The 70,785-nt window shown below is 54.7% G+C and overlaps 1 long non-coding RNA gene across 1 annotated transcript; it reads left to right on the forward strand.

Annotated features, from left to right (window-relative positions):
• Nucleotides 1-14,722: 14,722 nt before the first annotated feature.
• Nucleotides 14,723-25,898, forward strand: LOC129059232 (uncharacterized). Its single transcript, XR_008524970.2, has 3 exons — nt 14,723-14,860; nt 16,112-16,184; nt 25,134-25,898. It is a non-coding gene; the product is annotated as an uncharacterized LOC129059232 (long non-coding RNA).
• Nucleotides 25,899-70,785: the final 44,887 nt, after the last annotated feature.

Raw genomic sequence — 70,785 nt, forward strand, 5'->3', positions numbered from 1 at the left:
GTGAATGGATTCCTGGTTGAATAAAGGGGCTGATCAATGAATCGTTTGCTGGTTGGATGGAGGTACCGATTGCTAGTTGGATTTGATGTGGCAAGCAACCGGATAACTAGTTGCTAAGTGTGTGTTGGGTAAATGAAGGGCACATGGGTGGTAGGTTGACAGGTGGGTCAGGGTGAGTGGCTGGCTGGATGTCCATGGAGAATGGGTACGCAGGTAGGTGGACGGTTTGATGGCAATGAATGGCTAGTGGGTAGGAGGACTGTTAGGTTGGGCTTATGGGGGATGGTGGGTGGCACTGGAGGAGCTGGGCGTTGGCCAGTGTGTGTGTAGATGGATGGTGAGGGGGCTGCACTGGCAGGTGTTGGTGTGGGGATGGACTCACGGAGGATGAATGGCTGTGTGTAGATGGATAATGAGGGGGCTGCGCTGGCAGCTGGATGAATGGTCATGTGGCTGGCAGGCTGGACTGAGCAGTGTGTGAGCCCATCCTACAGTCCATCTTGTAACCCGCCCTGCACCTGGGGGCTCACAGGATCAGGCCTTGCCAAAGCTGAAGTGTTCTGCCTCCCAGCTCCTTTTCTGTCCTCCAAGGACACTTGTGGCTGAGGGTCTGTAGGACTCTTCGGGACCCTCGTTCTTCTCAGGAAGCCCCAGGTCAGCACAGATCCTCAGCGGGAGTTTTCTGGAGCTGAACCCCATCTGTGAGAGGCCAGAGCTCCTGCTGGGGAGTTTCATGGGAGGGGAGCTGGGAGCAGCCACTCAGACCAGAGGCTGATAGGAAACCCTGGAGCTCGTGCTTCCCCCGTGGGGGTCCTGATGAGAGTGAGGGATCGATTCTGCATGTCCTGATGTGAACCTACTCTCCCGGCATCTGAGCTGCAGCCAGGCCCACCTGCAGGAGATGCTGGCCAGGCAGAAAAAGGACGCTGGTTCCTGTTTAAAAGTCAGGGATTCAGAAACCAGTACTGCCTGGAGAATCCAACAGCAAAAACTGGGGTGATGTGGTTGCACCACTCTAAGCGGGGCTGGAAGTTGCCTCCCAACTCTAACGTTAGCCTTAATTGATGAGATTCTGACCAGCTCTGTCTGGAAGGTTCTGAGACTCGTCTGGCTGTGTCTCCGCATGCAGCTGTCACTGTGCCCCTCCCTCCCTCCCACAGTGCTGTCCCCGCCTCACCTGCGCTGTGGCTGCGCTCTGGCAGGAGCAGCTCCACTCCCACCCCCTCCTGAGCTGCGTAGGCTGGCTGGGGTGGGGGTGTCTGGGGCTGAACACCTGCCTCCTGGGAGGATGTTGGATGCCAATGGGCTTGGGGGGGGGTCCCTTCCCTGTGCCCCTTCCAGCTGGCAGAGCACCAGCCCCTTGTCGGAAGCGCAGCCTTCACCTTGTGACTGCCTGGGAGCTGTATGGAGTGGGCAGGAGTGTGCGGCATGTGTGTGTGTGAAATCGTCCCCATAAACTTCATAAAATTAACCAAGGAAGAAGGGAGGGGTAGAAACGAAAATGAACCCAGCCCAGCGCCCTCACACTCGTCCCTGGGTGGTCGTGCTCTGACGGGTTGCCTCATGCCTGTCTGCTGCCTGTGGCCCCAGAGTCACACAGGCCCGGCCACAAGTCCATTGCCTTCTCGACTGCTCTGCAGATGAGCGCTAGGAACGCGTTTCCCTCTGAGATGCCCCTTGAGGCCCTGCGTGCCGAGGAAGCTCCTGACGCCAGCTGGCCCGTAGGACCCTGGAGGAGCTGAGCTGCTGAAGAATCATCAAGTCCCCACATCTTGATGATTTCAGCCCCTTACCCCGGCCAATCAGCCAACCCAATTCTCTAGCCTCTCACCCTCCATGATCCCCTTAAAAACCCCGGCCCAGAACTCTTCAGGGACAGGGATTTTCAGCTCCCTCCCACCTCCTCACTCGCCACCCTGTGATCAATAAGCCGTTTCTCTGCGGCAAACCCTGCTGTCTCCATGTCAGGGGTGTGTTACAGCGCTGTGGGCATACACATCTGCTGGTCCTGTAACACATGTGCGTGCCTCCTCCATCGGACGGGCTCCTTGGGGTGGGCCTGGAGTGTCTGTTGAGTGCAGGAATGCGGTCTCCACTGCAGCCTCTGAGCTCATCTGACGAGCAGTGTCTACTTGATTAGGCTATTTCAGAGGCGTTTTCTCACTTGGTCCTCCCAGCTACCAGTAAGGAAGGTACTAAAAACCTCAATTACATTTACATTTGGGGAAACAGAGGCTCATGACAGAGCAGAAGGCAGACCCCAAGACAGACCAGCAGGCAGCAGGAGAAGCAGGCTTGGCCCTGGCTCCCTCTGAGTCCAGAGTCCCTTTCTGGGCTCTTCACTTGGTGCCCAGTGTGGTGCTGACCACAGGCATCAACTCATGGAATCCCCAAACCAGCCCATTTACTGCTGGGGAAACTGAGGCTTAGAGCTGCGCCTGAGCCTGAACTGAGGCTGCAAAGGCAGCGCACACAGAGGCAGGGCCCTCTGCTCCAGAGCCTGGCTGTGGTGATGCCTCGAGGCGCTGGCTCATCCCACAGTCCTGCTTCGCTGCTGTGGAGCTGGGGGTGTGGGAAGGGGCCTCGGGCCCGGGAGGGTGGCAGGAAGAGCCCCTGGGCAGCCTGCAGGCGAGACCCTTCTCCCGCTGCCAGCCTGCCCACCAAGTCACCCTCAGAACATCGCTCAGCAACTCTGCCCAGAAACTGGAAAGATAATTGGGTCATGGCAAAGAGTGAATTATTCCTCCGGAGAAAGTTTTAAAATGCATGAGCCCTCAGTGGCAGAGAAAGAGGCAGTTATGAAGCTCAGACGCAGTCTTGGAATTGGAGCCACAGAGCGTCTCCTTCCCTGTGCCTTCCGGGGTTCAGGGAGGAGCTGGACTGGACCCCCACCCCTAAAGGAGCCCCCATTCTGGTGGGAGAGACAGAGACCCAGACATGAGTCCTGGAAATATGGGGAGGTCAAAGCTATGACCTTTCAGGGCCGTGGGAGGAGAGGGAGCGCCTGGGGCCAGCCTGGTGGGGGAAGAGGAGGGTCAGGGAGCACCTACAGAAGAGAGGACGAGACAGTGAGGGGTGCCTTAGGGGAAGGGGACCGTGCAGGCTGAGGCTGGGGTTTAAAATTTCCTAGCGTGGTGAGACTCCTTTGAGGACTGCCGAAATGGAGGGCACCCCAGCTAGTGCAGTGGGCACGGCGGGACCTCGGGCAGCACAGGGAGCCCCCTGACCACAGGTGGCCTGAAAGTCGGGATAGGAGAACTCCTATACATGCTTCAAGGCCCTGCTCAAGTGTTCCAAATCCCTTCCAAAGGCTGAGGATACCGCATCTGAGAAATGGGCTTCTGAGGATGTGTCAGACATGGCCCAGGAGGCAGCAGCCAGGGCGGGGCTCGGGGGCTCCTAGGAGCTGCTCCTAGCTGCTCTGCCCTGCCTGCTGGTCACCGGTCCTGCAGTAGGTGATAGGGTCCTGGAGGGCAGCAGGACCATGTCATAGGAGGTGTGAATGGGGCTTTGCTGCAGGCTGTGGGCGGGGACTGGGGCTCCCGGGGGTTGAGGCACATGGCAGGCAGGGGAAGAAGCTGGGGCGGGGTGCAGAGGGTGGGGAGAGAGCGCTCTCCCAACCCAGGCCTCATCTGGAAATGGGAGGTGATTTTCCAGCACAGGAAGCTCCTGGGCTTAGAGGCTGGACATTGCCTCAGTGAGCTACGGGGAGTGTTCCTCCTGGGGTGGGGTGGGAGGGGGGTCTTATGGCCCCTGGGGACCTTGGGGCCGGGTGGGGTCCAGTGCCCTGGGAGGGTCCCAGTGTGTGAGAAGGAGGGGTCGGGGGGTGGTGTTTAGGCATGCAAAGGGTGGAGATGCCCCTGTAAGTCTGGAGATGGCAGCCCGGGTGTCTCAACTGCAGGGCTGCAGTGGACCAGCAGAGGCTTCACCGCCCTGGGGACCCCAGCAGAGCGCGAGGCAGGGGCTGCTGTAGGCCTTGAGCCCACTTTTCTCTGGGTGGGCCCAGGGCAGCAGATATTTGATGAGCTGGAGATGGGGAGCCTGCCTTGCATGGCCTTGCCCTGCCTGCACGGGCGCTCACCCCGCCCCACCCTCCAGGACACTCCGTGGGGCATCGCTGCTGCCCCATGAGGATCCCCCTTGAGGGGGTGGAGGTGTGTGAGGGCCAAAGGTGGGGCCTGAGGAGCTGTGTCTGGGACCTCAGAAGATGCTGGTCCCCTGCCCTGTCTACACAGACTAGCTGTCCTGGGGGGATGGGGAGACTGGACACAGGCCAGGGGTCTGTGCGGGCTGCTGTGTGGCTGGGGAGAGCCAGCACCCCGAGGGAGAAGGGTGGCTGCTGGGGAGCAGGATGAAGCAGGAAGGGGTCACCCCACTGAATGGGGTGTGGGCGGAGTCCATTCGTCCTGAAGCCACACATGCCTGGTTCATGGCCTGACTTTGACTCATGCTGGTGATGGTCACCATGTGTCCAGGACAGAGCCTGGCAGATTAAAAGCGTGTTTAATTTTTACCACTGGCCGGTGATGCTGGTGTTTTCAGAGGGGAACTGAGGCCTGTGGAAGGGAAATAGCTGACCGGGGGCAGAACACCGCTGGCCAGTGACAAAGGGAGGGACCTACACCGGCTGTGTGCCTCTAACATGCGTCCTCCCACGTGGCACCACCCACAGTGACCCCAGCCCCCTTGCCTTGCTTTAGCGCCTGTCATGAGGCCAAGAACCCGAGACTGGGCTGGTGACCGGGCTGTGACCACAGGCCCCTCCTCTCTGGCTGGGGCCTATGTGTTCAGGTTCAGGCGGGTCCAGACGGGTCAATCAAACACAGCTCGCCCACGCAGGGTCATCTTGAAGCTGAGGATGGAACTTGAGAAAACATTTTTCTTTGTTTGACAATGAGGTCCTCGGAGGGTTCTGAGGGTTTGGAGACATTTTATTCCTGGAGAGGGCCCTCGCTCCTCCCAGGTATTCGATCCCACTCCCTGCGAAGCCTCCAAGAGCTATGCTGGGCTCTCCTTCCTCAGCCGCCTCCTGTCCAGGGCAATAGCCCTACTGAGTCCTTGCTCACCTCCAAATGACTCTTCTCTGGAACTTTCCAGTGGAGAAGGAGGAGGGGGAGGAGAAGCAAGGAGCAGCCTGGCCTCCCTCCTTTGTGCCCACTGCCCTCCTGCTAGGGGCCCTGTCTGGGCACCCGCTTAGGGGTCTCCAGCCTGACTGGTGGCACTGCGGCCTCCCCCTGGCTCTAAGGCTGTTTGGGGTGTCCAGGACTCACAGAGACGGAAAAAGATTCACCTGAGTTCCTGCAGTGCCTGCTCCCGACACCATATGTTCAGGGTTAGACGGTGTCCCCCACAAATTCATGTCCATCCGGAACCTCAGAATGTGACCTTATTTGGAAACAGGCTCTTTGCAGGTGGAATTAGTTCAGGTGAGATACGGGGGTAGGGTGGGCCCCGAACCCGGTGACGGGTGTCCTCACAGGAAGAGGGAAATCCAGACTCAGACACAGAGAGGAGGAGGAGGAGGCTGAGATGACGGAGCAGACAGTGGGGTGATGTGGCCACAAGCCAAGGACGCCTGGAGCCACTGGGAGTGGAAGACGCAGGAAGGGTGCTCCTGCAGAACCTTCAGAGGCAGCACGGCTCTGCCCGTACCTCCATCTAGGACATGGGACTCCAGACTGCGAGGGAGTGGATGCCCGTTGTTGAAGCCCTGTGTGGGCACCCCTATCGTGGCAGCCCCAGGACTCCTCAACTGTGCCCTCTCACCCTGCTGCTGGAGAGGCTCGATTTGCTCCTGGAAGTCATGACTGTGAAATGTGGATGTTTTGCTGTGGCGTCCATTGCTACTCTCATGCTGGGGTCCTGCTCTCTCCGTCCAGGTTCCGTCACCGCAGAGCTGGACATCAACGCCGAGGATCTTCTCAGTGGGCAGACGTGCGTCTCTACAAATAGCGCCAGGTCCTTTTCGTTATCCTCCCTGATCCCTCCCCTCCCCTCCCCTCCCCTCCCCTCCTCCTTCCCCTCCCTCCCTCCCTCCTTCTCTCCCTCCCTCCTTCCATCTCTCCCTCCCTCCTTCCATGTCTGGAGAGGGCCCTGGCCTGGAGCAGGCATGCTCTGCTCTGTTACCGAGTCGTGAGGCAGATCTCAGGCCTCCTCACTCACCGTCCCAATGGCCAGGAGTCCGGAGGGCGTGGTTGGGGGCTCTCAGTTGGGATCTCTCAGTGGGTACCCTCGGGGGCTGCTGCCATTGAAAGCTCTCTGGGGCAGGAGGCCTGCAGTGTTTGCTAGGGGCGGGAGCTCAGCTGGGCTGCCAGAAGGTGTCCCCACATGGGAACCCCTGGATGGGGGGCTCAGATGGTGGCTGTCCCCTGCAGAGAGATGGCCCAGGAGAGCGACGTGGGCTGCCTGCTGCTCTGCACCGGCCTGGACATGGCAAAGCACTGTGCTGTGTCCACTTTCCAGTGTGGGGCCATGAGCACTGCCAAGAGGTTTTGCCCCAGGAGCTTCCAGGAGGCCTTGCCATCGTCGGTGCATGATACCACCTCCCTGGGTCTGAGGCTGCGTCCTGGAGTGCATGGGTCCCTCTGAGGGACTAGGACTGGCAGATACTCAGCGTCCACAACTGTGAACACCTGAGCAGAGGCGGGTTGGGATCCAGGCCCAGCTTGCTGGAAGCTTCTCCACAGGATCTCTCAGGATCCCCATTCTCTCCCGTACCAGTGAGGAAAACCAGCATCCACCCAACACAGAGCCCACAGCTCAGGCTCCTGGCCCAGTGGCCCGGTGATGCCTGGAGACCAGGCTTTGTCTGCTGGTCATTGCTAGAGGCCCCTGGTCACTCTCAGTGGATCTCCTGCATGGACCTTCCTGCATGGACCTTCCTGCAAACTCTTGAGCGGAGGCACAGTGGCCACCATTGCCGACATTTCAGTCAGCAGAACTGTGGGCCTGGAGGGCCCTAGGGGCTGAGGTTGCAGAATTGGGGTCTCAAAGGCCCCCACTGACATCCAGTCCAGCACTTCCTGCTGGAGTCTGAGTACACTTTGAGCTCTGCCTGGAGCTGTCTGCTGGCCCGTTGGAGGGGGTGATGGGGGATGTGGCTCTGGCCACTCGCAATGCAGCTCCAGGGAGGCCATCTCTGGGGTCTCCCCTAGAAAGAGCTGTGAGCAGGGTAGCCCCCCTAGAGGCCCCCACATTCCCAGTGGCTGAGACGCGAGTGGCTGGGGCCTGGATGTTGCCACTCAACCCGTGGTCCCTGCAGCAGGCGGCCCTGGCCCCAGAGCTTGCCGTGGTGCTGGAGGTGCCGTCAGATCCTCAGGCCGGTCGGGTGACTCCTGACCCCCCATCTCTTCTGGGCGTTACTGTCACCTGTCGCATGCCCCAGGTCCACTCAGCATCTGCTTCCTGAGGATCCAAGCTGACCAGGGAGGGGTGTGGCTGAGGTGCTTCCCTCGGGGGCTGCTTTGCCCACCAGGGGATCTCCCCCAGGCACTCACGGGACTCTCCAGGGGACCCCCCGTAGAACCAGGACCACCCCTACCAGGCCTAGGACCCTCCAGGACTCCTCATCTGTGGGACTGGGCCTGGCTGGTCTCTATGACTGAATTGAGGGGTGAAGCTACCTTCTCCTGGCTCCAGGAATCTCATAGACCCGGGATCCTGGGTGTTCACCCCTAAATCCTCCCTAAGGATTTCCCAGGGCCCCTCAGGCCACCCCGCCCTGCCAGGAGCCCACCCTAAAGGTGAGAGAGAGGCCTCCAGGCAGAGGAGACAGCCAGGCAGGGCCATGAGCAGGGCCGGGGAGGAAGCTACGTAGTGGGCCCAGAAAGGCCGGCTCTTTGCCTTGGGACTCAATGTTACTGACCTCATTTTTTAGTATCCGGAGTGATCGTTTCAAAGAACAAGCCATAAAACTGGACTCTGCAGATGTTTCTCCATAAATTAAACAGGCATGTTTACCTTGGGCTGAAGCAAAACAAACTTGAGGCCCAGGGCCTCAAAACCATCATGGAGGTGGGGAGTGCTGAGAAGCAGGGAGCAAGGGAGGCAGGGTGACAGGCGAGGGCAGCAGGAGACCACCAGGCCTCTCCCCTCACCACTCTAGGCCCATCCGTCTGTCAGTGCAGTGACATCAGCCTTTGTAAAACACGGACAAACCAAACGGTTCCTCCTGTCCTCAGTCAACACAGCTGACTGGTCACCAAAACATGTGCGTTTCTCCCCACCAGCAAGCGGTCCTGCAGTGGACAGCAGCCGGGGGTCCTCTATTCAACTCCAACCTGATGCTGTCCGCCCGGGGTGAGCCTCAGAGCCCACAGTGAAGGCTCAATCCCACAAGACGGCCCCCCCTTCAGATGCTGGTCCCACCTGGAGTGACATGAGAGCCCACAGTGAGGGCTGAGTCCCGCAAGACGGCCCCCACTTTAGAGGCTGATGGCAAGTCCCAGCATGGCCTGTGCTTCTGACCAGCTGGCTCTAAGTCAGGGTTCCCACGACCCCCTCCTTGGGTTTAATTTGCTAGAACAGCTCACAGAACTCAGGGAAACACTCTATACATGTTTACTGGTTTATTCTAAAGAACATTGTGAAGGATAGAGGTGAAGAGGTGCGTAGGGTGAAGTGTTGGGGAGGGGCACGGAGCTTCCATGCCCTCCCGGGCACCTCCTCCAGGCATCTCTGTGTGTTCAGCTTTCCAGGAGCTCCCTGAGCCAGTCCTTTGGGTTTTATGGAGGCTCCATTACTCAGCCTGATTGATTGCATCATTGGCCATTGGCAATCAACTCAACCTTCAGCCCCTCCCATCTCCCCTTCCTAGAGGTCAAGGGGCGGGGCTGGAAGTCCTAATCCTCTAATCATGCCTGGTCTTTCTGGGTAACCAGCTCCATCCTGAAGCTGTCTAGGAGACCCCAGCCCCCAGCCAGCTCATGAGCACACAGAAGACACTCTCACCACTCCAGAGAGTCAAGGGCTTTAGGAGTTGTATGCCGGGAAACAGGGACAAAGCCACATATATACTACACAGTCTCACAGTCCTCCCGATGGCCGCCTCTGTCCTGTCAATGTGGTCAGTACCACCCCTTGATCTGCATCTCAATGGGGACAGTCCCCCAACCCCATCCACCTCAACAACCTCCTCCACGAGCAGCTGGGCAATTGCTCTGAAATGCAAGTCTGATAATGGCCACCTCCTTGGAGTTTGTGCTCCAAGTCTCATCTCAAAGGAGGCCCACGCCACCCACCAGGCTCAGTGTTGCCCCTGCTGCACCCCTTCCTCTTGCTCCTGCCCCCTGCTCCATGTTGATATCTCCCCTCATAGCATGACCACTTCCTGATGTGCTGTGTGACTCACTTGCCTGGTTTTCTGTGTGTGGGCTGTCTCCACGGGGCAGAGACTTTTGTCTATGTTCTTCCCTGGTGTGCCCAGCACAGTGCCCTGCATCATGGGGTGGGGATGGAAGGACAGCAGTGACAGCGTGGATCCGTCCAGCACTTGCCAACCCTGGGCGGGCACCGGTTGGTCTTACAGAGGACCAGGGCGGTGGCCACTGTTACCAGTCACGGAAGAACATCAGATGAGAGAGGTGAGAACTTCGCTCCAGGCCACATGGCTGAGACCTGTTCAGGACAGGCTTCAAACCCAGGTGCTGACCCTGGCCTTGGGTCCTATGCAGTCTGCACTCCTGCCTCTGCAGCTGGTGGGGTGGGGGCCAGGGCTCAGCAGGTAAGCTCTCCCCAGTGTGCCTTGTTCTTTCCAGACAGGAAAGGCTTGGGATCTCACGGGTAGGAGAAGTGAAAATCACTGATTATTTGGTGAACACAAGCCCACTGGGCACTCACTATGTGCCAGGCACAGTGCGAGGCAATGGAGCAGTCCCCATGCTCAAGGAACCCTGAGTCTGGTGGGGGAGGCCAGCAGGAGGCAGACAATGGAGGCACAATGGGGAGGGGCCGGGATGGGTGAGGCATCTAAGGCAGGCGTTGGGGCCGGGAGGCTATGGAGAAGCTGGTGTCTGAAGGGAGACCTGAAGGAGAGGCGGAGATGCCAGGCCGCGGCAGGGTGGGCAGGATGGGGACGGCGGGGGGAGGCTCAGTTCCAAGTCTTTGGTTGCAAGCAAAGAGACGCTGGTTCCAATGGACTCAATTTTAAAGAGATTTTCAGAGATTTCCAATTCCAGCCAAAATGGTATAACAGGGAACAATAAAAAACAGCCAAAGCTCCAGAGAGAACATATGAAACACGGCGTTCATGACATCGGCTGCAGTTCAGCCAAGGAGCGCAATTGCTGAAAGACAGGAAACCAGTTCTGCGAGCCAGCACCTCCCCAGATCACTGCCTGCAGAGAATGTCCAGGCTTCAATGCAGGACACCGTGGCCAGGCCAGCAAAGGACATGAAATGGACCCGTAATACATTCCCAATGAATCCAGAAGAAGGTGGAAAAAGAGGAAACAGGAACCCAAAAAAGGGGGAAAAAATGGCAAGATGACAGTTTTAAATGCAATCATTAATAATTAAATATAAATGTTCTAAACACTTCAATTTAAAGGCAGAGTTGGTCAGATAAAGAAAAAGCAAGAACCAAAATATGATAGGTATAAAAAACTTTAAATATGCAGGCAAAATAGGATAAACCTGAAAGAATGGAAAAAGACATACACGCAACCACTCATCAAAAGAAAGCTGGAGTGGAGATGTTACTCCCTAAGTAGATTTCAGAGTAAGAGTGGCCGCAGGGATGAAGGGTTCACTTCATGACACCATGGAGGTCAGTTCATCGAGAGACATAAATAACATCCTCAAATTTTATGCACCTTCTAGCAGACCTTCCAAGTCGAAACAACTACAAAGCAAAACGGAAGTTTACAATTATAATTGGAGATTTCAACACTCATCTTTCAAAAGTTGACACAAGTAGACATAAAACTGGCAAGGATATAGAAGACTTGAACACCGTCCACCATCTTGACCTAAGTGACTTTTATGGAAACCCTACCCTGACATCAGCAGAACACTTCGTTTCAAGCACACACAGAACATTTGCCATGACAGGTCATATTTTGAGTCATAAAACAAGGCTTAATGATTTAAAAGGACTTGAATCATTTGAAGTATCTTCTCTGATCACAGTGGAACTAACTTACAAATCAATAGCAGCTGCGGAAAGACATCTGGAAAATCCCCAGATATTTGGAAAACAGCTAACACGTTTCCACAGAACTCTTGAGTCAAAGACGAAATCAAAGGGAAAATTAGAACGTGTTTCTAACTGAACAATATATCAACATTTATGGGATGCAGCTGAAGCAGTATTTGGTGGGAGCTGTATAGCATTCAAATGCTTGTATTAGGAAAGAAGGCAGGTCTCACATCAATGAACTCAACTCCTATGTCACAAAACCGGAAGAAAGAAGGACAAATTGAACCCAATATAACTAGAAGAAACGGAATAATAAAGATAAGAGTGGAAATCAGTGAAATGGAAAACAGAAAAACAACAGAGAAAATGAATGAAACCCAAAGATGGTTCTTTGGAATATCAATAAAATTCATAAACCTCTAGCTATAGTGCTCAGGAAAAAAAGAAAGAAGATGTAAAGCTTCACTATCAGGAACAAGAGAGGTGATACCACCACAGACTCCACAGGTGCTTCTGTGATAACAAGGGAATACTGTCAATAACCTTAGGCCAGTACATTTGACAGCTTAGATGAAATGGACAAATTCCCTGAAAGACACAGACTACCAAAGCTCACTTTGGAAGAAACAGAGACCCTGAATAGCCATGCTGGTATTAGAGACGTTGCATTCTTAGTTAAACACCTTTCCATAAGGCAACTTCTGGGTCCAGAGGGCTGCAATGGTGCATCATAGGAAACATCGAAGGAAGAAAGAATGCCAAGTCCAGAGACACTCTTCCAGAAAATTAAAGAGGAACAAACACTTCCCAACTGTTCACTTACTCGGTCTCCGGTGGTTCTGCTGGGCCTCAGGCTGTAGGAAGCCCCAAGGGGTGAACAGATCAAAGGAAGGCACATTGTTTGCTCTGAGTCTGCAGCCTGCCTGGGGAGTCAGGATGCTCACACGGGGCCCAGCTGCCTGGGACATCCATGTCCAGTGCCAAATTGTGAGGTTGGGATATAAACACTGGCCCCATCCCGGCCTCTGCAGTAGGCGGGGGGCATATATTATTTTATTGAATTTTCACAACCACCTCAAGGTGCTGTGAAATTTTTCCCTGACTTTAAAGATGAAGAAACAGGTCCAGAGAGAGGCATAGTGACTTGCACCTTGACATGCAGCCAGAAAGCAGTGGAGCCAGGATTCCAGCCAGGTCTGTCTGACCTGCAGTATCGCTCCGGCTAGTGCTGGCTGTGCAGTTAGTCCAGGAGGATCTAGGGCTCCGGGAAGCCCATGGGAAGCCTCGCCTTGGTCTAGGATGGATGGCACAGGCGTGCCAGGGAAGGTGAGTGACTGAGTCAGAGGTAAGAACATCTGGGGTGTTTTCAGGATGTTTTCCATAAGTGATGCTGCTTTGCTAAGTGCAGAGTCAGGTGTAGGCTTTGGTAGCAAACGGAGTTTATCGTGGGAGGCCTGGAATGCAGGCCTCTGGGTGGTGGGTGGCGGGTCATGGGGAGCTCAGTAAGGTTCTAGAGCAGATGCTGATGTGGTTGGACTCAAAGCCTAGGACTGTGGGGGATGAGGAGTGCAGGAGGGGCTGGAAGCAGGAGCTCAGCTCCTTCCGCAGGGTGCTGGTGCTCAGGGAAGAGGCTGGAAGACAGCGGGAGAGGAGTGGCTTAGGGGGCACCTGGGGCCTTGTGACTGATGGCATGGGGTGGGAGGAGGGAGGGGCTGGCAAGATGTGGCTTGGAAGTTGAGTGGGAGGGAGGGGAGGGAGAAGGAGGAGGCCAGGCCCCAGGAGAGCAGGCCGTGGAGGAGCCAGAGGGCCTGGGAGGGAAGAGGGGCTCAGGTGGGATTAGGAAAGCTGAGGTTTGTGGGCACGGGGCTCCAGGTGGAGGACCCCCGGGAGGTTCAGCTCTGGAAGGAGGGCGGACGGGAAGAAGGCACAAGAGAGAGACAAGATGGGAAGAGGGCGGACCAGGGAGGGGCCGGGAGTCTCAAAGCCATGGGGTCAAATCAGTTAGCCTGGGGCAGACGCCACGGCGGCCAACGCTGAGAACGTCATGTGGAGGAAGGGGAGGGAAGAGGCCCTGGAAACAGCAGAGAGGGGCAGAGAGGGGGCGGCCTGGGACCGTGACGGTGACTCAGCTGCTATTCCTGAGTCACCCACACGTGGCTCCCCTGGGGACAAAGCCGTCCGTGGGGACGAGGAGGCTGGCCAAGGGCCCCCCAAGGAGCATGGGCTGCTTAGACCTGCCTGGCTCAGACAGGACTCAGCTGTTCCACTGTGCAATGCTCAGTCCCTTTCTTTCCTGATCTTGTTTCCCTTGGAGCGAACTGCCCATCTCTCATTTGCTTATTTTCTATGTATGTCAGTTTCTCCAGTGAAACAAAACCAGGTGTGTGTGTGTCCATGTGTGTATGTGTTAGGGGGGCCCACCTTCCAAGCAGTAAAAAGTCTGCATGTAACTTTGGACTCCCTCCAGACGTAACCACTAATAGCCTCCAGCAGACCGGAAGCCTCACCTTTAACATGCACAGTTGATGAACATATATTTTGTCTGTTACATGTATTATATTCTGTGTTCTTACAATAAAGTAAGTTGGAGAAGAGAAAATGTTAAGAAAATCATAAAGGCCAGGCACAGTGGCTCACGCCTGTAATCCCAGCACTTTCGGAGGCCGAGGCAGGTGGATGGCTTGAGCTCAGGAGTTCGAGACCACTCTGGGCAACATGGTGAAACGCCATCTCTACTAAAAATACAAAAATTGGCTGGTTGCGGTGGCATGTGCCTGCAGTCCCAGCTACTGAGGAGGCTGAGGTGGAAGGATTGTTTGAGCCTGGGAGGCGGAGGCTGCAGTGAGCCAAGATTGCACCACCGCACTCCAGCCTGGGTGACAGAGTGATACCTCGTCACAAAAAAAAAAAAAAAAAAAAAAAAAAAAAAAGAGCGAGAGAGAGAAAAGAAAATCTATGCCTTTGTGCTCCCGTCCTTTGTGGTGCGCAGGCTTTGCTTTGCAGGCCGGGAAGCGGCCGAGCCTCGTTTATGAAAACAGCACCAGAAGGCTAAACGTGGGCCCCCTGCCCAGGGCGAGGGACTCCAAGGCATCCAGATGGACTTGCTTGGCCTGAGCTTTGGGAAGTGTTCTCGTAAATCTTGCTTGGGCACCTTCCATTTTCCCTTCCATTTTTTCCCACTCTCTGGAACTTTCTACAACTCCTTTTCCTGGCGGCCGGGCCTCCCGGTAGCGCTTCGGTCTTTCCTTTGTCTCTGCGCTTTATCTCGGTACCTTTTTATTGCACTTTCTGGGACATCTTCACCTCCTCTTCCAATCTTTTTCCTTCTTGGGTTTTTAGAACTCTGAAAACGCCCAGCAAGTGGGTGGTGCGTGGAATGAAGCGGTGGCTCCCGCGTGCTCTGCGCGGGTCGGTTTCCGGGGCTCTCGCTTGCTCCGCAAGTTAGTCAGTTTCAGGGACTACCGCGTGCTGCGTGTGTCGGTTTCCGGGACTACTGCGTGCTCTGCGCGGGTGTCCGGGGCTCTCGCGTGCTCTGTGTGGGTCGGTTTCCAGGACTCTCGCGTGCTCTGCGCGGGTTTCCGGGGCTCTCACGTGCTCTGTGCTCTTCTCCAGGCATCGCCTTCTTGTCCCACGGTCAGGATGCCGTGTGCCCGGGAGAGAGGATTACTTTCCAGGCTGCCCCACAGAAGCGCCATTGCCTCCTTCTTCTACCCTCCTCTGAAGGTTTATTTGGTCTCTGTCCTTCGGGTTGGGGGGTTTCTCCATATTAGTTTAGTTCCAGAGCTGGCTGGACCCTCTGCGGATTCCAGACCCTCTGTGGGTTCCAGGCCCGCGTTAAGGGAAGGACATCAGGGTGGGGCAGGGGGTACTGAGTGTGTCTGCATGGGGCCAAGGGCTTTCTCCAGATAAAAGCCACCCCGTGCAGGCAGGCGGGACAGGTGCGGTATTCACTCACCCCTGCCTGCCGGAGGGGGCTGGAGCATTCCAGGCCTGGTTTCTCCAGATGACACAGCCAGGCCTGGCAGCCCCTCCTTCAGGCCAGGTGGTCTCCTGCTGGGACATGTGCAGGGCGGTTCCTCTGCACCCCTCCAGCAGCTGGAAGCCCAACGGCTGTCCTGGCTTTCCACTGCCCTGAGGGTGAGGGCTGAAATTCCCCACAAGCCAGAGGAGGCCCAGGGCACATGGTCCCTGGATGGTCAGCCAGGTGACCTTTCTCTGCCTGAGGCTTCTCCCTGCCTACCCTAACCCCACGCTCCCACAGGAAATGCCCTCTTCCTCCTCCTCCAGGCTCAGCAAAGACGTGGGGGTCCTGGGGCGGCCTGCCCAGCCCTTCCCCCTCCCTGTGACCTGCTCTGTTGCCGGGGCATGGGGCTGATTTGTGTACGGGGTGTGGGTTTCCCCACTGCCCTGGGAGGCCTATCCCCTGGATGCAGCACAGGTTAATCACAACAGCTGTGGACTGAGTGAGGTGCCCGGCTGCCAGGTACTCCGGCCTTATTTGACTCTCACAGACAGGCTGACACCTCGGAGGTGGGTGAACTGCTCTGGTCATGCCATTCCACAGAGGGACAGACAGAGGCTCAGAGAGGTGCAGGCACTTGCTTAAGGTTGCACAGATGGGGAGGAGCAGAGCTGAGCGGCACACAGGCCCACCCCCATGCCACACTCACTGCCTCTTTGCTGGGTGTTTGTCATGGGGAGGTGAGGACTTGGCACACCTTGGGCTGGGGCGGGGACACATCCTGCCCCACCAGAGCGGGAGGCCACTCCTGGACAAAGTTCAACCCCTGGCCCTAAGTGGGACTGGGTGGACCTTGGGCAGGCGGGATGGGGGAGCCCCTCAGGGGAGAGACTCTGACATTTCTGGGAGGACGCTCCAGGTGGCGGGTGCTGGGGAAGCTCGGCCGCCCGAGGAGACCTAGGGGCTTGGAAGGGGTTGAATGGTGGTCCTCAATGATATGAGTACATCTCCAGCCCCAGGTCCTGCGGATGCGACCTTATTTGGAAAAGCCATCTCTGCAGCTGCTATAAAGTGAAGGATCTTGAGGTAAGGCCATTGTGGATGGGCCCGAAATCCAGGGACATATTCCTTATCAGAAACGAGCGGAGACGCACACAGGGGCGGAGGCTGTGTGGAGACAGTGACAGAAGCTAGAAGGGTGCAGCTGGAAGAGGCAGGAAGCAGCCTTCTGCGGAGCCCCCAGAGGCAGCACCGTCAGGCTGACGCCTTGATCTGGGACTTTGGCCTCCAGAACTGGGAGAGAAAACATTCCTGTTGTTTGAGTTCCCAGTTTGTGGGTCTTTGTTAAGGCAGCTCCGGGACTGGGATCGAGGGTCAGCCCAGGCCGGGTGGGATGCCCCAGGATGGGATGGGCCAGGCCAGGCTGGTGGGCATCCTGTGCCCTGTGGAGTCTGACCAGGTGCCTCTCTGCGCTATTCTGGACGCTCCTCCGGGGCTGATTTCCCAGATGCTCTCTCCCACCCTCTGGAGGGTCCTCGCTGAAGCTGCCTCTGTTGCTGCCGTGCTCGTGCTGGGCCCCGGGGGTGCTGGGATGCAGGGGGAAGGATGGTGCAGGCTCCCCAGGTCAGAACACTGCCTTGGTTCAGAGTAAGGTCTTGAAGGGTCAGGGCAGCAGCATTTCCTGAAGCCTCAGAGAGGCCAAAAAAGGTGAGCTTTCTAGGGCAGGAACCTTCCAGAAGTTTCTGAGGTGCCTCCACTGAGCAGGAGATGGGTCAGGCCCTTTGGACTGTGAGCCAGAGCTTTTCTCTCCACAGAGAGTGAGGGACTCCTGGGAACTCCATGCCCGCATTCTCTGAGGGTATGTCCTTCCCCGGGAGTCTTGGGGTCTGTGGCAGTGGCGGGGGTGGGTAAGATGAATGAATGTGTGGCGGGCGCAGCTGGGAGTGAATGGTGGGCGTCAGTGGGAATGAATTAATGAATGTGTGGCGGGTGCGGTGGGATGAATCAATGTGTGGCAGGCGTCGGCGGGAAGGAATGAATGTGTGATGGGCGCTGGTGGGAATGAATGAATGAATATGTGATGGGCGCGGGTGGGAGTGAATGAATGGTGGGCGCCGGTGGGAATGAACGAATGAATGAATGTGTGGCAGGCTTGGGGGGAAGGGATGAATGTGGTGGGCGCTGGTGGGAAGGAATGGATGTGTGATGGGTGCAGGTGGAAATGAATGAATGAATGTGTGGCGAGCGCAGGTAGGAATGAATGAATGTCCACATGGGGCAGCCCTGCCCTGCCCACCTCGCCCTGGCCGAGGATCCCTGCCCTGCGTGGGGCCCTCACTTTCTGGTGTGTAAACCTGGTCAGCCTGGACCTGAGAAGCCCTGGAAGTTTCCTCAGCAGCCCCTTGTCCCTGCCTGGCCTTTGAGCTCCTTGGTTTGCCGTCGGGGAGCCAGTGCCAGCCGCCCACACCCGCCTCTCCCCACACATAGAGAAGCGCGTCCCTGTCCAGCTGGTCCCTGAGGACAGCGTCAGACGTAGCCCTTCACTCGGGCGTGGCTGAGGATGGCGCCGCCGGGAGATGACTCACCCCATCAAATGTGCGGCATTTGTCATTTTTCTCACCAGTTGCTATTTTTAAAACCCTGTCCTTTAGTTTCTGTAGTAATTTTGAGCCTCTTTTTAATAGAACTTCCAACTCGTTGAATCTTACACTCGTTGAAAATGATGGGGTTAAAAATGTTTGTTAAACCCAAAACTAAATGCAGACCGACTTCCAGAGCAGACATCAGGCGCAGGGCCTGGGGTCTCCTGGCGGTCTGCCTGCCTGCCAGGGCAGCCTGTGGTGGGAACAGGGTCACTGCCCTTTGGCCAGGACAGACAACTGTGTGCACTGCCCTGGCCAGCACCCAGTGCCCTCTCCCACCCCTGCTGTCCCCAGAGCCTGGGCCTGACAGAAACAGGGCGCCGACTAAGGTATTTTGCAACCGATGAGCATAGGGCTCCGCAGAGAGCCTGGGACCCGGGTTCCCACTGACAAGGAAAGGGGAATCGGAGTCTTGGAGGGAGGGCAGGCTGCTTGTGCTCTGCCCCGGCACCTGGCTCAGTCTAGGGTGCAGACGCCTCTGCCAGTGTTCAGGCTCTGAACCCCAGGTTCACAGCCGCCCTTCTGGAATGCCAAGGCGCTGCCTATCGGATGCCTGGCCGGCTGGAGCCCCACAGTGCCGGGACACTGGAGTTTGGTGAGCCCCTCAGTGTACCAGGTGGCAGCCCCTTTACTTCACGATTCTCACAGCAGTCCTGTGGCGGTGACATAATTCTCATCACATCACATGATTTATTGGGGTTTCCTCAGGACAGAGGGTGGGGAGCAGGACCGGGTGGGTGAAGGGGCTGGGCAAGGAGGTTACCTCAGCTCGAGTTGCACCATGGTCTGGTCCCCCACAGGTGCTCCGGAGTGGGAGCTGCACCCTGGGGTGGGCCCTCCCTGAGGCCAGGGGACGCCTTCTGTGCCTCCAAGTGGTCAGTCACTGGCGAGGCCTTCACTGGTGGGAGGACGGCTCCCCAGGAGCAGCAGCTCCCTGTGCTCAGACTCAGGTATCTGGGGAATGGAGTGGCTGCAAGTTGTCAGCCCTCACTCCCAGGAGTTGGCGACGGTGCAGCCGCCAGTGCTGGGGACCAGGTGGGGACCCCCGGTGTCTATGCCATAATCTAGACAAAATGCGGATTCAAATTATAAAACACATTTTCCATGATAAAAATGCACATGCTTCGCTACGGGCTGTTTCTGTCCCCCAAGCTCAGATGTTGAAATCCTAGTCCCCAGGCTGATGACGCTATGAGGAGGGGAGGTGAATCCTTGTCCCTAGGCTGATGATACTAGGAGGAGGGGAGGCAATTAGGTCATGAATGGGATTAGTTCCCTTATGAAAGAGGCCCAGGAGAGACCCCTCACCCCCTCCACCACGTGCCGCACAGCAAAAAGACAGCTGTCCATGAGGAGGTGGCTTCACCAGACACCAAATCTGCAGGCACCTTAATCTTGGACTTCCAGCCTCCAGAACTGAGAGAAATAGATTCCTGTTGTTTATAAGCCACCCAGTCTATGGTATTTTGTTACAGAAAGCTGAACGGAGTGAGACATGCCCTGTAGAAAATGAAGAATCTGCAGAAAATTATAAGAAAGAAAGAAAAGCAAAATGGCACAGACCCTCCACTTAGGAATCGTTGACTCCAGCAGACATTAGCACAGCCTTTTACTCTCTCCATATGTTTCACACTCAACTGCGTACTATGGAGGCCTTTCTGCATATGGCGACTCTAAGGCATCATTGGGAATATCATGAGATGACATGACGTAGAGTTTGACAAATGGGGTGACAGACCCTATCTGTCACCAGGAGGCTTATTGGTCTTCTGGTGCAGAAACAAGCCCCTGACTCATGTCATTAAATGTAAGTTACAGCCACAAGCATGTGGAAAATCATCGCTCAAGCACCTTGGCAATAACAGTGGCATGGTGTGGCTTCGCATGAGTCTTTTTCTTTTTAAGGGAAAAAAGAAATGTTTCGTTCAGTAATTGCTCCTGGATGGGGGCCCAGCCTGCAACAGCTTGGCATGTGGAAGGCTCTGGTGCCAGGTACAATGCTGAAGAATCAGAAGCGGAAAGAGAGTCTCTCTGAACTGCAAAGCCAAGTATTAGGTTGAACCCTATAGAATTTTAACCTACAAAATGGACAATTTAATATCGTTTCACTGATTGGTCCAAAGCACATTTTGTAGAACCAAGGAAGGAACCAAGCCCAAGAAAAGCAGGGCGGGGAAGCCCTGGGGGCAGAACTCCCCACCATCCCTCATCCTCCTTGCCCTTACCCTGCACCAGTGACAGCCTGATTCTTGAGTCTGGGGTCCCAGTAACTTCCCTAGTCTTGAATTCTTAGCTTCTATTCATCCCTCAGGGTTTGGGGCTCATGTTCAAGTGAGCTTTTCAAAGTTGTTCCTGAGGATAGCATTGTCTGCCCATTGATTTGAGAAGGCCCTTCTGTGACCTTCAGGAATGGGAAAGGTGGTCTGGCACCAACATGTTCCTTCCAGGCATGGAGGCCAGGGTGCTGCTGCATCACTGGGCTCACAAACTCAGCTGGAGCTGCGTGAGGCCTGGTCCTCTGAAGTGCACTTCTTCAAGTTACTGGGAACTTGGTTTGTCCCCAAACCACCCCCCACCCCGCCCGCCTCCGCAGCTCAGGAAAGTTCAGTGCTTCCTCCTTCTCCTCACCTGCTCCCCATCCTGCCTCTCTTTCCTCTGGGGTGCACCTGCTGCCCGGCTCCCCTCCCCTTCCCGCCACGCCCGGGCTCCCTCCTTCCCCATTTCATTCTCCACGTCACATATTTTGTCTTCTTCAGCATCAGTTCTGTATGTTTCTGTTCCCAGGCAGTTTTGATCCTCGCGTGGTTTTATTTCGTTGCCATCATTCCATTCCCCAGTTCCCGCTGTCTTTCTCATCAGCCTGACTTGCCCATGGTGGGCACGCGACAGTTGCTAAAAATACCTTTCGGGCGGGCGGCTGGAGAAATCATTTCCATGGGGCACCCTCCCTCCCAGCCTTTGCGATCCAGTTGTGTTTGATTCGTCCTGCCGCATTTTTCCAAGGCCCTGGTTGCTGTGTTTCCTCTTCCTCATCCTCAGGTGAGAAAGGGTCCACCCACTCAGGTTTCACCCACACTTCGGAGGAGTGGATGGCCCTCAGCCCAAGCGGCCGGGCTGACAGTCTAACCCCTTCCTCAGACTCCGCAGGGGTGGCCTGGTGTGCACAGCTCCTGGGAGAGACATTTCTGGTTTGTCTCTTTCCAGGAGCCCCGTTTCCCTACCCACTGAATGGATGAAGTGTCAGACAAAACGCCTGCTCTATACCCAGTGTTAACAGGGCCCTGGTCCAGGGCAGGATGCTGCCTTCTGAGTGCTGGGCTCACCTCCAGCTCAACTGTCCCCACTCCCGGTGGGTTTTGAAGACTGATGAGTGGGAAGAGAAGGCAGTATCAGTGCATAGGAGGCAGACCCTGTCTTCTGGTGGGGAAAAGCATTTTTCTATTTTGGGACACGAGAGAGGAGATGAAGCACCTCCTTCCCTGTGTTCATCCTGGCGGGCTGGTTCCGTCTCTCTGCCTCACTGCGTTTGGAATCACTTTGTAGGCGACACACATGCATACCTGTCCTAGCTTCCAGTGCTCTGTGAGCCTTGTTCTCTTATAAGCCCTGAGATGGGGAACCGTGGACCAGGGGCCATTTTAAACCAACAGTCCGACGATTCTTCCAATTTTTCCCACACAGGAGACTCTGCACCTCTCATTTAAAATGTCAGTTTTTGAGGGGCGGATGTGACGCCTCACATTTTCTCTGCACCCCCGTCAAGTCTGAAATCGTGCCGGATGCAGAGGAGACACTCAGCTCAGAGTGGCTGCTCTGGTTTAGGGCTGAGGGCTCAGAAACTCCTGGGTTTAGAGTCAGTAGAGGAATCTGTGCTATGAGAAGTCAACGCATCTCGGTCAGCGTGGATGGCACAGTGCACGCCTGATCGCATGTTCTTATGTTTTAAAATTCTACTGCACTGTCATAAAACAGTTCCTGCGTCGAGGCGGAGCTCACCTCCGTCAAGCTGCAGTTTCCTCGTCTGTAAAATGGGTGTAATATACCCACTGTTATGGGCGTTTTTGGGGGGATCTTGAGGACTGAGTCAGGAGATGCTGGGGAATTGAGTGCCCAGGGCCTGGCCCCTCGGGAGCTGGGGTTTGTTCATTTTTTTCCTTTGTTAGGTGGGAAGGCAGCGTGGACCTGCCTGGTTCCCAGGGGCACCTCCTTTCCAAGGTGTGGATGCTCTGGGATGAGGCTTTCTCCCCCTCTGCCCATTCTGCTTGTGACACTGGCCCTCCGGGTTTGCTTTCAGGTCCCCAAATGTGCAGCTTCTGTCTCCTCTGGGCTTTTTGATGTGATTTTTGCCAGAGTGGCCCCTTACTCCGACCTGGGACTGGCACTCACTCCTTCCTAGGAGCCCGCCCCGCTCTTGGTTCCTCTTCTGTGTCCTCCCAGGACACCCTCCATCCTTGCTGCTCTCTCTCCCCTCTGGGCATCCTAATTGCCACTTTCCAGGCTGCCTCTCCCCTCAGATCATAAGTCTCGAAAGCAGGGACAGCGTCTCTCATTCGCAGCATGGGTGGGTGATGATGGATGCATTCTTAAAAATGTAATTGATAACATGACATAAAACTTAGCATTTTAACCATTTTACATGCACAGTTCAGTGTCACTAAGCACATTCACATTGCTGCGCAGCCCTCAGTACCCTCCAACCATGGAGCCTTTCATCTTCTCAGACTGAAACCCTGTCCCCTTTAAAAGCCAGCCGCCCCCCTTCCCGCAGCCCCTGGCACCCGCCCTTCTCTCTGTCTCTATGAGTTTGACTCTAGGGACCTCGTACGATAGACTCCTGCAGGATTTGTCCTTTTGTGACCGGCTTATTCCACTGAGCACAACGACCTCAAGGTGCTCCCTGTCACGATGTGCCGGCCGTTCCGTCCATTTTAAGGTTAAGTACTATAACAAATATATTTCACATAGAGCAAATGTTTGCACATAGCTCCTCTGAGATGGGGTCCCGTGGTTTCTGTTTGGACCCTTCCAGGGACAGGGAACTCCCACATGGGGTGGCCACTTCCTTATGGGGCAGGTCTGATACCTAGACTGTTACTTATTTGTACAGAGCTGGTCCTGGCTCTGCACTCCGGCATCCCTGCATGCAGACAGGGAGAGGCCTGGCATCTGCTGCTCTATGGCCAGCGTCTCTCACATGGCCTCAGACCCCAGGAGCTTTGGAAGTGGCCTCTTTCTGCCTCCAAGATGGATGGAAGACGTGGCTGGGCCCGGCCTCGCCTTCTGACCTGTCCCCTCTGCCACCCCACCCAACCCAAATGCTCAGAAGGAACTCTACTCGGTAGCCCTCCATGGGGAGCCACCCAGCACGTTGTGGAGGGGCCTGGAGTGCTGGGGCTGCCTTTCCTGGCAGTGCCAGCAGCCGGCAGCTTTATCTCTTTATCTCAAAGCAGAGGTGTGTGGTGTTTTCCTGCTGCCCGCCTTTCCAGGTGGAGAAAGAAATGGGTCCTGGCTCCATGAAGGGGGAAACCATGTCCCTGTACCGTGCCTCAGTTTCCCCATCTGTACACTGTGGAATGGCAGTGCGTGGGCAGGGCAGGCAGAGGGGCTGCCCCACAGTGCCAGCCTGTGTGCACCAGCTCTGTGGTCACGGCTGCCCAGCGCCCGGAGCTTAGTGAGGTTAGAGTTTTTCATCGTTCTCCTTCCCCTACAAACCGACAAACTCAAAAGTTAGTATAGTAGCGTGTCTTTGCTCTTTTAAACCAACGACGTAAGTCACTTCACCAGTTTGCTTTACACCGGTTAATCAATTACTGAACAGTTGCAGTATCTTCCTCTCTTTTGCTATTAGCTGGTGCTCACTAAAGTAAAAGCGAATGTCGTCTCTCCGGCCGTCACCGCTGCCTTCACCACTGTTTGCCCACACGGATGTTGAGCCTCCCGCCAGGTCTCAGGGAGCTCACAGTGGGAAGCAGAGGGCTTGAGCAGGGTGGCTCTGCCTGACGCTCCCCGGCTCCTAGCTGGGCCCACTTCCAGGTAGTGGGCGGGGGCAGGACCCGCAGGGCACTGTGCTTCCCCTGCCCTTCCCCACGGGGTTGGAGGCTCTGGAGGCAGCACCCTCCCTGGGGAATCCCGGGGATTCAGGAGCATCCCGAAGGTGCTCATTTTCATCCGTATTTAAATGCAGAGTTTGTCGTGGCTGCTGGGTTGAGCCCTGGAGCCAGCTCCTGGCCTGAGCAGCTCTCCCGCCTACAGGTCCTGGCCCACCTTGCCCCTTGAGCTTCTGCACTGGCGACCCTTGAGAGGGCGACTTGGGGAAAAGAAAGGCTTGCTTTTGAGTAAATTGGTGGCAGACCCCTCTCAGCGAACTTCAGCCTACTTGCTTTTGAAAAATGACTCTCCGTGTTATTATGTTTTGCAAGACATCAAAGGATGTGGAAAATCCATTATAAATACCAGGGTATGCTTCTCGCCCGAAGGGCCAGGGTTACTGAGGTGGGGGCAGGGGTGGAGCCTTGGGTTTCCATTCAGTTCCTTCTGCTGTCCTTCCCCTCCGTGGCCCCAGGCAGGGACCTCTCCTCCCTGGGGCTTGACCCAGTGGCTGGAGGGAGGGGCCTGTCTGAATTCACCCCCTGCACTGCTGCACCTGGAGCTGCTGCTGTGCCTAGCGTTCTTGGGTGCACCAGTAAAGGCGAGCAGCTGGTGGGTCAGAGGGAGGAGGCAAAGGGAAATGAAGTGCTCCAAGCCCTCTCAAGGCAGAGATTGGCATCTTCCAGCATTGAAGAGGCACTGATGGGCGGGTGAGGCCTGCGGGACGAAACGAACGCGGTACACCAGGGGGTGGGGGCCGTTGGCTGCCGGGAACAAGGCTGCATAGTGTGTGCGTATCTGTGCATATGTGTGCTTGTGCATGCGTGTGTGCTTGTACGCGTGTGCATGTGTGCATGTGTGCATGTGTGCATGTGTGTGCTTGTGCATGTGTGTGTGTGCATGTGTGTGCTTGTGTGCATGTGCGTGTGTGCATGCGTGTGCTTATATGCGTGTGCATTGTGTGCATGTGTGTGCTTGTACGCCTGTGCGTGTGTGCATATGTGTGCTTGTGCTTGAGTGCATGTGCACTCACTGCAGGTCATGGGGGCAGACCTGGGAGGGGGAGTCTGGGCTCCAGGGCCAGCTCTGTGACCTTTAGCTAACAGTTCCTCCCCTTTAAGCCTCAGTTTCCCCTCTGTGCACAGAGGCCCTGGGCCACCCTGAGCACTGCCCTCTCCCGTGGACTCCCCAGGTCTGTAGAACAGTTTGCAGAGTGCTGGCCTGGGTCCCAGGGCCCGTCTGTCTCCTGCTTGTTGGTAAGAATCCCTAAAGAATTCTGTGCAGAATCCCTCGTTTCCTCCAGCAGGTATCTGACAGGCACCACAACCTGAGCACGTGTAGATGGACGCTGGTTTCTTCTGCTCTCTGCCTCATCTCAGGTCCGGCCCTACCACCTGTCCAGGGGCTCGGCCCAGAACCCCAGAATCTGCTTTGATGCGTCCGGGTCTGCAGGCGGACTTTGTTCTCGAAGCCATCTGAGTCTCACCTCGTTGGCCGTCAGCTTGGCACAAGTCACGCTGACTGTTCCCCAGATTGTTCCCATGGCCTGGCCCTGGCCCAGGACTCCCACTCTGCTTGTGGTCCCGAAGACAGCCAGAGAGGCCTTTGAGAGGGGAAGGCAGACACCATCCGCCGCCGCCCCCAGCTGACACTCACAGGGGCCGCCCCTCATGCTCTGGATAAAACTTCGACTGGCTACTGTGCCTCCTCGGGTCTCCCCGACCCAGACCTGGCCAGGGGTTCCAGCCTTCACCAGGGGAAGGAGCATCTGTGAATCTAGGGAGTGTGCCTGGCCCAATGCCTCTGCCCAGGGCCTTTGCACCTGCCGTCCCCTCCCCGATTCCACGCCTCCTGTTGCCCTCTGCAGAGACACCTCTCCCGTGACCTCCAAGCACACCACCCACTAAATCTCCGCCCTTCCTCGGCCTGCCTGCCCTCCCAGCACAGCCACTCTGTCCGCTGAGGCTCCTGAGCTGCTCACTTGCTCACCTGTCTTCTCCTGGAGACCAGGAAGCCCTCCCCTCACTGGCTGTGGGGTCTGCGAACAAAATTGTCTTAATAAATACTTCTCAAAAGAATGGAATATGTGGTTGAATAAATGAGTCCCAGACAGGAGTTCCTTCTAAAACGGTCTAGTCCAGGCTCCTCAGTTGCAGGTGGGGAGACTGAGGCCCTGAGTGGGGAGGAGGTGGAGGGAAGTTGAGTAGCCCTGCCTGCATCTCCCACCAGCGCTACCTCGCATCCTCCTACAGCATGCGAGCAGGGTTATTACTCCCATTTTCTCAGGAGGAAACTGAGGCCCCTGGCATGGCATCTGTCCTTAGCCACCTCTGGCAGCTCCAAAGTGCTCTTTGCTGCCCATAGCAGTGAGCAGTTCGGCCGCAGGCAATTCCAGTCCACTGGGAGGAGTGGACCTGGCCAGACCCAGCCTCCAGGGAGAATGAAGATTCCAGCAGGTCCCGGCAGGTTCTGGCAGGTTCTGGCAGGTTCTGCAGTCCCTCCTTGACTGAGGCTTCTCTGTCCACGTGCCGGTCCTGGCTGCCCACCTGTGCAGAACCTGGCACGGCCAAGACTTCGTCCTCTGCGGTTCTGGAACATCTGCTCCCCATCTGGTCATTTCTGCAGCTCTGGGCAGTTCTGGGGTGCCCTGAGAGCTCTTCCCTGGCTAAGGTACCCGTAAACAGGGGATCCTGAAAGCTCAGTCCCCTCCCCAGGCCAGGTCCTGGAAGGAGAGGCCCCACCCGCATGGCCACAGCATCTGGGAAGGCAGCATGAAAGCAGGTGCACCGCTAGGCTGGGGAGCCCATTGCTCCCCAAGACCTTTGCCCCTGGAGACCCTGACTCCAGCCCATGAGAAGAATGTGACCTTTGCCCCTGGAGACCCTGACTCCAGCCCATGAGAAGAATGTGACCTTTACCCCTGGAGACCCTGACTCCAGCCCACGAGGAGAGTGTGAACTTTGCCCCTGGAGACCCTGACTCCAGCCCACGAGGAGAGTGTGACCTTTCCCCTGGAGACCCTGACTCCAGCCCACGAGGAGAGTGTGACCTTTCCCCTGGAGACCCTGACTCCAGCCCACGAGAAGAGTGTGGGGCGTGGTGCATGGGTGCTGGGTCTGAAGCCTGCCCTGCGGTTTGTATTTGGTGGTGACCGTGAGTGGTCGCTCACTGCTTCTGGCCCTGGGTCTTGAGGTCTGTGGAGCAGGGTAATGCCACACCCCACGGGGTCCTGTGAGGACACAGGCCTGCCCCACCCCTTCCTCTCTGTGACCCCACCACTCACCTGAGTCTCACTCTCACTTTGGCCCCTCCGATGTGCAGCACAGGCAGCATGGTCTTCCTCAAACCCAAGTCTGATGACCCTTTCATTTGAGGATGGTGGGGGCAGGACCACTCCATCTGCCTGGGGACACTCGTCCACCCATAGCTGCCCGGCTTCCTTCTCTTTGATGGGCACCCAGGGCCAGGGCCCGAGTGACCCGTTCTCCTGCAGAGATGCTGGGTGGCACATGATCCCTTCTGCTGGCTCTGGTGTCTTCGTGACCAGCTTCTCTGAGTCGGGAGACACTCAGCCTTTCACAATGTGCCAAGGCAGCCGGTGCCTGGGGCAACTGGACTTGTGGCCCCTCAGAGTCTGGCTGCCCTGCAGTTGCTGGGGCTCTTCTTGTTCTCCCTGCACCCTCACCTGTCTACCCTGTCACTGAGTCTGTCCCCACTACCTCCTGAAGACAGAAGGGTCCAAATGGAGCTCTTCCCCCAGCTGGATAAGGAGCCCCGGTTCTGGGCAGCACCTGAAGGAGGCCATGGGTCTTCAGTCACCTGGAGCTGATCCTCCCTCCCTCCCCCAGGGCTGTCCCCCTTCCTCCCCTGAGGCTGATCCTCCCTTCCCCAGGGCTGTCCCCCTCCCTCGCCAGGGGCTGATTCTCCCTCCCCTGGAGCTGACCGTCCCCTCTCCTGCGGCTGATCCTCCCTCCTTTGGGGTGGCTGCCCCAAGGCTCTCAGCCGGTGTGAGCATCCGTGGGACCAGCTGTCTGTAGCTGTGTGGGCCTCATAATCCACTGTTAATGTCTGTGGCTTGCTAGGGTGTCCCATCCCCAGGCAGTGAGGGGTCAGGTCTCTAAGGGCAAGCCTGGCCACCTCCCTGGGAGGCTCCCTTGATGCTCCTCTGCTGTTGACACAGAGAACAGGTGGTGGCCGGACATGGGCCTTCCCTCCACCTCCTCCGGGACCGTCTGGCCCATGCCGATGCCGACCTGTTGCCCTAAAAGACTGCAGCTCCTCGGGGCTCCATAAGGGGCCAAGATGGCACCGTAAGTGAGGGCTGCTGATGGTGGTTACGGGGGAGGATGGAGGCAGGGATAGTCCAATGCTGGGCTGAGTGTAGAGGGGGTGGAGTGGCAGGGACTTGGGTTAGGTCCTGCCCTGGGGGGATCCCACTCCATAAGTGCCACCGGCACAGGGCAGTTGTGAAGGCTGACTGGGGCCTGATATGCTAACTGGGGCTTTGGGGCTCCCCAGTAGCCAAGGCCAGGACTCAGGCTCTCTCGGGTGGCTCTAGCACAGTCCCGGGAGTTCTGAAATGGATACAGAATGGAGTTGGGCAGATGGCGGAGTCCAAGAGCAGGTAGATCCCACCTGTGATGGTGAGGCGGGCTCCAGGGCCATGAGCTGCCTTGGCTGGCCAGGGACCCTGGCCACCTGTGGGGATTCCTGTTCTGAGGGGACAGCTGGACCCTGGACCCAACTCTGCAATTCTAAGCTTGGGCCAGAGGTCTCCTTGGGAAAGTGCACACTGGACAAGGAAGAAACAGCAGATTCCTGCTTGTGAGTGCAGAACAGCCTTTGGGATGGCACAGCTGTCTGGTGCAGTAACAAAGAGGTGGCCCACTACCTTCTCTCCATGGAGGTAGGGCTGTCTGAAGCACTGCACCACTGTCTCCTCTCAGGGTCCTGTTCCAGCCACTCCAGACTGCAGGCTGAAAGCCCTGCTGAGGGCTGAGAAAGCCACGTCTGAGACTCTGGGACAAGCTGAGAGACTCATCCCAGCCCCGAGGTAATTGGAGGCATCTGGGTCAGACAGCTTCTGCCTCTTGTCCATCACCTCCCAGTTGTATTTCTTATTTATGTTGCTTGATTTCAGGTACACTCAGTTTGTACCATTTACTATGTATGCAGTGAGGGAAAGGAAGGAAGAAACATAATCACAGCAGACAGACTCGCTGGCTTCAGCCTCTGCAGGGCACATTTGGGGAGGGCCTGGCTCTGGCTGTGGATCTTAGTGCTCACCTCACTGACCCCAGCCCATGGGTATGCCCTGGCCTCAGAACCTGGGGGAGGCTCTGTGGCCAATGAAGTTTGTCTTTGCAGGCAAAGCTTCCCTTTCTCTCAGGGCTTGTGCTTTGGTGAGGCAAGAGAGGCATTCAGGGTTCAAATGTAAGAAGGAACCAACACCACACTTGCATGACCCTGAGAGTGGGTGCCTCCTTAAATTTTATGCCCTTGGTGCTTCTCTTTCCCTGCCCTAGTCTCAGCTCTGTTTTCTGTATCCTTTCCCATCCATCTGTCTATTCATTTATCTGTTCATCATCCATCCATCCATCCATCCAATCCACATATCCACCCATTCGTCCATCCATCTATCCATCCATTTATCCAGCCACTCATCCATCCATTCAACTATCCATCCATCCATTCATGCATCCACTTATCCATCCATTCATCCATCCATCACTTATCCACCCACTCACCCATCCATCCATTTATCCATCTACCTTTCCTTCCGTGCATCCATCCATCCGTGCATCCATCCATCCACCCATCCGTCCATCCATCCACCCATCCGTCCATCCATCCACCAATCCATCCATCCATCCATCCATCCACCCATCCATCCACCCATCCACTTATCCTTCCATGCATCTGTCTGTCAATCCAATGAGTAAACACTTCATCAGCACCTACCATAAGCCTACTACAAGGCTTGTACTAGTGTGTAAGTAGGCCTGGGGCTAGGGAACTGCAGGAGAAGTGCCCAGGACACAAAACTGAAGGAGATGGACATTCTCAGAGTTGTGCAAGCGCAGAGCTGTTGGAAGTTTGGGAAGACAGATGTCCCCATATCCTACAAGGTTCTTATCAGTAGAGAGCAGATCCAGGTACCAAATGGCAGCTTAATGGAGGCAGCAGGATCCTGGTATCCCCCAAGCCGGGGGGTGCTTGGTAAAGGTGGGCCAGAGGATGCAGCTGTGGTCTGTCCAATGTAGGCTGGGGATGCTCCTCAATCAATCAATTAATCAATCACTGCTATATGTGTCCCTGCCACATAGCAGGCCCTATCTTAGGAGCTGGGATTTCCATGGGGAGCAAGCCTGACTTAAACCCTTCTTCATCAGTGGGGGAGATGAACAGTTAACAATATGGGTGTGCAATTTGTTAAATGGTGGTATGTGCTATATAAACAGGGGAGAGCGACAGTGACAGCCAGGGGGCAGCTGTGGCTTTCAGTCACCTGACTCAGCTTCCCTGAGAAACTGATGTGTGGGAAAGACTGGGGGAGGGGAGTGTTCTGGGCTGGGGGGAGGACAGGGAGGAGGACGAGCCTCCGAGCTTTGTGGGAAAGGCAGGCAGGGCGCAGGGGACACCAAGGGATGGGCCAGTGGGGTGGGGTCTGTCCATGGAGCGCTAAAGGGTCTGGCTTTGCTCTCAGGGAGGTGCGATCTAGTGTGTGAGGGGGGATTTACAGCAGAGATGTGAGCTGATCTAAATGGGTCTAAATGACCAGGTCTAAATGGGTCAGTGGCGACTGTTCTGGGAAGAGGCCGGAGGCAGCAGGACAGGCCGGGAGCCCAGGCAAAGCATTTGTCCGGGGAGAGACGAGCTTGTGATCCAGAGGGAAAGACATTCACCTTCCCAGATGAATTTTATCATCGGTCAGCCATTCAAGAAACAAACGTGTCTTTTCTGTTTTCACACGTATCCGTGAGATCCCAAGACATCTGCATAGAGAGGAACGGTACCCATCCTCAATCCAGGCCACCCCTTACAGAGGAAACTCAGGCAGAGGCTAAATGAACCATCTACCCATTCGGCCGAGGCAGGGCAGGGGGCAGCTTGGGTGCTTCCGCCTCCCGCAGGTGCTGTGCCCTGTCATGCTTTGCCCACGACAGCGTGAGCTCTGCGAGGGTCTCATATGAAGCCCTGAGGTCTGGGGAGGCTGGAAGCATTCCAAGAGCCTTGGGCAGGGCTGTGCTTGCCCCAAGGGGAGCATATCTTTGGGGGTGTTTCAGTAGCCAGAATTGTAGGGGTCCTTGCTGGTGGCCTTGTTCACACCACCTGCTCCCTGCCACCTGTGTGGACGGCACTCTATGTCTCTAGCCCAGGGGTCTGCAAGCTTTTTCTGCAAAGGGCTGGATAGTAAATACTCTAGGCATTGCAGACCAGCTGGTCTCTGTAATGACTCAGCTCTGTCACAGCAGTGCAAAAACAGTCGTAGATTACAGAAATGAATAGGTGTGGCTTCATTTCAATAAAACTTTATAAAAACAGGTGGTGGGCCGGATGCAGGATCACCAGAGAACCCTATCACAGAAGAGCAAATCAAGGCTCTGCCAAAGTGTCCCAAGGTAGAACACGTGAGCACCTGAGGGCCGTTAGGAGTGGGGAGTCCAGGCTCCCCCAGCTCCTTCCAGGACACTCTCAGGCCCATGCTTGCACTGCCCTCCGGGTGACAGTTTTGCTGCTGCAGGATTGTGAAAGCCTGCTCTCTGCAGAAGCATGCATCCCGAGGAGGCTCAGCTGAGCAAGGAGGTGGCCTGTGCACAGCTGTGGGGTCATCCCCGGCTGCCTCTGAGATGCAGAGCTCAGTCCCAGCTGGGTCAGCGCAACCCAGAACTTTAGCACCAAGGCTGGCCTGGGAGTTCCAGCTTCCCACAATTGTGTGGCTGTCTCGAGGGTGACCACAGAGTGTGGGGAGAAACATCCTGGGGCCCACCAGCTCACCATCTCTGTCTCTTTCCTTTCCTTTTTATTTTGTAAAATTGGGACTTACTCGTTATAAAAACTCAAGCAATTAAGAAAACTGTGAAAGAGAAATAAAGTCACCCAGATCCCATCTAGAAGTCACTGCATTTACCATTTGAAGTCGGACACTCTGCCTTGCATCCTGTAATTGCATGTCTATCCATTCAGAAAAGTCTTCTTTGGTGACACTTTGGAACGTGTCTCTGGTTGTCGTTTTCTGTTCTTTCTTCGGAAGCACTGGCTGCGTGCACATGGGATGCTGCGTGTGCCCCGTGGTGGCCAGCGGCTCTGAGGATTCGCACAGGTAGCCCTGGACCAAGGCCTCCTGGGCTGCCCCACCAGCCCACCCTTCAGGCAGCTCTCTTGCGTTTTCACGCTCTGCAGCTTCTGGTGTGGCATCAGCTCTGAAATGCTTTCAGTGTCCCTTCCTTCCCCAGCCTCCTTCCTCTGCATTCGCCAGCTGCAGCCTATGTGCCCCGTCTTCTCCATGAACCCTTGCTTGAAGAGTGACCATGCTGTCCAGTTTCTTCCAGATGAGGAAGGCTATGTGGCTGACATCCTCCCATCTCAGAAATCCCTCTCGTCCCTGGCTCAAGCGATTCTCCTGCCTCAGCCTCCCAAGTAGCTGGGACAACAGGCATGCGCCACCATGCCCAGCTAATTTTTGTATTTTTAGTAGAGACGGGGTTTCGCAATATTGGCCAGGCTAGTCTCGAACTCCTGACCTCAGTTGTTCTGCCTGACTCGGCCTCCCAAAGGGTTGGGATTAAGGCGTGAGCCACCACACCCAGCCCTTAGTGTAGCTTTCTGAACCTCCTTCCTGACAGCTCTGCTTCCTGCTCAGGTGGGGCTGTGGGGGGCATAGGCACGTGTGAACTGTCAGCACCCCAGCCAGCACTGGGCAACTGTGCTGCAGGGTTTGGGATTTGGATGGGTGGAAAATGCTGGTGCTTTTCTTTCCTGGGGTGGCTGTTTTCAGGGAGGCATTTGGGGACAGGGTCAATTCCGAACACCGTTTTCTAAAATATTCAATACCCTACGAGTGACTCTTATTGGTCTTTGCTTGGGTCCTCACTGACCTGGGGCTGCTCCCTCCACCCTTGGAATCTTGGTGAGAAGGAGTCTCTGTTTGTTCCAGTGCGGGGGTCGCTATGTGGCTGGCGTTCTCCTGTGTCTCTTGGAAATTCCTCGTATGACACAATCTCTTCTGGCTGCCAGGAAGGCTGGTACTCCCCATACCCCAGCTCCTGCCCAAATCCCCAGGCTCTGCCGCTCCCGTACATGGGGATACAAACTTGTGTCTGGGCAGAGAATGTGAGCAAAGTGCTGCTGTGCCTTGGGCCTGCACATGGCGTGTGTTCAGTAAGTGGTGCTAATCACTGCTGCACTCGTTCAAAGAAAAACTTCAGGCAAATTAAAGCTGATTGAGGAGGGAACGATTCTCAGCTGGGCAGCCCCTGGGGGCGGAATACGTTCTCAGAGACTCCAGGGTGGCCCGGCGGTTGGATAGCATTTGCCCACGGAGATGGAGGTGACGTCCAGAAACAGCCGGCTTGGTTGCTGCAGGAGTGGGTCACGGTCTGTACACCTGCAGTTAGCTACGGTTCACTACAGACCTAGAAACCTTTCGGCCGAACTTAAAATACAGAAGGAGGCAGCTTTCTGCTAAGCTGAATGTAACACATATATGATATTTGTTACCACAGAGCACCCATGCTCCTGACCCTGCGCCAGCGTTTTATGTGAGAAAGAAAAGAAACTTTTAATCTGAGGAATGTGAGCTCCCTTAAATTATCAGGCCCAGAGAGGCATTAAAATGTGACAGCAGCCATGTCCCACTCCCCCTCGAGCTAGAGAACGACCTCTTGAATCTGCCAGCTGTATGGGTGCTAGGCTGACACCCGGTAGCCATAAAGTGCCTCCTGCTGGACCCTGTAACTCATACTCTAGAATCAATGGTGATGGCCAATCACCGATCCATGCTGTCTCTTAAACCAATGAGAACTCCTGTCAGAGGACTTTGTATCCGCCCACTCCTTGCCTGCTTTGCCTTTAAAACCTGCTTGTAACAAAGGCCGAGGTAGCACCCCCAATGACCCAAATAAACTCTCTCTGTTCATTGTGCCTCAGTTTCTTTCTTGTGATTGACAATGGTCATTATCATAGAAGTCCTCACTTGATGTAGGGGCTGCCGAAACCTCATCCCTGCCGAGACCGTGAGCCCTGGGGTACAGGCATCCTGCCCGTCGCAGCCCACACGTCCCTATTCTTTAAAATCGCCCATCCGTGCTTTCCATCACTTCCTCATTCACACCGCGATATTTATGGGGCACATGTGTGCTGTGTCCCGCTCCAGGGTCTGGGGTTGTGACACCAATAAGTAAGATGAAACCTCAGTCCTGTGGACTCAGCATCGTTGGTGGGACCCCCAGGGCTTCCCTCATCCCTTCTGTGGGTCTGGCGCGTGGCAGGTGCATGTGTGCTGGTGGCCCACGCACTTTGAGCTGTGGCAGGACACACTGCAGGGAGGGCCTGGCTCCTGGCCCAGGCCTGAGCCCCAGAGCCCCCTAGAAGGATGATCTCAAACTTCAGATGCTCAGGGCTGGCCAGGTCACACCTTTGTGTCTATGGATCTGTTTCCTCTTCATTGATTGCAAAAAAGGGGAAAAAATGTGAAGCCGAGGAATCCACTCCCCACCCTGCCCAGGGGAAAGAAGACACAAAACAAAAGGCAGGAAGGCCTGCAGGTCGGAAAAGAAATGGCACCGAGTGTGGCCAACCAGCTTCCAGACAGTCTAAGGCCTCAGTGCTTCATAAAAATAAATTGGCTGTGCCTACTTGAAACAGGAGGTTTATGACACCCCGAAGCCAGAGCACTCTTTTTTCATGCAAATAAGGATGTCAAATCTGCCTGTGCCCGGGGGTGTGGGCTCCCTCCCACCCCTGGTCCCCCTCTTCCCTCTCCCGCTCCTCCTCTCTGCATAGGTGCCTAATGATAATATCTGGTGTTTACTGAGCACCTAAGTGGAGGCCCTGTGCTAAGGTGCTAAGGACTTTGCATGTTCTCAATCAATCCCCTCAGCAACCCCATGAGGATGGATACAACTATTCTCGCGCCATTTTACAGAGGAGCAAAGCGAGGGCCCAAGGGGCAGAAGCACAGCCAGGAAGCAACGCGACAACTCCAAGCCCAGGCGCTGGCTGGGGTCTGAGTGAGGAGGGGTCCGGCTCCCTCTCCCACCTCTCATGGGGGCTCCCTGGCGTGGGGGAAAGGCAAGGGCTTCATCCTCTGCCTGCAGGTCCACATTCAGGTGACCGTTGTCACCTACCCACCGACTCCCTTTCTTTGGTTTTTCAAACATGAATACACACCATGCTGATGACAAACACAGCCCCTGACACTTTGGTGAGAATAAGCTCGCTTTTCTTCCTAAGAGGAGATGACTAGAGGAAAACGTTGGCGTCTCTGTCGCTGACCCTCCATCTCGCTGATGGAGGATGTGAGGCTGGAAGAGGGAGAGGAAGTTGCTCCTAAACCAGGGATCTCTGACATGGCTTTGGGGATTTGTTCTGGCTTCTTCAAGTGTTTTTCCAAAATACTTAAAAATAACATTCTCTTAACTCAATTTAACTACCAAGTATGTGCGCCCTGGCCCTCTCGGGGAGTGCGTCATGAATTCCCCAGTGGTGAGGAGGTGTCAGAGCTCAGAACACACAGCGGCCGGGCCCCACAGGAGGCTGCCAACCCTGCACCAGAAAACAACCCCACGACGTCTCTAGGGTGCTGCACCCTTGCAATGCCTCACGCCTGGAGCACCCCCACGCCCACACACATACACAGCACCCCCTCTTCAGTCTCACACCAAGGCCTGGAGCGCCGAGCTCTGAGCCACGCCTTCCTCCGCCGAGGAGCCGGCTGCGCATCCTGGAACCCTGGCTCAGGCTTCTCCTGGCACAGCCCGTCTCCACCCGGCTGGGCCTGGCAGAGGGGCCCAGGGAGCCCTGTCTCTGGTCTCCACTCCCCTGTGTGCTTCCTCTCTGACCCTCCTGGCACCTCCCCTCCCCTGTGCCTGGCAGCTTCTCCCAGGGTTGCAGTGCTTGGGGCCTTCACTGTGGGCGCCAGCCTTGCTTTAGTCACTCTCGGCCGTCTTTCCTCTCCCTGGGCTCTGATTTCCTTGGGAGTTTCTTTAGTGTTTTATTTTACCTTGCAGTTGTGTTTGCTTTGAGAAGGCTGCTCACCCCTGTTTCAAAACAAGGAGGATACAAACCCCACAATACAACCGGCTGGCACCCCGGCCAGCTCTCAGCAGCCCCAGGAAGCCCCGGGCTCCCTGCCAGGCCGGGGCTCTCTCCTGGCGTCTGCCCAGCCTCACACGGCATGAGGCACCCTGGTCTCCAGCGCCCGGTCCCCTTCCCTTCCCCTAAAGGCTGTTCTGTTCCATCCCGCCCTGCTCCAGGCTCCGGTGGAGTTGCACACTTTCACACACATGACATGGGGGCCGCTAGGCACACGGTGTCTGCAGACCTGACATCTCCCCACACGCCCGCCCTCCAGCCTCGGGGACGTGGTCTCTCCTGCTGGGCCCTTCTGGTCTCTTCTGCCAACGGCCCCCAAGTCTCCCCTAGACCTTCTGTCCCTGTCCCCAGCCTTCCCTCCTCTCCCTTGCCTCTCTGCCCCGGCCCTCAAGCTCCCTGTGTCCCTAGCCAGAAAGGGCTCTGGAGGACATGCTGCTGCCGGAAAAGTGGGTCCCGATCCAGACCCCAAGCATGGATTCTTGGATCTCACCCAGGAAAGAATTCAAGCGAGTCACAGAGCTCAGCAAAAGAGGCAAGTTGATTGGAAACGACTTCATTACAGAGTAGGGCGTCCTCCGAAAGCGGGAGGATGAAGGCACCGTCCTCTGCTGGTGCTGCTATTTCGTAAGAAACCGTCAGGAGCTCTAATTGGGCCTGGAACGTGCAGACGCTCTCACTAAACAGAGAACTGTCAGTTAACATGCATCCTCCAGCCTCAGCCGCTTCACTGTCCTTACCTCTGAGTACAGTGGCCTGCACTCTCAGAACATCTGGACGTCCCGCAGGCTTGCCAGGAGATGTCCTGTATGGCCATAAATATTCTGCAATTATCACTGGTGGTCAGCTTAGGATGTGGCTATTTTCAGAACACAAGCATTACCTTATAGGTGCCTTGTGAGTGCCTAGTTACACACTTCAAGATGCGGTCATTCTGGTCACGTTTTATTAAACCAGGGACCTGGTGAGCAGGGGTCCCACACCTCTCCCTGCTCCCTCTGAACGCCCCCGACCACAGACTTGCTGCAGGGGCCACCTCTCTCCTGGACTCCAGCCCCTGCTATCTGCCTCTGCACTGACAGGTGCATGCCCACCCACCTGACTGGATAGCATGGACCTCCCCGCTGGGACGCGCAGCCACTCCCTTGGAGTCCGCAGCCAGCTCTCTGGGCTCACCTCCTCCCTTTGATCCCCCACAGGCCCTCCCAAAAACTCCCAGATCCCCAGTGGCTCCCCTGACCAATGAGGGCAGGGGGTGCTTCTCTGGGGAGGGCTATCCGGCGCTTTCTCACCGAGACGGCTCTGCCTGGCCTCTCCTGGCAGTGCATCGCCTGGTGCCACTGGCAGCTGGGCACACACCTGTCCCCGGGCGTTTCAGGTCTGGGTGTTCCCCATGGATATGTAGCACTGTCCCCCTGCGTAGTCTCACCCTTCACATTTTTCCTTCATTTTCAGCCCTTGGTCCAACTCTGATTTCTTTGGGGCTCCTCATGTCCAGTGGTTGCGGGTGACATTCCTCTGGGCTGTAACCCACACCAGGCAGCTTATCCCAGATGAGAGACAGGCAAGCTTTGGGCAGAGCCTGGAGGGCATCTGTGGAACTGCCCATCGTCTCTGACCGGCCAGGGGCTGGGGCTGGGGACCTGGGGATGCCCCGGAGCCTCCGGACCTCTTGCGGCTCACAGAAGGAACTTGAATGTGACGTGCCTGCGTGGAGGGGTGGGGTGGGGTCCAAAATCACCGCCCTGAGGACAGGCGTCTTGGTCATGGTTCAGCGGCCCTGTGGGCTTGCTTGTATCAGGGGCTGGTGTCTGCCCAGTTATTCATGTAATCCCCTACGGTCTTCCCAGGGGGTGGGGTCAGGATCCCCCGTTAAACAGGCACGAGGTGCAGACAGCTGTGCTGTGAGCATCTGAACACACAAGCGGACAACCGCCAAGCTATCCTGAAAGGCAGAGCTCAGACCACACTTGCAGCTGCTGGCCCAGGGAACCAAGCCCGGCCTCGGCACCCAGCCGGGAAGCCAGCTGCACGGCAGACTTGCAGGCAGGCGACTGCTCTCCCTCGACAACCAGGAGGCTAAACAGCAGCTCTAACAGTCGGCCCCTCATGGCCAGGACTTGTATGTGTTGTGTGTGTTGTGTAGTGTGCTGTGTGGTGTGTGTGTGCTGTATAGTGTGTGTGTTGTGTGTGTGTGCTGTGTGTGTGTATGTGTGGGGTGTGTGTGTGGTGTGTGTGTTTGTGTGTGTGTGTGGTGACCCTGACCCTGACCCTAACCTTGTCACTACGGCAGGAGGTGAGAAGGCCCTGAGGCAGCTGGGGGCCCTGGGGTGAAAGGAAGGGCTGGTAGATTCAGGGAGTGCTCAGGGCTCCCCAGGGAAACGCTGTCTCAGGGAGGCAGAGGTGGAAGAAAACACCCTTGGGTGTGTCAGAAGCAGCCACACAGTTAGAACTCTGACGGGGACACCTGGGTGGTGGCCGTTCTCCTGCCCAGCCTTCCACAGTGGGTGGCAGGGGGGTCTGCAGGCTGGAGGCAGGTTGGGGGTGCCCTCCCTGCCAGCCAAGCCAAAGTGACAAGAATTCAGAGGAGCTGGGGAGCGGAGGGCAGGCTGTGGATGGGATCGAAGACCAGAGCTGAGCTGGCCTCAGAAGGCCCCAGAGCCCATCTGGTTGTCTCCTTGGACAGATGGGATGTGTGAGGCCCACAGTGAGGAGGGCCTGCCCCAGGATCTCACGGGGTGAACAGCAAAGGGAGGCCATGCAGCTGGGATCCGATACCCAGTCTAGGGTTCCTAATAGCTTCCCATGACCTGTGCTGGGCGGGGGCAGGTGCCCAGGGCACCCCTGCATGTGTGCATCATTCTCAGAGCTAGTGCCTTCCAAAATGAAAATATTCCCCAGGGCCCGGCCACTTATGTAACATAGCCTGCCCACCACCAGCCTTGTCCTCAGGCGTAGAACCCAGACCTTCAGGAAGATTCTATACGCATCAAAAGACTCCAAAAGGATTTTGCAAACCTTGCAACAACAAATAAAAAGGTTGGGATTCTTGAAGCTCACAAGAGTGATCTGGAGCTGTCGGGAGTCTCACGCAGTGTCTGATGGAGAGGGGCTGTGGGGGAAACGCGCCTGTCAGTGCTGCTGCAGAACAGCAGCAGGCGCCCGCCCTGGCCTGAGGAGGGGAGCGCGTGTTCCTCTCAGGCTTGAGGGTGGGCTGAGGTCTGCTCACGGCAAGGACTGACTGGTCCTGCTTCACGCTGTGGTCTTGAGGGATGTGGCCCCCACGCAGGTCCCCTCCTCCGGTGGTCGTCCTGGGGCCCAGGCTGCAGAGGTGGCCCTCCTAGGGTGTGTTCCCCTCCTGGTTACCCCTCAGGCACACACCAAGGCCATGCTTCATCACCTCTGCCATCAAACAACTCACAAGTGAACCAGAGTCAAGGCTGGTGGGAGCAACGGCAAAGTCACATGGCACAGATGGTAGACACCTAGAGGGGAGAGCGCGGCCAGGACCCCTGCCGGCCACGCGGCTTGGCTCACCGCTGGAGAAGAGGTCGCGGGCAGGAGGGATGGCGCATGGAGGGAGGATGAGGGAAGGCCCTTGAGCATCCGGCAGAGCCCTTCCTGCACTCACAGCTGCAACTGCACAGTTGTGCCTGGAAAGTCCCTTCTGGGAACAGCAGAGGAGTCTGTTGTGATTTTGCTGTCCTACAATTTACTCCGAAAAATCGCTCTCCCAAGTCAATGCTTGCTACCTGTTTGTCTATTTCAAGAAGTCGCACTTCATTGCATCGCAAAGGTGAGTCTGTTCAGTGGAAGAGAAAATAAGCTTGTTTCCGTTTCCGCAGCTGCCGTTTGACTCTGGGAATACAGTCCCGCCCAAATGCACGTCTTGCAACCTGCTCGGGAGGTGGGGTCCTTGGCCTCCAGGGGACTCTCCCGAAATGGCAGCAGCCCCTGCACTGCGTCGCAGGTGAGGAGGCCCCTTTCACAGCAAAAGAGGCGGGTGGGGTCGCCCAGCTTTGGAAGCAGCGCGACTCAGTGGGAGAACCCCGGCCTTCTTCCAGGCTGCAGGGGCAGAGCCGGTCCCACCTGCTCCAGCGCCCTATGGCTGCTGTCTTCTTCCTTTCGAAACACGCTGGAGGTCATCCTGGGAGACATGAGGCACCGAAGTCAGTGATCCTAACGTCGAAGTTGTGTGGAGATGGAACCACCCCGGAAAATCCTTTACGATGCTGTTGTGATGCCACCACTTGGGCCCGAGAACCACTGTCTCCTTTTCATTCACCTTTGGGCTGGGGCTGCCCCTCTCGTCACACAGGAGACATAAAGGTTGTGTGTGAGAGAGTGCAGTGTGTGTGTGAGAGTGCAGTGTGTGTCTGAGTGCAGTGTGTGTGTGAGTGCAGTGTGTGTGTGAGTGTAGTGTGTGAGAGTGTAGTGTGTGTATGAGTGCAGTGTGTGTGTGAGTGCAGTGTGTGTGTGAGTGCAGTGTGTGTGTGAGTGTAGTGTGTGAGAGAGTGTAGTGTGTGTGTGAGTGTAGTGTGTGTGTGAGTGCAGTGTGTGTGTGAGAGTGCAGTGTGTCTGAGTGCAGTGTGTGTGTGAGTGTAGTGTGTGAGAGTGTAGTGTGTGTATGAGTGCAGTGTGTGTGTGAGTGCAGTGTGTGTGTGAGTGTAGTGTGTGAGAGAGTGTAGTGTGTGTGTGAGTGTAGTGTGTGTGTGAGTGCAGTGTGTGTGTGAGAGTGCAGTGTGTCTGAGTGCAGTGTGTGTGTGAGTGTAGTGTGTGAGAGTGTAGTGTGTGTATGAGTGCAGTGTGTGTGTGAGTGCAGTGTGTGTGTGAGTGTAGTGTGTGAGAGAGTGTAGTGTGTGTGTGAGTGTAGTGTGTGTGTGAGTGCAGTGTGTGTGTGAGAGTGCAGTGTGTCTGAGTGCAGTGTGTGTGTGAGTGCAGTGTGTGTGTGAGTGTAGTGTGTGAGAGAGTGTAGTGTGTGAGAGAGTGCAGTGTGTGTGTGAGTGCAGTGTGTGTGTGAGTGTAGTGTGTGAGAGTGTAGTGTGTGTATGAGTGCAGTGTGTGTGTGAGAGTGCAGTGTGTCTGAGTGCAGTGTGTGTGTGAGTGCAGTGTGTGTGTGAGTGTAGTGTGTGAGAGAGTGTAGTGTGTGAGAGAGTGCAGTGTGTGTGTGAGTGCAGTGTGTGTGTGAGTGCAGTGTGTGTGTGAGTGTAGTGTGTGAGAGTGTAGTGTGTGTGTGAGTGTAGTGTGTGAGTGTAGTGTGTGTATGAGTGCAGTGTGTGTGTGAGTGTAGTGTGTGTGTGAGTGCAGTGTGTGTGAGTGTAGTGTGTGAGAGAGTGTAGTGTGTGTGTGAGTGTAGTGTGTGAGAGAGTGTAGTGTGTGTGTGAGTGTAGTGTGTGAGAGTGTAGTGTGTGTGTGAGTGCAGTGTGTGTGAGAGTGTAGTGTGTGTGAGTGTAGTGTGTGTGTGAGTGCAGTGTGAGAGTCTAGTGTGTGTGTGTGAGTGTAGTGTGTGTGTGTGAGAGTGCACTCGTGTGTGTGAGTGCCTTTGTTTCACCTCATCTTCTTCCTTGCCATCCTCTGGAGAGGCGGCAGAGGGTGCATGGCCAACAGTGTGTGCCAAGCCATGGGCGACCTCGGAAAAGGTGAGGTTGCAATGGAGACTGTAGAACAGCAACTCAACCAGGAGGGGAGAGGACACGCCGGGGGGAAGCCAGGGACAGCCCTTCCAGGCAGAGCCTGCATCCCTGGTGACAAGGGGAGCTTTTCAAACAGAACCACAGCAGCAACAACAGACAGCCTGCTCAGGCCGGCCACTGGGGAGAAGATGGGCAACGGTGATGAGGTGGAGTGAGGAGGAAGTGCCTGCCACCTGAATAATGGCCACCTGCAAGCCTGTCCTTAGTGGCACCTACTTGCATGGCCCCAGCTGATAACCTGTAGCTGGGCTGTGAGCAAAATTGCTCAATCCAGGCATGCAGAGAGCAGAGCCTCAGGGAGCTCAGAGCCAAAGCTGGGTCCCTGGCCAGCTTTACAGGCTGTGCCCCCAGCAGACACACAGAACCCCTCTCAGGAGGGCCCCGGGCTCAGGAGGACTCGGTGCTCAGGAGGACTCGGTGCTCAGGAGGACCCGGTGTTCAGGAGGACCCCGTGCTCAGGAGGACCCTGTGCTCAGGAGGACTCCGTGCTCAGGAGGACTCCATGCTCAGGAGGACCCCGTGCTCAGGAGGACCTCGTGTTCAGGAGGACTCTGTGCTCAGGAGGACCCAGTGCTCAGAAGGACCTGGTGCTCAGGGAGACTCAGTGCCCAGGAGGACCCCATGCTCAGGAGGACTTGGTGCCCAGGAGGACTTGGTGCTCAGAAGGACTCCATGCTTAGGAGGACCCCGTGCTTAGGGAGACTCTGTGCTCAGGACGACTCGTTGCTCAGAAGGACTCAGCACTCAGGAGGACTTGGTGCTCAGGAGGACCCTGTGCTCAGGAGGTCTCAGTGCTCAAGGGGACTCGGTGCTTGGTTTAATTCTCTGTTGTTGCCATCCTGAAATTGTTAATAATTTTAGGTGAGGACCATGCATTTGCATTTTTTTCTGGGTCCTACAGTGGTGTGGTCTGATCTGTGTCTTCTGCATTCACAGCTGAATATAGGCCCAGGGGCTTTCTGAACTGGACTCAGTGACAAGGGCCTGACTCCCAGGCATGTGGTACTATTCTTACCACAGACATCCGTGCTCAGAGCTGTCCCTGGGACATGGTCACTCCTGGGTAAGACACATTAGGTCCTTGAGTAGGAGACGCTCACTGGGGATTTTCTTGTGGTTCTGCTGTGCAAGTTGGAGGCAATTGGGAGGTTGCTGAGGCACAGCCCAGGCCCTGGCTCAGGCAGATGCTGTACAAGAGCAGCCCCTCTCCAGACAGACAGGCCTGGGTACTGCCAGGCCAGGCCTGCCTCATTGACATGCCAGGGCCTCACTGGCTTGCTGCATGCCCTATGCCCAGGGATCCAATTTCAATATCATTACTGAGAAGTCCAAACTTCCTGTGAGCATGAGTTATTACTCAGGAATAACAGCCCAAGTGAAGAAAAATGACAAAATCTGCTGTCTGCCAAATGCGTCTGCTCGAAGGATAGAGGAGGAAAAACAGCTACCAAGGCTGGGCTTCATGTGGACTGGCTTTGAGAGCAGATGAAACCCACTCTGCAAACCACCAGTGGGCTCAGCTACCCAGTACATTTAGAACAAAAAAGAAAAAAATCCATGATTAATTTTAACTGCATTGCTGTTAGGGGCAGGGCTGAGTCTGTGGAGGAACTTATAGGTCCAGACAATCTTAGGCCTCCAGACTCCCAGGCAGACAGTTTGTGTGCTCATCCATCTGTTCCCCACATATACATCTATCCGTCCATCCATTCATGACTATCCATTCACCAGGTACCTATGCATTAATCCATCCATCCCATTCATCCATCCACCCAACCACCCATCCATTCACCTACCCATCCACTCATCCATCCCTCTATCCATCCATCCATCCATCCATACACCCACCCATCCACCCCTCTATCCATTCATCCATCCATTCATCTACCCACCCACCCATCCATTCACTCACCCATCCAGTCATCCACCCATCCATCCACCCATCCATTCACCCACCCATCTACCCCTCTATCCATTCATCCATCCATCCATCCACCCCCCCACCCATCCATTCACCCACCCATCCAGTCATCCACCCATCCATCCACCCATCTAGTCATCCATCCATTCATCCATCCACCCACCCACCCATCCATTTACCTACCCATCCACTCATCCATCCATTGATCTATCCATCCATCCACCCACTCACCCACCTAGCCATTCACCCACCCATCCACTCGTCCATCCATCCATCCATCCATCCATCCATCCATCCATCCATCCATCCTCATCCATCCAGCCACCCACCCACACCCCCATCCATTCACCCACTCATACACTCATCCATCCATCCATCCATCCATGCATCCATCCACTCCTTGATCCACCCATCCATCCATCCATGCATCCTTTTACCCACTCAATCCCTTCCTTCTTTCTTTCCTTCTCTCACCACCCATCTATCCATGGGCCATTTCCTATGTGCACATTTCCAAATGCACAGCCTGAAGCCTGTGCTGGGCATTTGGCACACAGAGATGGGACAGATCCCATGCTGGCTCCCAGGAGCTTGCCTCATTGTGGGAGGGACTGAGAGTGATTTCCGATAGGGCAGGGCAGCCCCTGGAGCTGCAGGAGCACAGAGGAGGTAACCATCTAGCAGTGACGTCTTCTTGGGAGGGTGGGGCCTAAGCTGAGTCCTGCTGGAATTGCAGGTGAGTCTAGGAAATGGAGGAAGTGGAGGTCCAGGGCAGGGTGGTCTTGTCAACAGAGAAAACTGGAAAACCCCAGGAGCAGAGGTGCAGAGGCCTGCCCTGGGTAGATGAGTGCAGGGAGCCCTGAGCAGCCTCTGTTTCTCGAGCAGACAACAACTTGGAAAGAGGCAGAGGCCAAACTGGCAGAGCACAGAGCCGCTGAGTAGAGCCCTATGAGCCACTGGGAAGGGGCATGGGGACTTCCTCCCATCGGGGTTTAAACCTCTGAAGGGTTTAAACACAGAGTGGCCAGAGAGCGGTTTTAGAAGATCACAGCAGGGATCTGGTAATACAGGACAAGTGTTGGCAGATCTTTTCTGTAAAGAACCAGAGAATCAATATTTTTGGTTTTGTGACCCATTTTGTGTGTTTTGTGAGTCTATTGCAACTACTCACCTCTGCTGTTGTAGTAAAAGCAGCCGTGGAGGATTCATGAATGACTGGGTGTGGCTGGGTCCCAATAAAACTTTATTTAGAAAAACAAGCCATGGGCTGGCTTTGGCCAATGACCTTTGTTTGCCTGGCCCTGTGACGAAATAAAGCAAAATGCATTTGACTGGGCACCCATCAGGGAGTCCGTCCTGCAGCAAAAACGCAGCAGAGCCTGCAGCTCCAGCATGTACGGGACTCGTGTGCGAGGCTGTTTACAGAAACGTTTGTGGTGTCCCCGAGGGAGCCTGCTGAGAGCTCCTGGAGTGGGAGAACACAGGAGGTGTTCTGGGGGCTGGCAGGAGGCCTCCTGGAGATGAACCCGCACCCATCCTGGGGTGGCACTCAGGGTCCTGTCTGGCCCTGGCAAGCCTCCTCCCCAAAGTCTTTCTGGCCCACAGGGAAAAGAGGTCATGGCCAGAGGGAATTCCATGGCCCAGGTTGGGCTGGTGGGGGCTCAGGCCCTGCAGAGTTGCTCCTGGGCCCAAGGGTCCAGGGAGGAGGGGACTTGAGGGAGCCCCCAACCCACAATGCCAACATCTGGTAATGCACAGGAGAGGAAGTCACACTGGGAGATGGGCAGGCCTGAGCGCAGGGCCAGGAGTCCATGGCAGCAGTGTCCCCAGGGCTGCATTCCCTGCTCATATCACACCATTCACCATGTGACTTTGCAGCTCCTCTGATCAAGGGCTGGGGCCTAACCCCATACCACTGGACCCTGGCTGACCTCATGTCTTGCCTTGGCTGGTGGAATGGGCTGGAAGTGACAATGACACAGCAGCTCCAAACCTCAGCCTCAAGAAGCCCTGTGTGCTGTTTGTCCTTGTCAGGACCCCTGCTGCCACCATCTGAGCTAGGCTGGCTGGCCTACTGGGGACAGGGCAGCATGAGCAGACCTGAGCCACCTGTCTTTCTCACAGAAGTCCTTGAGATGTGAGGAAGCTCAAGTGGAACCAGTAAAACCACTCTCTCAACCTACCTCTGCTGGCCGATGCATGAGGGGCCCAGTGAAGAACCTCCCAGCTGAGCCCAGCCTGAATTGCTGAACCTCAGAATCTTGAGCTAAATGAATGGTCTATGTTTTAAGCCTTTGTTACACAGCAATAGCTGACTGAGAGAGAACGGGAATTTTAAAGGCACTGCCTGAATTCTCAGGACACCAATAATAACAGGAAGGAAGGAAGGGAGGGAAGGAAGGAGGGAATGAGAAAGGGACGGAGAGGACGGAGCTGGGAGGAGCTGAAGGTGACAGGAGGAGGATCCCTGGTGTGAGAGAAAGGAGAAGAGAGGGGAATGGAGAAGTTGGGGAGGAGAGGAGGAGAAAACCCTTTCTACGAATGATGGTTTTTCTTGACCTTAATTACCTAAAGTCTAATGATTTCTGTTGATCTCATGTGCTCAGTTTAAACACACACATACACACACAAACACACATACCACACACAAACACACCACACACACACTCACAAACACACACACCACACACAAACACACACAGCACACACAAACACAGTACACACAAACACATACACCACACACACACCACACACACAAACACCACACACAAACACACTTACCACACACACAAACACACACACCACAGACACACACAAACACACACACATATGACACATACATACTCTAAATTTGCAGTTTTTTGGGTCTGCAGCTAAGCCCGTAATGAGGATCTGAGGGCAACATAGGTCTCTAGCCTGCACTCTGACGCTTGGACCTAAAACCTTCTAAAATAAATGCTGCTAAGATTCAACTCCTCGGATGGGTAGTTAAAGAGTCTGTGGTCCCTGAGTCCCAGGACAAGGCATTGGGGGTCTGCATATCCATCCTAACGCAATCCACACAGGTATCTGGCTTCAAGTAAGAGGCTAAGTCGTGCATGTGTGGAAAACAGGAATGACACTAATGAGAAGAACCCTGACCTCACTGACTGTTGGAAGAATCAAATGAGCCAAAATATGCGTAAATACTTTGAAAAGCATGAAGTTCTAATATCCCTGTAAGGTGGGGGCTATTTAATAATAACAATAATGACTCCAATAACCTGCCCACTAAGAAGTCTTGTTGTTTTGAATCAGGTTTGGCTTTCATCTGTGCCCCCTTTGTCTGCTCTAGGTGGCATGGTCCAGGCTGCCCTGCTCCTGCATCTGAAGATATACCTGGGACAGCCTCCCTAAGCACTCTTCTGGCTTAACTCCCCTGCCCAAACCTCTTCCATGGCTCCCCATCGCCCTTGCGCTGCAGGCCAAAGCCAGTGCCTGACATGCAAGGTCTTGCACGTTCTGTCCCTTGCTCCCCCACCCCCGCCAGTTGTTTCTTGCTGGTCTTGCATGCACACAGTCTACTGCAGCCCCCAAATGGGGCTTGGGGGATTTCAAGCCTTCAGGCCCTTGCTTAGATTGAGCTTTTAGCCTGGAATGCCCATATCGCCAAAGCCCACCATACGAAAACCGACTTCTCCAGACCTCGGCCCTGGGGCATCTTCTCCTTGGGGGTTGTCCGTTGACCTGGTGCCCAGATGGAGGCGACCTCAACCTCTCTCTGTGCCTCACTTTGCCTTGCAGGAAGTCCACCGGAGCCCTCACTCTGGGCCCTCATCCTTTCCTGCCTGACCCCTGGCGGGACTATGAGGTCCTGGTGGCTGGCATGTGTGCACAGGGTGGCTTCTGATGGCAGAAAACGTCTGTGCACTGGCCCTGCGGAGAGACTTCTGTGGATCACCAGCTCCGTCCTCACAGCAACCCCACACAGCAGGCATCACTGCTGGCTCAGGTCCACAAGGACCAAGGCTGGGGAGGCCCAGCGGCACAAGGGGGCCTGGGGTGGAGCACCTCCTGGCCAAGTGGGAGCCCTCGACACGCCCCCTTTGGGAGGTACTCGGTGGTCTTTGAATGGTGCCTGCGGAACAAGTGAAGGGCAGCCAGGGAGAGGGCGCTGCTCCAGGGCTTGGAAGACCCCAGATGCTCTGAGTCAAGAACTCGAATCCTTAAACTTCACCGTCGCTCCGGGAGGCTCACGGTTGATTCTGCAGCTGCCTGCGCGGCTGCCCCCCGACTGCAGCTCCATCCGTTTAAAATGGTGGCCACTTTATTGCCCAGCTTCCTGGCAGCTGCTGCAGCTGTGGGGACCGAAACTGGCTGTTAGTGCTGCTGGCCCAAACTCTGGCTGGGCCACGCCACCAGCAGTCGGGGCACCTTCCACGACACAGTGTCATCGAGACACGGCTTCATCTTAGCGAACCCTGTCTGTCCCCGTGGACTGAATTCAGAAGCCAAACTGCAGAGCCCTGGCCCATGGCAAAACTTTCCATCTTCAAAGCCGAGTTGCTGGCAACCAAGGAGGCGGCCCACGCCGGCGGGGGTGCTGGCTCCAGAAGATTCTCTCTAGTTGGGTGCTGAGCCGGTGTGAGTGTGTGGCTGGCGTCCAGCCATGTGGTGTGTCCATCCCTGCCACAGCTGGCCCGCCTGCTGGAGATGGTGACACCTTGAACGTGACAGTCGGTGAGGGTACTGACATGCGGGCGGGGCCGCGTGTGCCGTGATTAATATTGTCCTTGCAATTACTGTGATTTGAAGACTCTCAGCTGCGGGACACTTACCGTTGATTTTGTTGGAGTGAAAAATGAATTTTAGTTGGTTTCAGTCTTATATGTGATTTAGAGAAATTTCCCATTTCAGACAAATAGTTTAAGAAAATGACTAAGCATCACTTTATATAACAACGATTAAGATAATTTGACACTCTGTTTTGATTCAGGGTACAATATTCTCTGAGAAAAGAGACATTCTCTGCTTTCTTAAGTACTTCCAAAAGACTGAGTTAAATCCCTTCCCCAGTAAAAATAAAAGGCCCGGTTTTCCATCTAAGTATTCAAATTGAACTGAAGCAGGAACCAGAGTTTCCAATTATTCAACAGCCTCTTCAAAGCACAGATTTTATGTAAGGAAAATGACTGACATTTATTGAGTGTTTAGTTTCAACCAGGCACCATCAGCCTGTGACCCCACAGGAGGCAAGGAAGAAGCTTGCCCTGTCACACATCTCTTAAGTGACACCATTGTGTCGGAGTCCGGCGGCCTTTCTCGGAGCCTGGGCGTGTTGCCACCAGGCTGTGCATCCCCTGTGAAGTCCGGGGAGGCCAGGACCCTGGTGCGCTCTTGCAGGCGGGGGCAGGAAAGTGGAGGTGTGGAGGTGAGGAGGGCTTGCGGCAGGCTGGACTTCCCTCCCTCATGCTGTAGGTCTCAGGCCACCTTTGAACGAGCAGCCCTGACCCCCTTACTCACTTTCCAAAGGCTCCTCACTGCCCACCTGAGGTCCAGCACCTTGGCAGTGTGTCCGGAGCGTGCAGGGACTGTCCCAGCCCACATCTCCCGCAATTTCCCACTCGCATGGGCAGGGGGCTCTGGTGACCAGGATCCCTGGACCATCCCTGCTTCCACGTCTGCTGTGGCAGAGGCCCTGTCCTGGGAGCGGTAGGCCTGTGGAGCCCCTATTGCAGAGAACATCGCTGCCTCCCCTTCCTCCTGCGTGTCTCAGATGTGCCCTCTCCGCTGTTCACACCAGCCGGGGTTGCTTCACTCTATTCCAGTGATACCACTAGGCTAGACTGGGGCCTCCTGGTTCCACCCTGTACCTCCGGTGCCCGTCCCAGGGCGGGGGCTCACTGGGTGACTGTAGAACTGGCCTGGGTTGATGTTTATTAGGCACCTGGTGAGCCGCCGAGCCATGCACCCTGGTCCAGGCTCCTCCTGGAAGAGATGATTCTTTCCCCATCAGACTGGTCTTGGCCACCATGTTGAAAGTCAGTGGACAGAGACAACGGGCCTGTATGTGGCTCTCAGGTCTGCTGCACGGGTCTGGCTGTCTCTCCCTGCACCACGCCACGCCACCTTGCTGCTATCGCTGTGTGCTCGGCTTGGAAGCTGGAGTCCTCCTACTTGGTTGTTCTTTCTCAAGATTCCCTTGGTTCTTCTGGGCCCGTGTGTTTTCACATGTATTCTAGAATAATTCTGTCCCCATCTATCTACAACAAAGTCAGCTCGGATTCTGATGGGGATGGTGTGGAAGGTGTAGACCAGCATGGGGGCATCGCCAGGCCACTTCTTTGCTTTACAAAGTCCATCTTCTAGGGTTCTGTCAATCACTCATTCGTCCACTCAGACATCACTTTTCGCTGTAGGGCTTCAGTGCCCAGCACTGTCACTGCCCTCAAGGAGCCCAGCCCTGCATGGGGGGCAGTGAGGGTGAGGGCAGGGGTCAAGACTCCGGCAGGGTCTCCACCTGGCTGAGTGGGGGCCAGTGCCAAGTAAGAGCTTTCTGGGGTGCTGCAAGCGGGAGAACAGTGGGACGGGGTGGGCAGTGTGGGTTCACTCAGCTGGGAAATCTTCAAGCCAAGGGACCTGGGTGTCCAAGAGGGGCCTTTCCTCTGCCTCACTTCTCTGAACCTATAAATGACAAATACTCCTTGAAGACATCAAACAGCCAACATTTCTCTAAATATTTACACAGGGCTTACATGACTAATACATCAAAACAGGAATTCAACAGATTACATTTCCCCAGATATGTAAACATTGATTACAATCAAACTCTTCTAAACATTCAGTTAAAATCATGGAACTAATCTATCTATCTCCTTATTGCTTTCAACACTTCAAAATCAGAACACACAGTTTTGGATTTCAAGCCTAAAAATCCGGTGGCATAGTGGCCTGTTAATATTCATTTCATTGTCATATCTGTTCTTTGTTCCCTCCTTCCCCTTCTCCTGTCCGCCTCCCCCTCTGCCTCTCTGTCCTCCTGTCTCCTGGAGCCACCACTCCTGGGTGACATTCTGGTGTTACAGTAACACCTGCCTTCACTGACACCTCCTCTGGTCCTGCAGGGTGTCTGTGGAGTCCGGAGAACATGACATGGACCTGGAGTGTCTCCCAAATCTGCAGCCCCTGTGCAGCTGAGCTTCCTTTCATTGTTCAAGTTCACGGCTTATGCTGATAGACTCTTTGGGCTCCCATCTTTCTCTGTTTTGCACCCTGGTGTTTTCTTTAGGATGTGTGTCTGTCTGAGTCAATTTGGGCTGCTGTAAGAATACCACAGACGGGGACCTTAAATAATAGCTCTTTATTTCTCACAGTTCTGGAGGCTGGGAAGTCCAAGAGCAAGGGGCTGGCAGATTTGGTGTCTGGTGAGGGCTCCTTTCCTGATTTGCAGACGGTGCCTTCTTACTGTGTCCTCACATGGTGGAGAGAGGCCATGTCCCTGGAGTCTCTTCTCATAAGGGACCACTGTGGGGTCCCACCCTCAGGACCTCATCTGACCCTAATCACCTCCCAAAGTCCTCACCTCTCAATACATGTGATATGGTTTGGCTGTGTCCCCACCCAAATCTCATCTTCAATTATAGTTCCCATAATCCCCATGTGTTGTGGGAGAGACCTGGTGGGAGGTAATTGAATCATGGGGGCGGTTACCTTCATGCTATTCTTGTGATAGTGACTGAGCTCTCAGGAGATCTGATGGTTTTATAAGGGGCTTTCCCTTCTTTTGCTCTGCACTTCTCCTTACTGCTGTCATGTGAAGAAGGACGTGTTTGCTTCCCTTTCCGCCATGATTGTAAGTTTCCTGAAGCCTCCCCAGCCATGTGGATGTATGAGTCAATTAAGCCTTTTTTTTAAATAACTTACCCAGTCTCGGGTCTGTCTTTATTGGCAGTGTGAGAACGGACCAATACACCATCCCACAGGGGATCTGGGGGGGATGCAAACCTTCAGTCCACGGCAGTGCCTTGTAGTTTTCCTCCCTGGGGTTCCCCGGCCCAGACTGTTATACGTGGACTGGTCATTAGCACTGGCAGGTGTCCTGTCTTGGGTGCTGAAGGACAGAGCCTGTGAACAAGCTCTGCCTTTTGGGATGTGGGCTCTGGCGGGCCACCCTGGGGGCACCGTGGTCTCTGGGATATGGGGGCAGGTTCTGGAGCAGGCCTTGCCTTCCTACTCTTCACACAGACACTGCTGTCTCAGTTTCATGCAAACACTCTTCTCTTAGACAGAAAAGCAAACATATATCCAACATTTATAAGCAGATAGAAGCTTAGTTCAACAAACTACCCATGTATATTCAATTTCCCTTATTTATTAAAATTAATAAAAATGGGACATGTTGTATGAGACCCTTTACTGTCACCATTTCTTAGGCTATATCCATAATGGAATGAAGAGACCCTTGGATGCAGCAGCTTGAAGGAGCTGGATGATTGTTGCTCCCACATAACAGTCCTGAGCTGATTGTTCTAGGTCGATGGTCATGGCCACTCAGGGACCCAGGTCTCCCCATGTTGCTCCCACACCGAGGCCATGGCCACCTGGCAGGTGCAGGTCCAGCCTATGGGGAGTGGAGAGGAGTGAGAAGGATGCAAGGCCAGTATCTCCAGCCCCATCCAAGCCTGGATGTGGCACAGGCCGGAACAGGCTCCTGGAGCACCTTCACGGCTGGGCCTGGGGTGGGTCCGGCAGGGTAGCCCTGGCCTGGTTCCCTCCCTAGGGAGGAAGTCTGCAGCCCGCACCATGAGGGGTGGCACGCTGTGTGTTAACTTTCCTCCTGTGAGGAGACTTACGGACCGAGAGACCTTCTGAAACTCAACTGATTTAATTAATCAGTGTTGTAATTATTATTGTTTTTGTGCTCAGATTATCATAACTTGGCAGGAGGGAGAGCCTTCAAGCAGGATGCTTTTCCTTCTGGAACAACCCCTGGTGTCTGGAAAGCATCCTTGCTTTCTGGCAAAACAGGATGTTCTAGGTGTTTCCAGCTATGTCCTCCCTTGGATGTGGAGTCGGTGGCCCTCCAAGGATCCTTGCCATCTTCCATTGCAGAGGAGACTCCAGGCACAGGAAAAAGTGACCCGTGGCTCTGTGTAGACATAGGATTGGAAAAAAATGGTCTTTTTATAAATATCAATAATTTTCATAATTTTCCCAATTGCACATGTAATGCTGCTGCCGCTCTTTTCCCCAGTACTAGGGCCCTGTCACATGGATGTGGGGAAGGCCGTGATCTCGGAGCCTGCAGCACAGGAAGGCTGTGGGGAGGTGGAGGCCAGGCTTTGCAGCTGCACTGATATGCAGGGGGCTGGGTCCAGGCCAGCTTTCCTGTCTGCACTGCCTCCTTCATCCTGACCCCCATCCTGACCCTGTGTCCCTGGAGAGCTGCCTCAGGGTCACTGTCCAAGGGCCCTCTGCCCTGGTCACAATCCCCATCCTGTTCTTGTGGCTCCAGGACACCCTGCTGAACCCTTGTGGACCTCCATGGACCCAGCCACGCCCAGAGCCACAGAGCAGAGACCTGTGTCTTCCAGGGCCTTGCTCAGAGCAGGCTGCTGGGACAAAGAGCATTTCCTCCCTTCCTCCCTCCCTCCCTCCCTTCCTTTCTCCCTCCCTCCCTGCCTCTGTCCTTTCCTTTCTCCCTCCCTCCCTCCTTCCCTCCCTCCCATCATCCCTCCCTCCCTCCCTTCCTCCCTTTCTCCCTCCCTCTCTCCCTCCCTTCCTCCCTCCCTCTCTCCCTCCCTTCCTCCCTTTCTCCCTCCCTCTATCCCTCCCTTCCTCCCTCCCTCTCTCCCTCTCTCCCTCCCTCCCTTTCTCCCTCCCTCCCTCCCTTTCTCCCTCCCTCTCTCCCTCCCTTCCTCCCTTTCTCCTTCCCTCTCTCCCTCCCTCCCTCTCTCCCTTCCTCCCTCCCTCCCTTCCTCCCTCCCTCCCTCCCTCCTTTCCTCCCTCCCATCCCTCCCTCCCTCCTTTCCTCCTCCCTCCCTCTCTCCCTCCCTTCCTCCCTTTCTCCTTCCCTCTCTCCCTTCCTCCCTCCCTCCCTTCCTCCCTCCCTCCCTTCCTCCCTCCCTCCCTCCCATCATCCCTCCCTCCCTCCTTTCCTCCTCCCTCCCTCTCTCCCTCCCTTCCTCCATCCCTCTCTCCCTCCCTTCCTCCCTTTCTCCCTCCCTCTCTCCCTCCCTTCCTCCCTCTCTCCCTCCCTTCCTCCCTCTCTCCCTCCCTTCCTCCCTCTCTCCCTCCCTTCCTCCCTCTCTCCCTCCCTTCCTCCCTTTCTCCCTCCCTCTCTCCCTCCCTTCCTCCTTCCCTCTCTCCCTCCCTCCCTCTCTCCCTTCCTCCCTCCCTCCCTCCTTCCCTTCCTCCCTCCCTTCTTTCCCCCTCCCTCCCTCCCTCCCTTCCTCCTTTTCCCCCTCCCTCTTTCCCTCCCTCCCTTCCTTCCTCCCTGTCTTCCTTTCTCTTCCTCCTTCCTTCAGTAATTTATTAACCAAAAACTCCCTATTGAGTACCTACTGTGTGCATTGTAAGAGGCTAGCCTGTCTGGCTGAGCTGAGCCTAAGGGGGAGGTGACCCCTCCTGAAAGCTGCGCCACTCTCAGAGCAGGTAAGGGCTCCCATCACACAGGAGGCTCTGAGGCCCGGCATGCACTGGCTCTGCTGTGGACTTGCCCATGTCCTAGGCATAGGATCACACCTGAAGCCCAGCTCTAGTGGCCGAGACAGCCTTGACAAGGGCCGGCTCCTGACAGCCAGAATAGAGATGAGCCAGAAGCCCCAGGCTGCCTCCTGCAGGAGGGGGTGAGTCCCGATGTCATCCACAGAGGCACTGGTACGTTTCCCAGGCACACATGCGCCCCACCCCCTCTCCCCACAGGTGCATTGCAGGCGGCTTTCTGAGAGGGGACAGCACAGGGAAGGTGGTGAGCTTTGGCATCAGGATGACCAGGGAACCCCGGGCTGCGACCAGGGCACAGGCTACCAGCACTCTGCCTCTGTGCCATGACATGGGGCTTAGACTAACAGCACACACTGCGGGAAGGATTAGGTGTGATACTCTGAGCCAAGTGTGGGCACGGGGAATCGAGAAACGGCTCGGTGGCCCACGGCTGCCATCAGCATTGTCGCATGGTGGGGATTTTATGGTGTCACCACGATGGGTATATATTCTTCAAAGAAGGGCAGACACCTGGGAACCCGGATCCCGTCCCGCAGCTGTGGAGCCAGCATAGGTCCCACCGCCCCAGGGACAGGCCCAGCTGCTTGTTCTGGGATATGGGGCTGCAAATGTTGTGAACTTCCCAGGGGGCTGAGAGAGGCCAGCCAGGGAATCCGAGGACAATGGGGAGGTAGGGAGGTGGGGAGTTGGGGAGGTGGGGCTCCAGCTGGGGAGGAAGCATGGGAGGGTGGGGACCGAGGTCCCCAAAGTCTTCTGCAGACCCTGAGATTCTGAGATGTATGCTTTAGAATACGACAATGGCTTAGTGACTTTCACTCAGGGACAAAGCCCCCAGCAGAGTCAGCATCCACGCTCCTAAGTGTCAGGTGCCTCTGGGCCGCCTCTCTGCGCTGTGCCTGCCCCTGCCTCTGCTAACGACCTACCCCTTAGGTTCTGGCGAGAGAGTCCCCAGATTTCTTCACACCAGGGTCAGGGCTGCTCAGGTCTGCTGACATGGCCACCTGCTGGGCCTCAGGGACACTCAGGCACCCTCCCCCTGGAAATGCCTCCTGGGTTTTGGAGACAGACAGGCACAAGTGTGGCTCGGAGCTCTGCCTCCCTGGAGCTGCCTCCTGACTGCTCTGGGTCTCCATTTCCCACCTGTAAAGAGGCGAACCACAGCACTGGGCAGGGGGCTCATGTGGAAAAGACCCTGTGGAATCTGCATGTCACAGGTGCTCACCTTCTGTTTCCAGGATTCTCAGGCCGAGGCATGGGAGTGAGGAATCTGCAGGGCTGGGCCAGCAGCAGAAACGTGCAGGGAAGAGGACCTGGTGTGAGGAGCAGGCTGCAAGGTGAGGAGTTCTGGGGACTAAGGGGGTGGGATCTGCTCTTTATCCTGGGAGGTCATTCAAAGGGGTCCTGCCCCCAGGAGCAAGTCACCTGCCTGGTCGCTGCTACGGCGACATAAACACCAACGACAGGCAGGCCCCACTCTGGACGCTGGCTCTGTTTTTTTATCTTTCCCAGCTCTATTTTATGCTGTTTACCAGCATATACTGAAGGACAGGTATGCCTTGGGCTGTCCCCAGGAATCCTGCTATCCCCATTTTACAGGCGAGGAAACCGAGGCTCATAGAGTTTGCAGAATGTGCCCAATTCAGCATGCAACTGAGACGCTGCAGGGCGGGGTGGGTCTAGATGGCTCCAGACCGGTCTCCTCGCTGTTCCATTGCTGCAGTGGGGACCCAGTGAGCACTGGGAGCCAGGGCTGGTGCGGCTGGAGCACAAGCATGCAGGGCACATCTGCAGCCCTGCCCAGCTGAACGGTGCACAGCAGGCCAGGCTGAGAGCAGTGGGAGGAGCCCTGGGCTGGGGGTTGACCTTGTCCCAATGTCCATGTCAGCGCTGGCAGGCGATGGGCTTCTCTGCGGCCAGTCCCTCCTCTGGCTCTCTCCAGGTTCTGCGTGTGTCCTGCTCTCTCCTGAGCACCTTCACGCCCCTGAGGCTTGCTCACTCCTCTGTCTCGGGGCTTGCAGAAGAATGCTTGGGCAAGTCTCTCTAGCACCAAGGCCCTGCTTCTCGCCAGCCCATGGTCTCCGGTGTGGATCTGCCAGCCTTCCCAGTGAGCACAGGATGATGAGAACCTACAGCAGCCATGTAGGTGGGGCTTTGTGGAAGGCTGCGTGGGTACCCAGGCTCTCTAGGGTAGCCTATCCTGCACACAGCTTGGTGTGCACAGAGCAAACTTGGAGGTGAAATGGATGCATTTTTGTAGATTCAATACCCTGGATGCCCCACCCCAGGGCTAGATGCGCCACAGAGGGCCTGGCTGGAACTTTCCCCAGACCACAGCAGGGACAGCTCTGTTGCAGGTGCTGACAGCAAGGCCTGGGGAGTAGAGGGAGCCGACAGAGGCAGAGAGACGGAGGTGAGGCACAGTTCTTCCAGAGCCTAGAATAAAGGAGAGGAAAATATTTGTTAACAAATCCTCTGCAACACCCCCAAGAGGCGCAGTTTGGTGCCCGTGCACTCCCACTCTCCCTGCAGCTCGGGAGCTGCTGTGCAATGGGGGAAGCCCAGATCCCCACAGCTCTGTTTTGCTCTCAGTGACAGAAGGCATGGTAAAAGCTGTGTCCAGCCCTTGCCTGAGTTACATCACAATATGAGGATGCTGTAGCTGGCCTGTGGTTCACTGTTGACTAAGAACAAGGCAAGCTAGGAGCAGCAGAGTGAAGCCCAGGTTCTGCAGAAAATAGCGGCCGAGGGTGAGGAGGAGAGGAGGGTGAGGAGGTGAGGAGGTGAGGAGGTGAGGAGGTGAGGAGTGAGGAGTGAGGAGGTGAGGAGGTGAGGAGGTGAGGGGGAGAGAAGTTGAGGTAAGAAGGTGAGGAGTGAGGAGGTGAGAAGTGAGGAGAGAGGATGTGAGGAGGTGAGGAATGAGGAGGTGAGGAGTGAGGAATGAGGACTGAGGAGGTAAGCGGTGAGGAGTGAGGAGGTGAGGAGGTGAGGAGTGAGGAGTGAGGAGGTGAGGAGTGAGGAGAGGATGTGAGCAGGTGAGGAGTGAGGAATGAGGAGTGAGGAGGTGAGGAATGAGGAGTGAGGAGGTGAGGAATGAGGAGGTATGAGGTGAGGAGTGAGGAGGTGAGCAGTGAGGAGGTGAGGAGTGAGGAGAGAGGATGTGAGGAGGTGATGAGTGAGGAGGTGAGGAGTGAGGAGTGAGGAGCGAGGAGGTGAGCAGGTGAGGAGTGAGGAGGTGAGAAGCTGAGGAGTGAGGGTATAGGAAGTGAGGAGTAAGGAATGAGGCGCCTGGCAAGGGCTGACTCTGCAACCATTTCCGTGGGCTCCAGGTACCTGCTCCTCACCTTGTTTCTTTCCCTGAAACCCTCAGGCTGCCTGCACAGCAGAGGCACCCCAACCCCTTCCCAATTCTGTCCCTGGCCTGGTGCTGGGATGGCAGGACCTGAGCTTTGTGGCCTCTGAATCCCAGGCCCCCTGGACTTTGCCCTACAGTCTGACCCTGGGACACATGGTGCTCTGAAAGGCCTTTCCCCAGGCAGGGCGGATACGTGGGTGCCAGACAGGTCCTGATGAGCCCCAGGATCCCCGCTGGCCTAGCCCGGCCTTGCCTGGTGTCTGCTATGGGCGTCTGGAAGGGTCTGGAGTCATGGGTGCAGGGGATGGAGCAGGAACAGTCATGACAGAGACGATGGAGATGTGGGGTTCAGAAATGTTGGAGGGGGCATGGGCTCAGGGCAGCCTGGGCAGGGGTTTCGGGACCCATCCTCCTCCAGACAGCATCTCCGCGTCGCCTATTTCCTGTGTTAGGAATCCACAGATTCATTGATTTCACCAGCATCTGCTGTTTAAGAAGAAAGCTCTGGACTGGACTGGATTTCTTGGCCACTTCCTCATTTCGGTGCAGCAAAGAGGCGAGGCCAGACTCAGGCCTGATCCAGCTCCCCTGACTCCAGCCCTGCGTACCCTCAACTCGGCCCCCTCTTCCCACAGGCTTGGGACTCGCTCTGGGGGGCCCTGCTCTTTCCAGGGGTTCCTGGGGGCTTGAGGAGCCTTCTGCCTGCAGCCACAAACGTTCTTGGGGGAGCAGCCGACCGGCTCCAAGCCTGGCTGACTGAAATGAGATTCAGAAGGAAACTTCATCGCCTCCTGCCCCCGAGCCCGCTTTCCTCACTCTAAATAATTTAGACAAACACACATCTCTTTCACAGTGGCTGCCCTGAGCCCCTTTTATCAAAATCAGTCCTTTGAACAATGTTTTCAGACAGGAGGTTGCCACGAGCCGTTGGATTCGGCGCGGATGCATCATGCATGACGGGAGACAGCTGCTCCGGCCCCGCCCGGCCCCAGCGGCTGCAGCGACCGAGGGGAAGTCACCTCCGCCTTCTCCTATCAGCAAGGGTCTCCTGCAGGTCCCGGAGGGCCGCTTGCTCAGTAGACTTACATTCAGTTGGCTTGAGGTTTGGGGGTCCTGCTCCTGCCCTGCAGCAGAACCCCTCATTCTGGGATTTGGGAGCAGTCATTCCATGCTCCCTGCTTGGAGGTGGGCTGGAGGTGGACATTCACACCTGTGACCGCGCCAGTGCCCCCTGCCTCCGGGAGGACAGCTGGGGGTGCCTAGAGCACAGTGGGTGTGCAGGGCGCAAGGCCTGGGCTCGCTGGGCTGGGGGTGCGGGGCTGGGGTCGTGTGTGTTGTTGGGGGTGGGGGATGTGGGTGCCTGTGGCTTCTCTCTCCACTTCTGATCTATGTATGCCTTCTTTTTTTCTATTTTTTAGTCTTTTATTTTGGCAGGGTGGGGGAGGGTGTCTCGTTCTATCGCCCAGGCTGGAGTGTAGTGGCTGAATCTCGGCTCACTGCAGCCTCCACCTCCTGGGTTCAGGTGATTCTCTAGCCTCCTGAGCAGCTGGGGCTACAGGCGCACGCCGCCACACCCGGCTAATTTTTTGTGTTTTTAGTAGAGACAGGTTTTCACCATATTGACCAGGCTGGTCTTGAACTCTTGACCTCAAGTGATCCACCTGCCTTGGCCTCCCAAAGTGCTGGGATTACAGGTGTGAGCCACCAAGCCCGGCTTGAGTTTTTAGCCTTCATAGACTATTTTTTGCAAAAGTTTAGGTTACATCAAAATGCAGAAGAGAGTCTAGAGAATTTGCCCGCGCCCCACCCAGTTTCTCCTTTATTAGCGTGTACCATTTGCATGGTGCATGTGTCACAGCTACTAACCCGATACGCATGCATCATTGTGAACTATAGCCCCGCTGGATTCCAATCTCCTCCGTCCTCACTCGGTGCCTTCCTCGGGTGCAGGATCCCGCCGGGATCCCACGCCTTGGTGCATTTCCACTCCGCGCTCTCCTCGGGACGGTGCTCTCTCCCCTCCTGCCTTTCTGTCGTCTCTTCCACACGTAGGGAGTGAGGAGTTATGCACCCTCTCCCTGGGGGTGAACTTCAGAGAAAGGTTGAATCACCTGTACCACTTTGCTCACCGGCTTGGCCAGCATTTGTCATCACAGGTTGAACGGTGGCCACCCAAAGGTGCCCCGGTGCCTGGAGTTGTGCAGGGGTCTTATTTGGAGAAACGGTCTCTGCAGATGTAATTAAGGATCTTGAGATGAGGAGGCAATCCTGAATTATCCGGGTGGGACCTGCACCCAGTGACACATCAGGAGAAATTTTTTTATATGAGAAAATATGAAGGGAATTTGAGACAGATGGCGGAGGAGCAGCCCCGAGGGGAGGCGGTGTGTGCAGGCAGAGGCAGGGACAGGGTGATGCACTACGGGCTGAGGAAGGACTGCGGCCACCGGGAGCTGGAAGAGGCAGGATGGAGCCTCCCCTAGAGCTTTGGAAGGAGCACAGCCCTGCCAGCATCTTCATTTTGGTCTTTGGGCCTCCAAAGACCAAAATCAACCTTTTGAACAATGTTTTCAGAGAACAGGAGGTTGCCACGAGCCATGTCAGGATGAATGTCTGGTGTTTTAAGCCCCCAGTTGGTTACAGGAAAGCTATCTCATCAACCTGGCCCACAGGGCTTGCAGCCCCTCTTCCTGGGGAGCGGTGGCCAGCCCGGGCCTGCCTGTGATCGGTGCTAGAGCTCTCTGCCATCTGGGCCCCTGCTGAGACTGAGCCACAGCCACCATGCCAGCCTTTCCACAGAAATCCCACCTGGACACACATCTACACACCCTCACGTTCTAACCTAAATTCCCAGAACACCAAAATCAGCCTCAGGCTCACAAATACAGGCAGAATTGGAAAAGAAAAAAAGAACCTTAAATACTTAAAAACAATAGGGGCTGGGCATGGTGGCACTTTGGGAGGCCAAGGCGGGCAGATCACGAGGTCAGGAGATAGAGACCATCCTGGCTAACACGATGAAACCCTGTCTCTACTAAAAAATAATAAAAAAAAAAGTTAGCTGGGCATGGTGGTGGGCACCTGTAGTCCCAGCTACTCTGGAGGCTGAGGCAGGAGAATGGTGGGAACCCAGGAGGCGGAGCTTGCAGTGAGCTGAGATCGCGCCACTGCACTGCAGCCTGGGCGACAGAGCGAGACTCCGTCTCAAAAAAAAGGGAAAAAAAAAAAGAAAACACACACACACACACACACACAAGCAAGCAAACAAACAAAAACAATAGGTAAGATTCCAAAACAAACCGTTGTGAGGCAGGAGAAGGGGGTCAAGAGGCAGGGAGCCTGGGGCTGATTCATGCTGGCTTCCAGAAACTGAGTGTGGTGGGGAGGCCCCCACCTCTCCACACCCAGGTTGATGGTGGGGGGTGGGCAGGCAGGAGGGATTGGGGCTGCTCCCTTCGCAGGCGTCACAGATGAGGGGTGGAGGGGACCTCTGATGAGTCCCCTCCGGCCACCAGGGCTGGTCATGGGCCATTCCTTCGTCTGCGTGGGGTGTGGCCAAGTAACCGATGGGAAACCTCTAGAGGGTGTTTGGACTGCAGAGAGTTCTGCGGCCAGTGCCCTTGAGCCGCTTGCTCCAGCTGGCTCCCACTCTGTGGAGTGTACTTTTGTTTCAGTAAGTCTGTGCTTTCCTTGCTTCACTCTTTCATTGCTTCGTTTGTGCATTTTATCCAATTCTTTGTTCAAAACACCAAGAACCTGGGCGACTTGTGGTCAAGACCCTCCACTGGTCACAATGGGCCCGCAAAGACGCTGAGGCTGTGCCTCTCCTGGGTGAGCCCTGGTTTTAGGGCCTCCCACAGCACACCCAGGCGGCGATTACAGGATGAGGTGGGTGGGATCGTAATGGGGGAACATTTTGTTACTGGAAATGACTTTGGTGCAGAAGACCCATTTCCGGCAGCACAGGGAGTGGAAGCTGGACTCTGGAGCTGGGAGGTCGGGTTTGAATCTGCTCTACTGGGCAGTCACCTGGGAAGTGACCAGATGATGGGACTTCTGTGCCTGAGTTTCCTCAGCTGCAAAGTGAGAACCAGCCTCAGAGGGTGATGCTGAGGATCTGTGAAGGGAGAGGGTTCCTGAGGCTACAGGTGCATGTCCTGGGCGGGATGCCCGGCCCACGTACGTACTCCACTCACGTGGTGATTCTCCCCTAGCACCTCCGAACCCCAGCCAGCTGCAGGATTATTCCAGAAGGCCCAACCCTTGTCCTGCTGCAGCTCGGAGCCTCCTGAGAAGAACAGACACCCAGACACTGAAGGGGAAAGTGTGACGTTGAGGACAGGGCAGGAGGGGATATGGAGGGAGGGGGGCTTGTGGTAGGGGCGTGGCCTGGACTTGGGGTGCAGAACACTGTGGTCCTGTGACTTCCCACTTTCCTGCTCCCCTTCCCGCAAACTCCATTCCTTTAGTAAACAGGCTCCGAAGATGGCCGAATAGAAACAGCTCCGGTCTACAGCTCCCAGTGTGAGCGATGCAGAAGACGGGTGATTTCTGCATCTCCATCTGAGGTACCATGTTCATCTCACTAGGGAGTGCCAGACAGTGAGTGCAGGTCAGTGGGTGAGCGCACCGTGCCCCAGCCGAAGCAGGGGCGAGGCATTGCCTCACTCGGGAAGCACAAGGGGTCAGGGAGTTCCCTTTCCAGGGGTGACAGACTGCACCTGGAAAATCGGGCCACTCCCACCCGAATACTGTGCTTTTCCGACAGGCTTAGGAAACGGTGCACCAGGAGATTATAGCCCGCACCTGGCTCAGAGGGTCCTATGCTCACAGAGTCTCGCTGATTGCTAGCACAGCAGTCTGAGATCAAACAGCAAGGCGGCAGCGAGGCTGGGGGAGGGGCGCCCGCTATTGCCCAAGCTCGCTTAGGTAAACCAAGCAGCCGGGAAGCTCCAACTGGGTGGAGCCCACCACAGCTCAAGGAGGCCTGCCTGCCTCTGTAGGCTCCACCTCTGGGGGCAGGGCACAGACAAACAAAAAGACAGCAGTAACCTCTGCAGACTTAAATGTCCCTGTCTGACAGCTTTGAGGAGAGCAGTGGTTCTCCCAGCACGCAGCTGGAGATCTGAGAATGGGCAGACTGCCTCCTCAAGTGGGTCCCTGAGCCCTGACCCCCAAGCAGCCTAACTGGGAGGCACCCCCCAGCAGGGGCAGACTGACACCTCACACGGCCGGCCGGGTATTCCAACAGACCTGCAGCTGAGGGTCCTGTCTGTTAGAAGGAAAACTAACAAACAGAAAGGACATCCACACCAAAAACCCATCTGTACATCACCATCATCAAAGACCAAAAGTAGATAAAACCACAAAGATGGGGAAAAAACAGAGCAGAAAAACTGGAAACTCTAAAAAGCAGAGTGCCTCTCCTCCTCCAAAGGAACGCAGTTCCTCACCAGCAACGGAACAAAGCTGGACGGAGAATGACTTTGACGAGCTGAGAGAAGAAGGCTTCAGATGATCAAATTACTCTGAGCTACGGGAGGATATTCAAACCAAAGGCAAAGAAGTTGAAAACTTTGAAAAAAATTTAGAAGAATGTATAACTAGAATAACCAATACAGAGAAGTGCTTAAAGGAGCTGATGGAGCTGAAAACCAAGGCTCGAGAACTACGTGAAGAATGCAGAAGCCTCAGGAGCCGATGAGATCAAATGGAAGAAAGGGTATCAGCGATGGAAGATGAAATGAATGAAATGAAGCGAGAAGGGAAGTTTAGAGAAAGAAGAATAAAAAGAAATGAGCAAAGCCTCCAAGAAATGTGGGACTATGTGAAAAGACCAAATCTACGTCTGATTGGTGTACCTGAAAGTGACGGGGAGAATGGAACCAAGTTGGAAAACACTCTGCAGGATATTATCCAGGAGAACTTCCCCAATCTAGCAAGGCAGGCCAACATTCAGATTCAGGAAATACAGAGAATGCCACAAAGATACTCCTCGAGAAGAGCAACTCCAAGACACCTAATTGTAAGATTCACCAAAGTTGAAATGAAGGAAAAAATGTTAAGGGCAGCCAGAGAGAAAGGTCGGGTTACCCTCAAAGGGAAGCCCATCAGACTAACAGCGGATCTCTCGGCAGAAACCCTATAAGCCAGAAGAGAGTGGGAGCCAATATTCAACATTCTTAAAGAAAAGAATTTTCAACCCAGAATTTCATATCCAGCCAAACTAAGCTTCATAAGTGAAGGAGAAATAAAATACTTTACAAACAAGCAAATGCTGAGAGATTTTGTCACCACCAGGCCTGCCCTAAAAGAGCTCCTGAAGGAAGCACTAAACATGGAAAGGCACAACCGGTACCAGCTGCTGCAAAATCATGCCAAAATGTAAAGACCATCGAGACTAGGAAGAGACTGCATCAACTAACGAGCAAAATAACTAGCTAACATCATAATGACAGGATCAGATTCACACATAACAATATTAACTTTAAATGTAAATGGACTAAATCCTCCAATTAAAAGACACAGACTGGCAAATTGGATAAAGACTCAAGACCCATCAGTGTGCTGTATTCAGGAAACCCATCTCACGTGCAGAGACACACATAGGCTCAAAATAAAAGGATGGAGGAAGCTCTACCAAGCAAATGGAAAACAAAAAAAGGCAGGGGTTGCAATCCTAGTCTCTGATAAAACAGACTTTAAACCAACAAAGATCAAAAGAGACAAAGAAGGCCATTACATAATGGTAAAGGGATCAATTCAACAAGAAGAGCTAACTATCCTAAATATATATGCACCCAATACAGGAGCACCCAGATTCATAAAGCAAGTCCTGAGTGACCTACAAAGAGACTTAGACTCCCACACATTAATAATGGGAGACTTTAACACCCCACTGTCAACATTAGACAAATCAACGAGACAGAAAGTCAACAAGGATACCCAGGAATTGAACTCAGCTCTGCACCAAGCCGACCTAATAGACATCTACAGAACTCTCCACCCCAAATCAACAGAATATACATTTTTTTCAGCACCACACCACACCTATTCCAAAATTGACCACACACTTGGAAGTAAAGCTCTCCTCAGTAAATGTAAAAGAACAGAAATTATAACAAACTATCTCTCAGATCACAGTGCAATCAAGCTAGAACTCAGGATTAAGAATCTCACTCAAAACTGCTCAACTACATGGAAACTGAACAACCTGCTCCTGAATGACTACTGGGTACATAACGAAATGGAGGCAGAAGTAAAGATGTTCTTTGAAACCAACGAGAACCAAGACACAACATACCAGAATCTCTGGGATGCATTCAAAGCAGTGTGTAGAGGGAAATTTATAGCACTAAATGCCCACAAGAGAAAGCAGGAAAGATCCAAAATTGACACCCTAACATCACAATTAAAAGAACTAGAAAAGCAAGAGCAAACACATTCAAAAGCTAGCAGAAGGCAAGAAATAACTAAAATCAGAGCAGAACTGAAGGAAATAGAGACACAAAAAACCCTTCAAAAAATTAATGAATCCAGGAGCTGGTTTTCTGAAAGGATCAACAAAATTGATAGACCACTAGCAAGGTTAATAAAGAAAAAAAGAGAGGAGAATCAAATAGATGCAATAAAAAATGATAAAGGGGATATCACCACCGATCCCACAGAAATACAAACTACCATCAGAGAATACTACAAACACCTCTACGCAAATAAGCTAGAAAACCTAGAAGAAATGGATAAATTCCTCAACACATACACCCTCCCAAGACTAAACCAGGAAGAAGTTGAATCTCTGAATAGACCAATAACAGGAGCTGAAATTGTGGCAATAATCAATAGCTTACCAACCAAAAAAAGTCCAGGACCAGATGGGTTCACAGCCGAATTCTACCAGAGCTACAAGGAGGAACTGGTACCATTCCTTCTGAAACTATTCCAATCAATAGAAAAAGAGAGAATCCTCCCTAACTCATTTTATGAGGCCAGCATCATCCTGATACCAAAGCCTGGCAGAGACACAACCAAAAAAGAGAATTTTAGACCAATATCCTTGATGAACATTGATGCAAAAATCCTCAATAAAATACTGGCAAACCGAATCCAGCAGCACATCAAAAAGCTTATCCACCATGATCAAGTGGGCTTCATCCCTGGGATGCAAGGCTGGTTCAATATACGCAAATCAATAAATGTAATCCAGCATATAAACAGAACCAAAGACAAAAACCACATGATTATCTCAACAGATGCAGAAAAGGCCTTTGACAAAATTCAACAACCTTCATGCTAAAAACTCTCAATAAATTAGGTATTGATGGGACGTATCTCAAAATAATAAGAGCTATCTATGACAAACCCACAGCCGATATCATACTGAATGGGCAAAAACTGGAAGCATTCCCTTTGAAAACTGGCACAAGACACGGATGCCCTCTCTCACCACTTCTATTCAACATAGTGTTGGAAGTTCTGGCCAGGGCAATTAGGCAGGAGAAGGAAATCAAGGGTATTCAATCAGGAAAAGAGGAAGTGAAATTGTCCCTGTTTGCAGATGACATGATTGTATATCTAGAAAACCCCATCGTCTCAGCCCAAAATCTCCTTAAGCTGATAAGCAACTTCAGCAAAGTCTCAGGATACAAAATCAATGTACAAAAATCACAAGCATTCTTATACACCAATAACAGACAAACAGAGAGCTAAATTGTGAGTGAACTCCCATTCACAATTGCTTCAAAGAGAATAAAATACCTAGGAATCCAACTTACAAGGGATGTGAAGGACCTCTTCAAGGAGAACTACAAACCACTGCTCAAGGAAATAAAAGAGGATACAAACAAATGGAAGAACATTCCATGCTCATGGGTAGGAAGAATCAGTATCGTGAAAATGGCCATACTGCCCAAGGTAATTTACAGATTCAATGCCATCCCCATCAAGCTACCAATGACTTTCTTCACAGAATTGGAAAAAACTACTTTAAAGTTCATATGGAACCAAAAAAGAGCCCGCATCGCCAAGTCAATCCTAAGCCAAAAGAACAAAGCTGGAGGCATCACGCTACCTGACTTCAAACTATACTACAAGGCTACAGTAACCAAAACAGCATGGTACTGGTACCAAAACAGAGATATAGATCAATGGAACAGAACAGAGCCCTCAGAAATAACACCACATATCTACAACTATCTGATCTGTGACAAACCTGAGAAAAACAAGCAATGGGGAAAGGATTCCCTATGTAATAAATGGTGCTGGGAAAACTGGCTAGCCATATGTAGAAAGCTGAAACTGGATCCCTTCCTTACACCTTATACAAAAATCAATTCAAGATGGATTAAAGACTTAAACGTTAGACCTAAAACCATAAAAACCCTAGAAGAAAACCTAGGCATTACCATTCAGGACATAGGCATGGGCAAGGACTTCATGTCTAAAACACCAAAAACAATGGCAACAAAAGCCAAAATTGACAAATGGGATCTAATTAAACTAAAGAGCTTCTGCACAGCAAAGGAAACTACCATCAGAGTGAACAGGCAACCTACAAAATGGGAAAAAATTTTCACAACCTACTCATCTGACAAAGGGCTAATATCCAGAATCTACAATGAACTACAACAAATTTACAAGAAAAAAACAAACAACCCCATCAAAAAGTGGGCAAAGGACATGAACAGACACTTCTCAAAAGAAGACATTTATGTAGCCAAAAAACACATGAAAAAATGCTCACCATCACTGGCCATCAGAGAAATGCAAATCAAAACCACAATGAGATACCATCTCACACCAGTTAGAATGGCAATCATTAAAAAGCCAGGAAACAGGTGCTGGAGAGGATGTGGAGAAATAGGAACACTTTTACACTGTTGGTGGGATTGTAAACTAGTTCAACCGTTGTGGAAGTCAGTGTGGAGATTCCTCAGGGATCTAGAACTAGAAATTCCATTTGACCCAGCCATCCCATTACTGGGTATATACCCAAAGGACTGTAAATCATGCTGCTATAAAGACACATGCACACGTATGTTTATTGCGGCATTATTCACAATAGCAAAGACTTGGAACCAACCCAAATGTCCAACAATGATAGACTGGATTAAGAAAATGTGGCACATATACAGTATGGAATACTATGCAGCCATAAAAAATGATGAGTTCATGTCCTTTGTAGGGCCATGGATGAAATTAGAAATCATCATTCTCAGTAAACTATTGCAAGAACAAAAAACCAAACACCGCATATTCTCACTCATAGGTGGGAATTGAACAATGAGAACACATGGACACAGGAAGGGGAACATCATACTTTGAGGACTGTTTTGGGGTGGGGGGAGGGGGAGGGATAGCATTGGGAGATATACCTAATGCTAGATGACGAGTTATCGGGTGCAGCGCACCAGCATGGCACATGTATACATATGTAACTAACCTGCACATTGCGCACATGTTCCATAAAACCTAAAGTATAATAATAATAAATTTAAAAAAAAAAGGGATTTAGATGCAGAAAAAAAAAAAACAGGCTCCACACCCCCCACCTCCCACTCTCCCTGGGACCCCCAGTCAGGCCCCCTCCCTGCAGCTCTGCTGGACGGCGAAGGCCGCGCGCCCCACGCTGGGCCTGGAGGTTGGCTGATGGCCCTCCCATCCGCGGAGGTGGGGGTCACCCTTTTCCTCAGTCTGTCTGTAGGTTTCTGTGTGCCCCTGATCTTCGTGTTGGCCGCACCTGTGCTTCTTATCCTCTCTCCACTGCCCTTGCTCCTCCATCTCCTCGCCACCCCACCTCCTCCACCCTCCCCAGTCGCCGTTCTCCCTGACAGCCCCAGCAGCGCCTCGAGCTCCAGACATACCGTCCGCCTACATGCCTGACACCCTGCTTGGACACCGAGGAAGCCTCTCGAACTTGATGTTTGGGGCCCAGCCGCTCCTCCCCGAGACCCACTCATGCCCTTTCCTTGCTGTCGCGAGACGGGATGGTGTTGTGCCCTCAGATGCTTGTCCTCAAACTTCTCACACATTGGGATCATTCGGGGTTTCCCTCTCACCGATGGTTTCGGTGGCTCTCAGTCCTCCGCCTGTGTTCTCCAGGGTCCAGTGCTGCACGTGGACCCCGGCCGTGCACCTCCCCAACAGCCATCTCTGCCTCTGTGGGGAACGTGCTTCACCTGCCTGCTGGAGGGCCAGAGGCACCCCTGCTCCGGGCCAGTGGTGGAAGAGGCAGGAGTGTGAATGCTCCGGCTGCCGCCATCAGTGGGGACACTCCGATGTCCAACTTGCACTGCCCCAGAGCTCCCATGGGGACTGGCTGGCATCCCCCCCTCCTGGAGCTCCTTCCCTTCCCAGTCCGGCTTGTGCTCCCCAGGGGATTGAAGCCACACAGATCCTCACCCCAGGCTAGCGTCACTGCAGGTAGACACCCACTTCGGGGGCTCACTGCATCCCAGGCTCCCCCTACCCTCCACCCCACCACGGCTAGGTGGCCAGGTGGCCTGTCTCCATTTCTGTGGATCTGAGGCCTCTGGGGCCTGTCTGTGCTGGTCGTTTTCTTTGTCCTGTGTTACTGAGTATGGGAGTGCTGGCAGGCACCCCGAGACTCACAGCATCCTCCTGGGCCCTGTGTCTCTGAGGATTTGCTCAGCACCCAGGACAAGCCTTTCCTGTCTGCTGGCTGAGAGGTAAAGCCCACCAGAGGCCTGACAGCAGTCTCAGTTCCTAACCTGCAGGGACCACAGCTGTTTCCTCAGACAGCACTCCTCCCACCAACACCGGACCCTCCAGGTCGCCCGGCCCAGAGCCACGGAGGGCGGCCGAGCACTGTTTAAAGGGTCATTTGAGTAACAGTTCGGGGGCTGCTCTCACCTCCTGCCTGTGTCTCCCGATGGAGTGTACTGGAAATGGGGGAAGTGGCACCAAGCATTAGCCATTCACTTAAAGCCTGTGCCCCATCCCCCAGTAGAATCCAGGTCCAGAGCTGGTCTCCCGTAGGCCCTTCTATTCCTCCATCAGGCCAGCCATGCCCAGGAACGGGGTGTGGGTTAGGCCCACGAAACCCAGGGGCAAAAGCCCAGAGCTACACTTTCTTTCAGAGTAAATTGAGTTTCTTGGTCAGAAATAATGTTGGACGGGATACCTCGGGAGTGAACAGGTGTTTGCAGGACCACAGAGGGCGTTGCTGACAATTGAATGGGATTTGGGGAAGGCAATTCACATCTCAAACACGTATCTTCTCCAACAAGGGCATCTGTGGCTGAGGACAAGCATCCAGTCTCTCTGTGCAGGTGTGGAGTGACAGCCCTGGCTTCCTTGCAGCCTTTCCACTGGCCCCTCCATCACGAGAGGGGGCTACCGGAATCCACCTACCAGTAGGGCAGCCTGGGACAGTGCCTCGTGGGAGGTCAGCATTGGCCTGGTCTGTCAACAGGTTGGACATACAAGAGTGAGGGCAGCTAGGCTGGCCTTGGTGAGGGGGTGTCTGTGCTGTTGGGCCCCCGACTACTGCACTGACCCTTCGTACATGACCATTCAGACACACGCCCTCATACGCATTAAGGCGGGTGGAGAGTGAGGCTGGAAGATCTCTGCGTGAGAAGGCATCTTGTCCAGCTCATCACCGAGACCCCCACTCCCAGGGGTCCAGCCACACACCTCTTCCCAGACTTCCCTTGTCAGCAGCCTTGAAATTCACTCTTTTCAAGTTCTGAACAGTCATTACAGTCGCATGTCCGTGGGTTCATGTGACCTGGATCCCGGGCCATCTTTCCTTCCTAAGAGACAACGGGTGCCCTAACCTTAGGGGGAAAGACTTGAGAAGACTGCAATGAAGCTGAAGTTGTCACTTTGCACCCTGCACAGAGAGACCCCAGGTCTCGTCCTCAGCCACCAGTGCCCTCTGGATTTTACCTGCTGATATTTTGATCTGAGGCACTGAAAGTCAAAGCAGATAAAAAAGATCAGAGCAGAAATCAGT

This window comes from Pongo abelii, chromosome 3 (assembly GCF_028885655.2).
Source record: "Pongo abelii isolate AG06213 chromosome 3, NHGRI_mPonAbe1-v2.0_pri, whole genome shotgun sequence".
Classification (NCBI taxonomy): Eukaryota; Metazoa; Chordata; class Mammalia; order Primates; family Hominidae; genus Pongo; species Pongo abelii.